Consider the following 72,089-nt stretch of genomic DNA (forward strand, 5'->3'; position numbering starts at 1 on the left):
CCTCATGAACTCGAACATATTTTTTAGTCGGTACCCTTTTTCTAGTATGGTGTTTAAAAAACATGACTTTCTAAAATTGCCATATTACAAAAGCACATAAGGAAACATAATATAACCTTTTCACAAGGCATGGCACCCAACACAATCTTGGGTTCACGTTCTACCATATGTTCGTTCTCTGATGCAGAGCTCCGACAAGTTTTGTTTTGGCCCGTATCTTCATCTTCAAGCATTCTTACAATCATGTTCTGGCTTTCCCTTGGCCAACCTCCCCCCTACCTGCACCCCTTCCTAGACTCCCAGCACTTTCTTTCAAGCTAAAGTTCTCTACCTTTCCTTTATCTGCTGAAATCCAAGAGCGAGCCTAGAGTGAAATGGATACTTGCAATTTGCCCCACCCTGATTAGCTGCTTGCAATCTGTCTTCAGCCTCTACAAGTTGAATCTGCTGAAAGTTATCAGTGACACTCATCTTCAACCTACTAGAATATTTACGCCGTTGATAACCCCTTCCCTCAGAGTTTGCTCCTCTTATCTGATTGGTCTTCTTCTGTCACCCCTAAGATGTAGCCGGGTCTCTCCGTTCTGAGACTCACTTCTCTTTTATCCATCACATAAAACCCAAACACATTTAGCGAGACTCTGAAAGTTCTCATGTTCTGGTCCCAATCTTTCAGCTGTCTCTTCCATTTCTTCCTTTTATTACCACATTGATAACACACTGCTCAAGAGAGGTCACCTATGCTTTCTTTTTTCCCCTGTGGTTCCCTTTGAAATCTCTACCTTCAAGGCCAAGCTTCAAGTTTTCCCTTCCATGAAGCCTGCTCTAGTCGTCCCCCCCCCCCCCCCCCAAGCTATAAACTACCTCCAACTCCCATCAACCAGGTCCACGCTACCCACCAGGTCTTCACTAGGTATTTGTGAAAGCTTCCTAACTAGTTAGTAACCCTGTTTCTTGTCTGTCTCCTAATCGTTTCTTTAAAAAAAATTTTTTTAATGTTTATTTTTGAGAGAGAGAGAGAGTGCGAGAGCCAGCAGGGGAGGGGAAGAGAGAGAGAGAGAGAGAGAGAGAGAGAGAGAGAGAGAATCTGAAGCAGGATCTGAGCTGTCAGCACAGAGCCTGACGTGGGGCTTGAACCCATGAGCTGTGAGATCATGACCTGAGCTGAAGTCGGACACTCAACCGACTGAGCCACCCAGGCACCCCTCCTAATTGTTTCTTCATACAATCACTAGAATGATCTCCCCCACAATCTAAACCCCTGACCATGGGCTAGAAGATCTGGCCCATGCTAATGTTTTTTGGCCCAGGGACACTGCTAAACACTTTACATGGATTAATCCATTTAATCTAATCAATAATCCTATGAGCTACATACTTTTAATAGCCTCATTTGTAGATGTTGTTGACCCACCAAATTCCTTTTACAGGGTTGGTGCACCCATATCCCAGCTGTTAACAGCTGTCCCCTCCCCTTCACCTTATTTTGGAGGACTGCTCTCGACTGAGGAAAGGGACCTAGCCTCCCCTCTTCTGCCTGATGTAAGAACATAATAGCCCAGGCTCTCACCTCAGGGCAGGACAACCTCTGTGGTCCAACACATAGTGCATTGTCCCATAGGGTCAGGGTGATGATAAACTTCTTCCTCATCTTCTAGAGTCTCTTAAGAGCACTCTCTCAATAAATCACTAGCCCAAGCATCCTATATCCTCCTTATCCACAAAGGAACAAATCAAATCACCATTTTACATATGAGAAAACTTGAGACAGAGAGGTGAACTACTGGCCTCAGGCCAAACTGCAAAGGGGAAAGCTGAAATTTGAAGCCAATCCTGCATTTCTTTTCCACCACACAGTATGGGCCACCCTAACCTCACTCCTTCCCTCTAGCCAAATTAATTCCTGCCTCAGGGCCTTTGTATTTCCTATTTTCTCTGCCTAGAAGACTGTGTTTCCTCTATCTCATAGTGGTTTGCTTTCCTCACTTCTTTCAAAATGTTTCAAACACTACCCTTCAAAAGAGATCTTTCCTTACTCTAACCATCCTAAGATAGCAACACTATTCCCAACTGTTTTAGTTCTATTTATAGCATGAATATATATCTGAAACTGTACTATGCATATATTTGTTTTAATTTAATATCTGAAACTGTACTATGCATATATTTGTTTTCTGTCACTCACACTAAAATGAAAATTCCCTGAGGGCAGGAATGTTGTCTGGGTTATTCCCTGCTGTGTCTTCAGTGCTTGTAACATACCTGGCACAGAGCAAGAACTCAGTTATGATTTGTTGTTGAATGAGTTCTCTTTTCTCAGAACCCTTAGAGGGCCTTGTAGAAATCTTGCCCGTTCATCTAGAGTTGGAGTTATTTAACACTTATTTATTTATTCTGCAAACTTATATGCTCTTAGAAGACAGAAATTATGTTTTATTAATTTGGGGGTACACAAGAAGCATTCAAATAATGGCACTACCTCTAAAATTCCAAACAGCAACTGCAGCCAGTATTTTGTATAGGGACTAACGTCAGGAATTCAGATGAATTATAGTAGTAAACCCAGAAGGATGAAAAATACATCACATTTAATTTATAAAGTATTTCTGTGCATGTTACAAGAGATTATAGTAAATACAATTACTTACTGTTCCATTTTTAGAATACCATTTTCAAAATATAAAAAATAGACCTATCTTCAAAGAACCATTTAAATATGGCTTTGAAAACCACAATGTTTTATTTACAACTAGATGGAAGTGCAACAGCATTCATAGAAGTTTATGATAAATAAAAATATTATTCTGGCATCCTTTGGGGACAGGCTTTTATAGATATTTATAATGACTCATAAAAGTTAAATCAATAATGGCCATTAGTGTAATCTGTATTTAAACCTGAATATGAGCAACTAATCTAGACTAGTCATTTATTTGGGATCTGGACCCATACATCTCATAGTTGAAATAAGAAGTTTAAGTTTCCCATTTCCACACAGTTTCTCAACATACAGATCCCAATCATTCCAGTATGTGTGTGAGGTGATCTATTAGTGATTTATAGCCAATTAGTGACTTATAGCCAAATATTCTAAATAAGGGCAGACACAGCTGCATCTGAGTTCAGATTTTGTTAAGTTTAAGAAACACCAAGTACCAATGTCAAAAAATATAATAACTGGATCCACAATTACATTTTAAACTATGGAAGAGCCCCCAGGGAAAAAATTAATGACAGAATGACAACAAATATATTTCTCAAATGAAGAGAAGTATATACGTCTCAAATCTCCCTAGTTAGCACATTCCAACTGAATTTAAACTAACGCACATTTACGGTGGTGGTGTTTTTTTTCCCCTCACCAAAATTTCTCAATTCAAAAATGGTCTGGATTTAAGCAACAATTTTTCCAGCAAATCCTTAAAGTTTAATTTACTCTTGAAACAACGACAATTCTTTTCAGAAGCCATTTTCTTGCTATTGCACACAGATTGATTTTAAAGCCGATCCAGGCAAATGAGTTCACAAAAAGAAGCACATTCATCTAATCCATTTAGCAAATGCTGTGATCAGCTTCTACTTGAACACTAAAATAGAGAAATTTGTGAAGTTCTCCACTTGACGTCAGTTTTACTGTCATGTTGATGGGAGCCATTTCTGGCAGAGGTAGCCAAGTCCCAAACATATGGGGAAGGCAAAGAGCAAAACAACATTGCAAAGTCTTAGCAGTTCTTTGACTTCTAATGATTATACACCAATTTCCATTATGAACCATGTTGCTGTGCAGCATTCTTCTGAGGTTTATACCTCAAACACAAAGGAGCAACTGCTGCGTTAAGCAGACGAATTGAGATGATCTTCTTCTAGCTTACTTTTTTTTCCTCTCTGAGGTCAAGTAGAAAATGTGAGACATTTTCATATACCACAAAAGTAATACAGCAGGCTGGGGTCACTCTAATCAAATTGGGGGCAATTCCTTTGTAAAATCCACCGATGCCTTCTTTCCTTTAAAAGGAAACATAGATAAATGCTTAATTTCCTACATAGCTGGCCTGAAGACACAAACGCTTAATTGACATATGGCATGGAACCAGCAGTCAAACCTCCCTGTGACTGTAGTCCATGTTTTCAACATCCTGAAGCAAGGTAGTTTATGAGCCATTTTACATTCCTTCCGTGGAGTGACTCGGGAAGAGAGGGTAGGGATACTTCAAAACTGAGAAGTGCTTTAATGATAATCTTTCAAATGTCTCTAAATGTATAAACATGCAAGAGTATTAACTGATCTAATATAGGCATTAACAATCTTACAGCTTAGATAAATGGCAGACAACACTAAATATAGCGCCCACAAAATAAAACTTTATTTCCTTAATGCCTAGAGTAGGAACTTGTCACTTGGGTTCTTGATAAATATTCAGTGAACTAAATTTAAACATTCTAAATATTCTGCTCTGGCCTTTTAAAGAGAAACATGGGGATATCTACCTATAAATGTTTATCTACATGCTGAAGAACAAGAACCTCCTTAATACACAGAGACAAGTATTTGCAAGTTATTGTGCAAGTAGCAGCTTAATTGCATTAAACTTTTTTTATGACTTCCTATATTCATTCATTGCCATTCAAGTATTTTATAACCACTAAATTTTATTAATTTGTACAGATCTCATTTGATTTTTATAGCAACTCTGTCAGCCTAGATATTCTAAATTTACAAATGAAGAAATCAAGCCTCAGAGAGATTAAGTCTGTCTTTCTATATGTAGTAAATGGGAAATGGAAAAGCAGGGGCCACCAGCCGTGTTTTCACCACAGCACGCTGGCCTTTACTATAAAACTAACGGCAACTAGACATTCTGAGATATGCAAGGTACCTCCTAAGAGCCATTCTGATATACCGCATGCTCTCACCTCCATGTCTTTGTGATTACATCCAACACGCCCTTGTAAAACATGTGTTGATCCTGAAGACGAGCTCTCACAACTTGATATGGGTATGTTGCTGCCACGGCAAATATTTTCGATAGTGCTGCAACAGATATATATTCTACTGTGCTCTAAAATGACAACACAAAACATTTGTTTTTCCTTAACACAGGATTTCTTTAAAAATACAGAAATAAAAATTATATAGGAAAACACGTAAATGGATCTTTAAGTGAAAAATATGGTTTCCCCCTCAACACAAGCTCTGTGCAAATAAGGGGTTTTATTATTAACATTTGTGTGTCATTTGCCCATAAAATATTTAACTATAAATTAAATTAGTGGTAGTCATCATCATAGCAACATTACCAAAGTAAACGTGATAAAATTGCATCTATTAAATGCCTACAAAAGTAAATGATATCTTTTTTTTTTAATTTTTTTTTAACGTTTTTCATTTTTCAGAGAGAGAGAGCATTAGCGAGGGAAGGGCAGAGAGAGACAGAGACACAGAATCCAAAGCAGGTTCCGGGCTCTGAGCTGCCAGCACAGAGCCTGACGTGGGGCTCAAACTCACAAACCATGAGATCACGATCTGAACAGAAGTCAGATGATTAACCGACTGAGCCACCCAGACGCCCCAATGATATCCTTTTTTTTAAAGAACCATCTTACCAACTGGGCTTCTGGTAATCTATTGATATGCTGGTTGTATTTCAACTTCAACAATTCATATGCCATAAATTGAAGGGCACCATGTGATGTTCCAAACAGCCCAGGAATAAATCCCTAAAGGGAATGATGAAGGAGTATGAGGCAAGCTGAGGGCAAAGTACAAGTTAGTACCCGTCCCCCCATCCCCCGTTCCAGGTGGGACCTGTGTGATATTCCTTGGACACTCCAGGCTTCCCAAAAACAAGAAAGGACAAACAACAAATGGTTAAACTGGTAAGCATCTCCACCAGTTTACCAGAAAAAGGCAATCCCATCAAAGGCCTAAAGTCCAAGAATCCCTACTGTCTTAATGTTAATGCCTTGCTGGAGGGAAATATAACCTTAGCTAGACAAGTCTTCAACATGTGAAAGTCTCTTTGGAAACTCCCTCTTGACTTTATCTCCCTGAACTCCATAAAATGGTCACCCCCCACAACCCCAATGCAGCTCTTCCTGCCCATGGGTCCTGTCCCCACACTTTAATAAAATCACCTTTTTGCACCAAAGACTTCTTGAAGAATTCTTTCTTGGCCATCAGCTCCGGACCCCATGAACCCCCCCATCACCCCATGACTTCATCAGGGAACAATAAACACACACACACACACACACACACACACAAAAACACACACACAACAACTAAGCACCAAGCAAGTTCCCAAGGGACCACAGTTTCTAGGGAGGGTAGTAAAGAATGAGTGACTGTGATGTGACTTAGTGAATGGTTACTGTCCAAATTTTAGTCAGGCCTTCTCGCACCCACCAGGGTCATGATGACATACCTTACGGTAAGGAGGATAAACAGATGAAAGTACAATTTTCATATTATATAAACCAGAATTTCAGTTTTCATTCAACTGCTTCTTGCCTGAGTCTGGTCCCTTTTCGGGACTGACTACAGGTTTTTCAGAACTCAGACAATAGAGCCAAGGGAAGTTACAGTGTCCGGTTATCCAAAATATATTGATAAGTCATTACCTTATACAATCCTCGCACACCTTCATACTTATATATTTTCAGAAGTGTATCAAACATTCCTTTATATTGTCGTTGTGAGGAGTTAACAACACCATTGTACTGTAACATAAGGCGAGTTTTTGTTACCCATAATGGGTTTGTAATGCAGAGGGTCATGGCTCCTAAAACCAAATTTAAATAAGATTACTCAGCATACAGGTACTTTGCCACTTGTGACAATCCAGATTAATGACAGTCCAGTAATATAAACAATGGGGTTGCCCAGGGGCTGTACCTACAACAGTGAGATCAAGTCTCTGAGGCACAGTCTTAGGGTTAAAGCGTAGCCATAGTTTTGGTGGTCAGAAAAAGTTCCTCAGTTAGTGGGAAGTAGATTAAAAGGGAACTGGAAATGTGAAATGCTTTCCTTTTGAGGTGTTGAGGACAGCAGAGACATCCTGGCTCTTAACCAATACAGCCTGGAGTAGAGAAACAATGAAAGTCCTGGGAAGCAGACTCTGACAGCAGATATAAACATTTAGGAGAAGGATATGGTATGACCCAGATGGGCTGATGATCAGGGGAAAAGGACCAGGAATCCAACACCTCAATAATCTCTGCATGTGCACGCATATCCACCCCAAATTTCCCACAGCCCTCCTCAAATCCATTCAAAGTAGCTACGCATCTCAAAAATTAAAGAACTATAAAATAAATTTTACATTCTTTACAGAAAGTGACAATTTTGTATATGTTAAGTTTTCCATTTGCTGAGTTTCCTCAATAGTCCGTTATTCATCAAACATTTATTAAGTCCCATGGTAATTCAGGTCTGTGCTAGCAGCTAGGTATTCAAAATGAGATTTTTTTCGGACGAGAGCTATCAGTAAATAAGGTGTCAAAGTATGAGTTATAAAGACATGAGTCCTACTTTGCTTCTTTGAAATATTACACATCCATGAGGCAGTTAAACAAGGGTACTAAACTGTCTAATTTAAAAACTGAAATTATACTTTAACTGAAGAAAATATACCAAATTATCTTAAACTATCAGGAAGTCGTAACTTTTCTAAATTTTACTTCCTTTGTGATAACTAAAATTCTTGCAATCTGTCCAGAGTAACCAATAGGAACAGTTGCTTTCTAAGATATTCCATGTGATAACTGATTAGATAGATAAGCATAATTAAACTCTACCGTTCAAAGGGGGGAAAAGGCAAATAAAACAAAAACCAAAAGTGAAAATCAAGTTAGAAGTTAATGTTTTAGGGGCACCTGGGTGCCTCAGTTGGTTAAGAGTCTGACTTTGGCTCAGGTCATGATCTTGCAGTTTGTGGGTGTGAGCCCCACATCGGGCTCTGTACTGACAGCTCGGAGAGTGGAGCCTGCTTCAGATTCTGTGTCTCCCTCTCTCTCTGCCTGTCCTCTGCATGTACTCTCTCTCTCAAAAATAAAAAAGTTGATGTTTTATATTTCACACACTGCCTTACCAGCTTCAGCAGCCGAGACGAGGTATTCTGTTGCCTCTAAACGATCAGCTCTTCCTTCTGTCTTGTATGATTTGATGGCATTGTAACTAAAAGAATTAAACATGAGCAGTTTGATAAATATTTGAATAGGTATCACAAAGCAGTAAAGTCTGTTTGCAAATGTGTGTAATTTAACAGCAGTACCCCAAAAGTAAACGTCCATGCCCAAGGCAAGCACAGTTTCAAGAGTGGATTTGCTGGAAATGGTTTACCGTAAGAGTTTGCCACCCCTTCCTGCAAATGTATATGGGTAGCACTACACAGGCAAAATATTTTCATCACGTACTCATCAATTAAGAAAAACAATAGGAAAACTGGGAGGGGGAAGGCTGTAGCAGTGGTGAGGCAATTGGGCACACAAGACAAAACGATATGTTCAGGGACTATGGAGCAGACTACAAGGACCATAAGCAGAACACCAGTAATCATAATAAAGACAACACAGACGGTGTCATAAGAGATTGAGAAACTACGACTGAGATCACAGAAGGCTTGTGTGGGAGCTGGCACTGGCCGGGCATGGAGATGGGTAGTTTCAACAGGGAAACAGATGAACATGAGCAAAGGTTATAATAAGGGTGGAGGGAGAAGATGGAAAATTGAATCACACCTGAGTGGCACACTGACATTTGGGCTTTACTTGGCAGAAAATCGAGAGGCCACCCAATGTTTCTCAGCAGAGAAGTCGAATCAGCCTATTCTCTCTAGCTCCAATTTCCATTTTCCTCTGGGAAGAAGACTTCAGCTACAAAAAGCCTTCCAAACTCCACCAATACCATTCTGACATGAAACAAGCATACTTTTATAAGAAATTCTCATTACACACACCTTACGTTCATAGGGCTTGTCCTTAGAAACTCTCTTTAGAGAGCCTACACAACTCCAAATTCATAAAAGAAGAAATTTTATATGTATAGTTTCACATCTAGGTTTGTCTTAGAACTGAAGAAAAATATTTTTAACCATACGAAGGTTAAATTTTACTTTGCATTCACTTAAAAATGTCTTCAGGTTGTGGTTTGCATACTGCCATAAAATTATTGGAGGGAAAGTAGAATATGTAACACAAAAGAGAAAAAGGCCGATAGACCAGGTATTGATGTTCTCTTAAAAATGCCATGTATTAAAACAAAGAAAAGCCTCTCCATTCCTGGATTCAGTTTCAAATTATTAGAGGCATCTGTGGAATGCCCACACTCGGGCACACTCACTAAGCTCAATGGACCTGTCACGGGTGCTTTCAGTGGCTTCTGCAATGGACATGAGGATGGTGAGGAGACCTGACAGGTGAGGGAGGAAGGAAATGATGGAGGAGGGAAGATGATGGTGCAGGTCAAGTTAAGAGGCAAGACGGGATGTGCCTCAAACTCTTTTAGCCAGGCACTGGCTTTTTACTTTCTGTTCCCAAGAGGCAGCTCCCTTGGTATGTGTTCTTATGGGGACCCCAAGGCCTGTCCTCCTCGGCTTTCTTACTTCATCAGGAATCCGAAGTATTTTGGTAAGGCATCTTCCTGAACTCAACTCACAGAAGTGGCTTCTGTAGGTAAGAGCATTTCTCCATCTCACCCTTTCACCTTCTTCCTATTAAGAACTTCCTTCCAGACCAAATGCCTCTGATAATAGCTGACAGAGAATGAAATAAACATTGTGCTCTTTCTGACCCTTCCCATTCAAAGAAACTGATTAAAGGACTCATCTTGCTTCATCAACTGAAATGTAAAATCACTAAAAACAAAGTTTCTTTTTAATACTGTAAAATCTCCCAGATCTACTCACAAGAAAAAGTAGAGTCCCCAGGATAAACCTGCACCCCACACATTTGGGGTTACTCCTTGGTAAAGTCCCCGTAGTCCATCAAGTTTCCAAATGGTAGTCAAGCAATGCACAATTCCTTTATATTTTGGTCTCAGTTCCAATCCATCACTCACTGCAGTAAAGGCACAAAATTAGGTGAGAGGAAAGTTCTAACCCCAAATCACATATAAACATAGACATCACACAGTCATATTAAGGAGGTAAATTCAGAAGAAAACTCTTTTTAACGTTTATTTATTTATTTAGAGAGAGGGGGCAGGAGAGAATCCCAAGCAGGCTCTGCGTTCTCAGCGCAGAGCCCCATGAGGGGCTCGACCTCCCGAACTGTGAGATCATGACCTAAGACAAAATCAAGAGTCAAATTCAAGACGCATAACCAACTGAGCCACCCAGGCACCCCTGGCCTGAACTTCTCTACTGACAGTCACGGCTCCTCTCAAGGTGGCCCTCCCTCAATGACTTTCTCCCTTTGACCTTTGACCCTTCAGGTGGCAACAGCCCAAGCTCTTTCTAGCTCCAGAATATTGCAGTATTCCCAGTGGTTCTTCTATAATCTCATATCTTTGTAAATAGTCTTTTCAAGCACCCCCCATGCCCCAGAATTATCTTATTTTGAATGTGCCTTCTGTTTCCTACACAGAAATGGAATGAAAGAGAATGTCAAATTCATAATCTAGATAATATTTTTATAAAACTGGTATTTTACTATATATAGTTTTGCATACTGCTTTTTTCTTCACTCAAGAGTATATTGTGAGAGTTCCTGTTATTAAATAGGCCTCCAAAAGATTTTTATTTATTTATTTATTTTTAATAAAAAAAAAAAATTTTTTTTTTCAACGTTTATTTATTTTTGGGACAGAGAGAGACAGAGCATGAACGGGGGAGGGGCAGAGAGAGAGGGAGACACAGAATCGGAAACAGGCTCCAGGCTCTGAGCCATCAGCCCAGAGTCTGACGCGGGGCTTGAACTCACGGACCGCGAGATCATGACCTGGCTGAAGTTGGACGCTTAACCGACTGCGCCACCCAGGCGCCCCTACAAAAGATTTTTAAAAATGATATGATGGTTTTCCCTCTCATAGATACCCTATCATTTGGTTAATCATTCCCCTAGTTGACCTGAAAGTTGTTCTCACTTTTTTTTACTATTAAGAGGTCTCTAGTGAATATGTTGTATAACATTTCATACAAATTGCTATATCCTTAGAATTAACTATTAGAATGGACATTAATATGGGTCAAAGGTTATACATACATACTGAAACTGCCCTCTAGAAAGCTTATACAAATAACAGTCCTCTAGCCATGTAAAAGTATGCCCAGTTCACTGTCCCCTTTGCTGCTACTTCATTGTGCATAATGGAGTCTGGCTGAGAATCACTGTTTACCATTAGCAGGGAAAGGGAGAAAAGCCAATTTCTTTCATCATTAACCTGATAATGTTACACCATGAAATGAGATTAAAGTACATGAGGCTTTGTCAGGAGACCTAGGTTTGAGATCTAACTTCCCTAATTAGCTACATGATTTTAATCTTTCTGAGTTATAGCATCCTCATTAAAAAAAAAAAAAATGGGGATAAATATCCCCTAACTCACAGGTTGTTGGGAAGTTTATACAAATTTAAAAGCAAGTAACAGAGGGACTAGCTCTCAGGAAATGTTTGGCTGTGTATTTCATAATCTTTCTGATGCTTCCCTTGAATTTCACTTCTTTTAGTCTTCTGATAATTGTTTTCCCTAAGTACCTTTCCATTTCCTTTAAATAATAAAGTCACAACATAATTTCTCTCTTGAGGTAAAAAACAAAACCATAAAAAAACCATCTTTGCCTTTTCATAGGTATGAACCACTGATTTCTTCATTGTTTTGACAAGTCACTTGATTTGTAAGATTTTTTAGTCTCAGTAATAGGCAACACTATTCTGTACCTTATACTTACCCCGATACTATAATCTTATCTACTCTAGTTAGGGACAAATCTTTAAACATGAAAAACATTCATTTGTACGCATATTATTTTATTAAAAAAAACTATTTATTGACTCCTTATATTGCCAGGCAAAGGGGCAATATAAACTTAAGTAGGACACAAATCCTGACCCTGAGGTCAGATACAGTCTTCAAGACAAAACAGAGCAGCAACAGCACGGCAAAGTTATGAGCACTATGGTAAATGAAGTGCTACAGGATTACAGAAGAAACACAAATAAATGTTCTGTACAGAAGGAACCGGGGACACGCAGTCGAGTGACGGGGAAAATGAGAGAGAAGACGTTAGCATAGAGCCTTGAAGATTGATGAGAAACTTGTCTTTGGGGAAAGGAGAGAAAGGTTTATCTCTAGACAAGAGCACGAGCTGGTGTAAATCCAAGGAAGCACCACAGTGCCTGGCACCGTTCGGGAGAACATTAGGGACTTGGTATAGCTACAGTATACAGCTGGTGGAGAGAAGGGATGGTAGGAAATTTGGCTGGAAAGTAGGGCAAGAACCTGTTACAGTCTGAACTGTGTCCCTCCCAATCCACTGAAATCTGATTTGGGTCTCCACCCCACTATTGCAAGTGCCCCAAAGACCCCAAAGAGCACTTTGGGAGTCCTCTCTTTCTCACCAACCATTTAGTAGCACCTACGACTGTCTACCTCCTAAACATACTTTTGTCGGCTACTCTTACACCACACTCTCCTGATTTTCTTCTCTTTTTTCTCGGGCCACCAAATTTCCTTTGCAGCCCCCTTCCACTGCAACACTTAACACTGTGACCCTGAGTCAGTTACTTGATTCCTCTGTGGCTGAGTTAGCTCATCCACAAAATGGGAAAAATAACAGAACCTAACTCTAAAAATTACAATGGGTTAATAAATATAAAGCCGTTAAAATCATGCCTAGCAAACATTCAGTAAGTATTAGTTTAAAGCCACTGGGTCTTGCAATACTATATATACATAGGCAAATCAACTATTTGGATTCATCTTCCTAAATTTTCCTTTTCTATCACCACTTCACACTTTATGTGTGACAAAGTCCTTTGACTCCTAGATCTTTAATTTTGTCTTCCCATCTAATCTCAATTATCTTACCTGTCAATCTTGGCCACACTGGTCTCCTAAGACTTTCCCCGAAATGGGAAGGTTACCGATCTTTTCAGACACCATGAATCCCCTTTCTTCATGCACAATCTTCTTTACAGCACAATCTTAAACTCACCAAGCCAACACTATTCCTCCATGATCATTTCAACTGTCACCTCTTCTCCTAGACAAAACCCTAGAGACACCGAGTCATACAAGCCTACGGCCATGTCCAAAATTCTTCTCTTCATGTTCAAGCCACTGTCTACTTGGAATTCTTAGAAGTAGAATGGTGAATGGTTAAGAGTCAAAGGGTTCTAGAATTAGACTGCCTGGGCTCAAATCCCACAGCTACCATTATAAACTTGTGACTTCAGCAAGTTAGTCAACTTCTATTATTTTCATTTGTATAATAGGGATAATAAATTCACAGGGTTGTTCAGAGTAGTAAATCAGAGAATTTACTAAAAACTTTAAGTTCATTGCCTTGCTCTTCGTAAATGCTCAATGAATGGTGCTTGTTATAATTTTTATTTGTGCACACTTCACAAACTCCATGGAAGTTACATGCCTTTCTGGGTTTTCTTCTAGGGAGTATACTCCATAATTTTCACTGACTCTCCTTCATAGAATGGCTTGTCTTCTTTCCAGCTATCAAATTATCAGTCTTTCTACATGGAACTTCAAGATCTAATGGGACCCATACAGATGGCCATCAGCAATCTATAATTTTCTTGACAGTCTACTCATATTTGGATTTATTCCATTTTGCTCTTGATTTCATGTTGTCTAGAATTATCTTTTATGTGACTACTAAGACTCAAGCCTATAATTTACACTGTAAGTTCCCTGAGGACAAGAACTTTAAGTACTTTGTATTCCATACAGCGGTCGACAAATATTAAGAGAACAATACGTATTATTGTTCTGACTCTTGAAGATGAACCACTTCTGCAGCCCTAATTCTCAAGGCAGAACTTGTAGCAGTAAGAAAACCAAACGTCAGAAAACAGTTTCCCAGTAGTTATCAAGACCTTCTCTGAAACTATCTCCTCCAGAATTTGCTGTTGAGTGTAACTTCTAAAGTACTTTGCAAAAACTCAGATTCACTTAACTCAATGCACTTAATTCAAGAAACGTAAATTTAAAACACAGTATTTGGATTCGGGCTAACTATTCCTTCATAGGATCTTGTACCACACTATAAAACACCAAAAACCTTCAAGAGAATCCTATCCCAAACCTATTCCTAAGCACCTGCTGAAGATTATGCCCTACTCTAAGCAACGGTTCCGCAACTGCCAAACACGTGGCAACCTTAAGATTTCAAAGTACCTCCAAGGGTGAATGATTTGCACGTGTGAGGGCTAAGCCCTAAAACGTGACAATCTTTTTCTTATTTTACAAATCAGGCGTTGAGTCCCGCATCGTACCCAATATGAACTTGTCTCAGGCTTTTCTACCCCTGCTCTCCATCCCTTAGATTCGGGGAGCGGGACGACGGCGGCCCGATCCCTTTCCCACGCTCCCCTTCCTCAAACCTAGTTCCAGGTGAGCCAGGACAGCATTTTCTTTAACGCTCGCCTGGTAGTATGAAGGAGGCAGGGGAGAGCAAGGCTTCCTTTTGCGTTTTTATCACCCAGTTCGGGATACCAGCAAGGATAAGGAGCCCGGGGTCTGAGTGGCCTCTTACCGGCGAAGCGGATCTTCACGAGGTCGAGCGGGTGCAGCGCGAGGTTGGACAGAACCCCGCCGCTCACGCCCGCTACCAGATTCTCGTACCGGACGTGGCGGAATATCGTGCTCCACACCGACGACCCTGATCCCGACTGGCCCTGACCCGTCATAGTCCCAGGGCTCGCTGATACCACGCCCAGGGCCGCGGAGGTGGGCCGGGATGCAGTGACCGCCACCTTGGCGACGGTCGCCCCTTAGGAGCAGAAACCTCAGGGGGAGGCCAGCCCACTTCCGGGACGGGCGCAAGTACGTGGTAACTAAGCGGAGAGACCCCAACGCAGAGCTAGCGTGAGAGGGGCAGGGCAGCACGTCACGCCAGCGGAGAGAGCGAAGGAGGCGGGGCGCCGTCCTCCGCCAAGTCCCCGCCCCGCCCCCATCCGCTGCCGTTTCTGGCCGAGGGACGCGGACGCGAGAGTACGGCAGAGAAACCGCCTCGGACCAACCTTTGTCAGCAAAACTACGGCGCGCCGCAGGGTGCTGCGGAGGGGGCTGGCTTCCATTCCGTGGAAGTCACATGACAGGAAGTAGTCTAGAAGAAGCGGAAGTAGCATGTGCCGGAGGAGGCGGGGGTAACCCAAACTTGGAGGAAAGACTCGGAGTCGCGCACACCGAGCCGCCAAAATGAAGGTGAAGATGCTGAGCCGGAACCCGGACAACTATGTCCGCGAAACCAAGCTGGACTTACAAAGAGGTGAGACAAGTTAGGGAGTCACCAGCCTTCAGTCTGGACTCGGCTCCCACCGAGTAAAGCTGGGTGAAGACTGACGCTCCAGTCTCTTTCTTTCCCTGTTCCCTTTTGCCAAGGCAAACTTAGTGCACATAAGGGCGTTGCGGGACTGAGTAGCAGATAATTTCTCCTCAAGGCTCTTTTTGAAGAACTTTTTCTAGTGGTACGTGGGAAAGTTGGTTATGTCTGGAATACTTCCGCCTTCCCCCTTCCAGCGGCCGCTCTCCGATGTTTCTGGCTCCAGTTGTTGAGAAGTGGAACTTGACAGCCAAACTCGTAGATTCAAGGGTTTGATAGGCTTCTTTAAATCTCTTTCGTCAAAATTACATACTTCTAAGTGTGGAAGAGACAAAGGTGAAACTTGAAGCCATCAAGTTTTCTTAATGCTTGTGAAGAAGTTTGATGCGTGAATGGCTAAAATGAAATTAATAAGGCTTCTTTATTGATCTTATTTACTGGTCTGTTCCCCCATTAACATTCTGAATTATAGCGGATCGTATCTAAATGACAAGGGACCAACCATGTGTACAGAGAATACCAGGTGCAAAGGCCTTCAGGCGGGAATAAAGGTAAAGCATACGAGAAGGGCCGTGTCATCAGTTTGAGTAAGGGGGATAAACCATAGAAGATGAGGCTGGGACGATACTTTGTTATTTTGATTGAATAGTAGAGATTATCCAACATATATATGAATAATGCTGAGAGGGGAATATGTGGTCTCTTCTCACAAGATGTTTATGGGTTAAGTATCAAGGTAGTAATATTTCTAAAATGCAAATTCGGTTATGTCACCTGGACAAGACATCATCCCTATTCCTTGAATGTCTGGTTCCATCTTCCTTTCACTAGTCACTACTTTTCTTGCAAGTAGCTTACATTTACTCTTGCAGATCTGAGTGCATTTCCGACATTTCTCTTTCAGGCTTCCTGTGGCACACACGCTTTCACAGTCTACACTAGCTCCTTTCTCTGAACAACAGTCTTTCCGTATTTATCTCCCGTGGTAGCCCCTTCCATTTAAAGCACCCTTCTTCTGTCCTTTTTATCACATATTTTCGTGCTGACATCAGAGTGTGTACGTATCACATTGTCTCATGATGATTATTTTGGTTATCTTTTTCATCACACTGAGTTTGCATAGAAGGGAAGAATCCGATTTGTTTCTATGCCCACTGTGCTTAGACAGCACCTGGCACATAGTGGTTGCTTTGTAAGTTTATAAATGGAGGAATGAGTAAGTGATTGGCTGGTCATAGACTCTCCACATGAGGAGATTTTTAGTCATCTGATGTTATTAAGGGTTTTACTTTCTATAGTATCTTCTTATTTCTTTATAGTTTCTGATGGAAGTTTTAATAGCAAAATGGAAAAATAGAAGTATTGGAGCTTTGTGATACATAAATCAAGGAAAACGTTTGTTACCTTTTTTTTATTCTTTCATTCTTATTTAGGTGTTATTTCCTTGTAAATTTTGACTGAATGTTAGATATAGTACCATTAACAGGGAGTCAGAAAAAAATGACAAGGTGAAGTTGTGGGGTAAGAAGATGCATTTACTTTTTTTATTTTTTATTATTTTTTTAATGTTTATTATTGAGAGACAGAGCATGAGCATGGGAGGGGCAGAGAGAGAGGGAGGCACAGAATCTGAAGCAGGCTCTAGGCTCTGAGCTGTCAGCGCAGAGCCCGACGCGGGAATCGAACTCACAAACCGTGAGATCATGACCTGAGCCAAAGCCGGATGCTTAACCCACTGAGCCACCCAGGTGCCCCAAAGATGCACTTACTTTTAAACATTAAGCGTTTTTTAGACATGTGGGCTTAGAATTATTTCCTAAGCACAATTATTAACTGAGAACCTGTTTGGCAGCATAGCATAATAGTTAAGAACACCAATTCTGAAATCAGCCTGCTTTGGTTTGAATCCTGGCTTCATCATTTCATAGGCAAGTTACTTCTCTATGCCTCAATTTCCCCATCAGTAAAATAAGAAATAGTAATAGGACTTAACCCATAGGGTCTGGATATTAAGTGAGTTAATATACAGTATTTGGAACGATGCCTTGTACATTGTAAACTGTTTTTTAAGTAAACACACGTGGGAAGTGTTCAGTAAATAGTAACTACAATCATAATCATAACACTGTGTGCCTATCAGAGTGATTAGCACTGGAGATGAGTTGTGTTTCCTGCCTCAAAAGGAACGTAGAGTTCAGTTGGGCAAACATTTATCATGCGTTTGTTTTGTGCCAGGCACTGTGCAACACATAAGGAGTAAAGTGAGGAATGTAGTGGAATCCCTGTCCATGAAAGGTTTACAGCGCAGTTAAAGAATGTGGTAAGACTTGTAAAAGGAAAAGCTGAGGGTATCTATAGGGTCTAATTATTCTGCAAGATGTATGCCTTCCATGTTTTTCTGAAAGGTTTTTTTACTGAAAGGTTTCTGAGTGAAAGGTCATCTATTTTTGTATTTTTCACAGTGCTAGGTATAGAACAGTGTTCCTAACAAAGGCTTAGTGGATAGCAAATTGAATGATTACCTGAGGAAGGCCATAGGAAATATTAAAAGTGAACTGTTTTATTAAGAGGAGTCATTTTTATTTCAGTTCCAAGAAACTATGATCCTACCTTACATCCTTTTGAAGTCCCGCGAGAGTATGTAAGAGCTTTAAATGCTACCAAATTGGAACGGGTATTTGCAAAACCATTCCTTGCTTCCCTGGATGGTCACCGAGATGGAGTCAATTGCTTGGCAAAGCACCCAAAGAGCCTGGCTACTGTCCTTTCTGGGGCATGTGATGGAGAGGCAAGTGTCATTTCAAACACTGATATTTTAAATTAAAAATAGTTATGTTACAGATGTTCTTCAGTTTCGTGTTATGGTGGATTTTAATTGGTTCGATTTCATTTTTTTGTCCTATTTTCTGTTAATTCTCAAGAATGAATTGTGTTTGAATTACTACAGTGGTTTCTCATCTACACCTCAGAAATTAGAAATGTAGCAGCTGAATGCTCAGTTTGACAGTAAACAATAAAGCATGTTTACAGTAGTAAACGTTTTGTGAGGGTTGTTTTTTTTTTTCTCACAGAGGATGTTATTAATGATTCAACACTTATTTCCACTTTGGCAAGAAGAGAAAGCTTTGAAACACTTTAAATTAGAATCAACAAGAGTACTTAACAGATTGAATTTTCTGCTTGTTGATATACTTATCCATATGCACTGCAGTATTTTAAACTGGAGGATTTTGTTTTTAGCAGTCTGGTGGAGTGAGTCATAGCTTTTTCAGTGTTGAATTTATTTTTCTTGGAATGTAGTATGCCTCTGCCTGAACATTTTATGTTTATAGTTCACGGAAATTTCCTGGTATGCTCTATCATAGGTTAGAATTTGGAACTTGACTAAACGAAAATGTATCCGTACGATACAAGCCCATGAGGGTTTTGTACGAGGAATATGTACTCGCTTTTGTGGGACTTCTTTCTTTACTGTAAGTATGATGCAATTAAGTCATTAACTCTTTTCAACACGTATAAGACTGATTTAATGTTTTCTGAGTTCCTTTATTCCATGAGGCGTTTGAAGTTTCACAACCCAAAATAAATTTTAAAACTTTGAAAAGTCCTCTTTTCTTTATGTAAACTCTAGTCTTCTCCAAAGTTTTTTATTTTTTTAATAAATGATTATTTAACATGTTATTTAACTAACATTCCATAGAACATTGAGAAGTGGGATTAATGTAAGGTGAGGCTAAAAATATAGTTCGGTTTTCTCTCGAAGATTTTTAGGGTTGGGAATCAGTAATTTCTATTTTGTCAGATAGTAAATTATTGAAGGATTTGTGTGTGTGGTTAAGATACACATGAGGTACAGTTTATATTCTAACCATTTTTAAGTGTACGTTTCAGTGGCATTAAGTACATTCACATTATTAAGCAACCCTCACCACTTTTTCATCTTCCCGAAACTGAAACTCTGTACTTACGAAGCAATAACTCCTTATTCCCCTCTGCCTCCAGCCTTTGGTAACCACTATCATACTTTCTGTCTCTATGACTATTCTAAGTACCTCACATAAGTGGAATTAAATAATAGCTGCCCTTTTGTGTCTGGCTTATTTCACTTACCATAATGTCTTCATCCATGTTGTAGCAGGTATCAGAATTTCTTTCTTTTTTAAGATGGAATAACATTCTGTTATACATATATACCACATTTTGTTTATCCATCTATCAGTGGACATTTAGGTTGTCTCCACCTTTTGGCTTTTATGAATAATGATACTATAAACATTGGCCTACAAATATCTGCTCAATTTCACTGAAAGTGTTATAATAGGAATGACAGAATCTAAGCTGTGCTTTGAGATAATTAATTTGACAGCAGTAAGTGATCAGTTTACAGGCTGTCTTAATAATTTGAGTAAGCAGTAAGGAATCCGTGCTGGGGAGGGAAAATCATAGAAAGTAGTTGTTAGGTTTAGAAACATTTTGGAGGTTTGACAGACTTGACAACTGAGGGGTGCTTAGGAAGATTGCTCTTCCTTCCAGAAATGGAGAAGTCAGGAGTGTCAGAAACTTTAGAGGAGGAGAGTGGGAATGGGAAGGATATGGTATGATGGATGAACTGGACTTCAATGGCCTATTTGAGTGAAGAGGTCTGTCAGACCCTTCTAGATAAAGGTCTGGAGTTCAGGAGGGAAGTCAGAACTAAACTTGGTCTCATCAAAAAGGAATAATGATTGAGGCCATGGAATGGTATTATTAGGGAAAAGTGGCAGGGAAAATACAGACATACAGAAATGTCAGAGAAATAACCTTGGGGAAAGCCTGCCTCTAGGAAGTGGGAGAACTCTGGGAGTAGCCAGAAAGCTAGAAGAGCCTGGAAATGAGCTTAATGTCCCAGGAGGAAAGGGTCGTTGGTTGTGTGAACTACTACAAAGAATGATGAGGATGAAGACAAAGAAATATTTTAGAAACATGAACCTATAAAAAATAGAAAGTTAAAGGTCCCGTAATTCTAATCTTTCAGTTTTCACACTGTCGGCAATTTGGTGTCTATGCTTTCAGAAGTTCTGACATGTGGGGGCGCCTGGGTGGCGCAGTCGGTTAAGCGTCCGACTTCAGCCAGGTCACGATCTCGCGGTCTGGGAGTTCGAGCCCCGTGTCAGGCTCTGGGCTGATGGCTCAGAGCCTGGAGCCTGTTTCCGATTCTGTGTCTCCCTCTCTCTCTGCCCCTCCCCCGTTCATGCTCTGTCTCTCTCTGTCCCAAAAATAAATAAACGCTTGAAAAAAAAAAAATTAAAAAAAAAAAAAATAAAAAAGAAGTTCTGACATGTGTATATGTATATGTATGGCACTTGATGTATACATACACACTAACCAGCCCTGTAAATCTTGAGTAGCATGCTGGGTGCCAGGGCCAGATGGAAAGGAGTAGTGAAGGGAAGAGATGACTTCTGGGAAAGCTTTAAATATTTGAAAGTGTTGTGTGAAAGAAGAAGTGGACTTTTTGTTGTTCTATGTAGCAGCGTTAAGAATAGGTGTTAATGTTAAAAGTTTTGGTTTTGGTGTAGGGAGAAACTTACTTGCTGTCAAAAACCAAAATAAGCTACTTCGCAGGAAATTCAGGTGCTTTTCACTAAAGGGCTTTACACAAGCTTTATGACCCTGTATACCATATGTTGTAGAAGGAATTGTATGGGAAGTTGGAGCAAACTGACCACAGCTAGCATCCAGTTAGTTATTCTTCTGAATATATCGATTAGTTTAATATCCCAGAGGATTTACTGGCTGGGTTTTTTTTGTGTGTGGTTTTTTTTTTTTTTTTTTGAGTGCCTAAAATGAGTAAAGGGTGAAAGATGTTTCATATTCATTATTTACTCCCTTTCTTCAGATATCTTAAAGTAACGTTTGCTTAGGGATAAGACCTGTGAAAACTGCTTGCTGGCAGAATTTCAGCACTTAGTGTTTCAAAAAATGTTTAATCTACAGTGTTGCAAAAGGTAAATCTTTATTACCTAAATTTCATAATATCTACTATACCCCAATTTGTAGCACCAATAGGTCTTTCTTTAGCTTACTCAGCCTTCAGATAAGATATTCTGGCCAGGCACATATTGTTTGGCTCCTCATTTCTACAAAATGTTATTAAACCTTTCTCAGGATTGATGATTTGCTAAGACTTGTACTCAATAGATTGTATAGAGTAGCTTAGTCAATTACAAGGAAGTTCGGTCTTGAGCTTGTGGGCGCTGTGAGAAGCTTGGTTGAAAGAAACAGTTTTTAGAGTGGGAATTCTCAATAAATAGTTTATCTTGTCTTCCATAAATACTAATATTCCATTGGGTCAAGCCAGATTGGCCAAGACCTCGGTGCCTAAATTACATCTTACTAGCTCGTGGTTGAATTGGCTTTCCAGAATTAAGGTTTTGGTCTGATGCCAGTAGCTCAGATTCAGGTTTCTAAATAAGATACTGCCTTATTAAATACTTTTTTCTATTATAAGGATGTTAAGGATTCTGTTAGCATCCTCAACAAAAGAAATTCCTGTCTGACCTTAGTACCAAAACTTCTCTCCTAATTACCCTTCTATTCTGATAGCATGGGCACTATGAATTGTTTTGCAGGAAGGGTTTCCCTTTTGAATTTGCTGTAAGAGCTAAATTTATACTCTCTCATACATAAATACATATTTTTGTTAATATTTTTATTTAAGAAGTAGATGTAGATTGCATATAACATAAACGTAAAAAATGAGAAAGTTAACATATCCTGTATTTCTGATTTTCGGGAAACCTAGTAGTTTGGTGTATATATACAATTGTTTATACCCTACGTATGATTATTTTATGTTTCTAATCCCAAATTAAGTTATATTGTGCATTCTGTTTTGCAGCTTAGTTTTTACTTAATATCTTGAATATATCTACCACATACCCAAGTCTAAGTTACCATTGTTACCTTGCTGTGATTGGGCTAAGACACCAATGTCCTACTCCTCATGGCTTTTTCACCATCTGCATAACTGTCAGTTCAGTTAAAAGGCAAATGATGTCTTTACAATATCATGAAAATAGTTTTGACCTTGTGGACCCCTGAAAAATTCTCAAGCTCCTTCAGAGGTCTGCATTTCATGGCTTGAAAACCAGTGAGTTGATGGTTTGTCGAATCTTATGTCATGCAAAGAAGTGCTTTACCCATGCCAAGGTTAAAAAAAATGACTTCTGTTTAGTATCTTTATATTTTGTATTTAATTTTTTACATTTAAAATTATGTGGAATTTTATTTTTATTTCTTTAAGTCTTTTTAAAACTTTTTTAAAAATGGTTTTAGAGAGAGAGAGCGCACACGCACACTCGTGAGCGTGAACAAGCAGGGGAGGGGCAGAGAGAGAGGGAGAGAGAGAATCCCAAGCGCTGTCAGCACAGAACCTGATGCAGGGTCGAACTCATGAACCGTGAGATCATGACCTGAATGGAAACCATGAATCAGAAACTTAACCAACTGAGCCACCCAGGCACCCCTGGAATTTTATGTTTATGTCACGTATCAGATTGGTTCAAACTTTTTAATGAGTAACATGATATCAAGATACCATTTTATTATAATTCATTTTTCTTCCTAATTTGAAATGCCATCTTTTTTACAGTATGCTTTTTTTTTTTCTTTTGCCAAACTTATGACCTTTGTTCATGCTCTCCTTTTGCTCTGCTCACACTGTCTTATTTTAATTTTATGTACTGTATGTATTTGTCACAAATCTTTACTATAACATTTTGGGATATTAATGTATCAGTAAATACAATACTGGAAGTATATGGGATGTGTATTTTTTAAAATAGAGATGTTTATCATTTGATGTATATGTTAGCATGTTTACAGTTTATAACAGTTGTCCATTATCATCTTAATAATAAATGTTTCTAGGTTGGTGATGACAAAACTGTGAAGCAGTGGAAAATGGATGGACCAGGCTATGGAGAAGAGGAGGAACCGTTGCATACAATATTAGGAAAGGTACAAAAAAAAATTGACTTACATTTGCTTATTAAAATCCTTCTGTTTTACTAAAATTATTTCAGAATTTTAATTTAAAAAAAAAGATGTAAATGAGACTTGAGCCTGCAATAATTGACCTTTTTTAAGCAATATTGAATGCAGTTTAAGGTCCTTTGCAGCTGAAGAATTTGAATGGTTCTTTGGTATTCATTGTATTGGGTTCAGTTTCTGTGTTTAGCTAAAGGATGCAGTGAAACATTTTCTGTGGCAAGTCCATGGGAGAAAATCTATACGAAAAATAATGCTTCAGATTCTCTCTGATTTATATTATAGATCTTACACAAAACTCAGAATGTCTTACTGGAAAGAACCCCTTAGGCAGTGAAGAGGTATTATATAATATGATGCCTTTTGTATAAATCTCATTGATATTTCTTACAACATTATTCTGCAAATCAGGCGATATGGTTTAGTTATAGCTTAAGTGTAATTCAGATCATATGGCCTACCTGTGTTTTATAATGTTTACATTTTGATACTAAGCAAACTTCTAAAGTTCGATTTAATCTTGAAATATATGCATTTTAAAAATCAGTTTGCCATTTCAGTATCATGTTGGTATATATTTAAGTTCTGCTTTTCAGATTAAGTGTTTTTAAAGGCACATAGAGGTGGGACATGAGTATACGATGGAAATACTTGGCAAATCAGTAATTCCTAAAACAAAATTGGTTTCCCTCTTGTAAAATGTCTTTTCTCCAGGATTTCCAAACATTTTTGAAATATTTCATCTTAACCTCTATATTTGTGGTAGTGGGGATTAAATCTTACTATGGAAAAGTTTGTCAGACTTGCCTTCATAAATAACAATTGGAAGCCTGCAGATGCTGCTAAGAGTTCTTAAAAGCCTAAAGTATTGGCTAAATATTTCCCTCTTATTTGCTTTGCAAACATTTTTTTTTACCACATAGTACAAAGACAAATTTTAATCTAGCCCTGAATAGATCTTTTAAGTGGATATCAAAATTTATGACATTTTATTGATTTTAACAATATTAGCATCCACCCTTGCCAGCTTTATTCCTCCCCCTAAATGTTAATCCTGTTGTTGGTTTCTGTTTTTCTGCCTGGGAATCAGTACTTCATGTGTTAAATGTGGAACTAAGTGTTTTAGACCTTACCTTTGCATTTCATTAATTGGTTCCAAGGTCCTTCAAATACCCAATGATGATTTAAGGATTACTTCAGTGATAAGTATTTAAATTTAAATACATCCCCTGTTAATGTTTTTTCCAGAAGGTGTGATAAAGAAACCTTTACTGTTTCCTCCTTTAAGGAAAGGCTTCAAAGAAGTTTCTTTGTAAATAGGGACTTTTTCTTAAAAAAAAAAAAATGAGAGTATTATTTAAAATATTATGTAGATTTGAAATGTTAATGATAGATCCATTTATAACAACATCTTTGCTTTTAAAGACAGTATATACAGGGATTGATCATCACTGGAAGGAAGCTGTTTTTGCCACATGTGGACAGCAAGTAGACATTTGGGATGAACAAAGAACAAGTCCTATATGTTCAATGACCTGGGGATTCGACAGTATAAGTAGTGTTAAATTTAACCCAATTGAGGTAATGCTTCTTTTTGAAATATGTTCTGCTTACTCTTTCCTTATTTAATAATTTCAGCTCTGTTTAGGAAACTTTTGAGTGTGTGTTATAAGAATTTTTTTTTTTTTTTTTTAATCTTAATGGGCTTCTGGCATTTGGTTAGTTCTCCAGATTGTACCTGAGTTCTGATACCTTTGGTCAGATCTTGACGTGTTTGCCCACTTTATACACTGTTACACCAGTGTTATACTCCCGTTACAGGAGGGTGTGTGCATGTGCTCATAAGCAAGTTCTGGTGAAACTTCAGTTTTACTCATGCCTTCAGAACTCATGTTCCACAGATTACATCATTGTACCTTTGGGAAAATGTTCATTTCTTAATTCTCTTCAAGGTCAGAAGAGGCATTTAGCATTGTTTTCTCTTGTAAGTGACGAGGGCACTAATGATTTATAGTGATGATTACTATCCTGCATGATGATAGTTCATTTTTCTTTGCTCAGAAGTCTAATATGATGATTCCTAAGTCCTTCCAGGTCTAAGGAAAGAGTTGGAGATTAGCCACTACTTATTGGTTATTCAGGTCTGAATTTAGGAAAGGAGGCTGCCCTAAAGCCTAGATTAATCTAGCCTTTGGACTTCAGACCTCTCCATGAGCTATTTCTGAATACGTAACAATAGGTAAACTCATTGTCCAGAAGACTCAGTAAAGATGCCTTTTCCCCCGCAGAAAAAAAAGGAAATTGCTTCATGTATAGCTAATCTTAGAAGTTAGTAGGAAATTATCACGTTAGATGGTATGTTAGATGGTATTAAAGAATAAATAACCTGATATGTAAGTTTTATACTCTCAGACACCCGAGCTGGTAAAGTGGAAGAAAGGTTAAGTCAAAGTAGCAGGGTATAAAATTGTTTGTATGAAGTATTGGAACGTGAGATGCTGTAGTTTGATGAGAGTTTGGCCTTGTGCTGCTGCTGAGAAGTCATACAGTCAGAGGACACCCTTCCTGCCCTGAGCTTATACCTTTCTGCACACTTCTGAGAGAGTCTACAGGTCTAGAGCAGGGGTTGGCAAACTATGGTTCGTGAGCCCACTGTCTGTTTTTATAAATCAAGTTTTATTAGAACACAGCCATACCCTTTTGTTTACATATTACTTGTAGCTGCCTTTCTGCTATGACAGCAGAATGACCCGTGAGGTCTAAAGTATTTGCTGTCTGGTCCTTTACAGAAAACGTTTGCTGATCGTTAGTCTAGAGTATTTATCAGTACGATATCTTTTTCACTCCATCGTCTTTTGGTTGTAGAAGTGAGATATGGCCTGAAGTGCAAGTCAGCTTTGCAGAGCCAGGCCAAGGTGACAATAGACAGAAGCAGGTGGCGACAAACACAAGCCATTTGTAGGAACATTTTGTGTCCTACTTGGTGTGGAGCTAACCTGGAAATGTATTTGGTGCTGGTGTACCTTGGCATTGACCTTATACAAGTCACACTCCTTCTCTGTATTTGTTTCTTTATTTTTAAAATGAGATTAATTAGATCTTTCAGCATACATTATAGGTTTGTCATGAGGGTAAAACATGATAAAAATGTGAATATTTTTTAAAGATGCTACCCAAATTTAAGATGATGTTACTACTATTAAAAAAATAAACAGAACAGAGATATTGATTTCTACTTCTGCGAGGGATAAACAGTATCTTGCTTGTCTGTTTTGGTGAACAGCTATGTCAGAAGAGCTGATGATTAATTCCAAAATCATAATTAGTTATTAGTGATGACATAGTGACCATGTTTTTCAAACTTGCCTGTATAACAACTATATTTGTTCAGCCATGTGGTTTTATTTATTTTTTCTTTAAATTACCCTTATGAACTGACTTAGTGGTAGAAACAAATGGTATGCTTGTCTCTCATCCTATACTAAACTTAATGGGAAGGGGATGTGGCTGTAAACAAATGGAGTATATTTGTCTCCTCTAATCATTAATAATTAATTTCCTGTTAAAATATTGAAGCCTAGCATTTTGATAAAGCCAAAAATTTTATGCTGAGTATTACCACATTTTATAGTGTAAAAGTTGACTTTCAGCCTAGGTAGAATTTTTTGCTTTGCTCAGATTAAGGTCTCATAAACTTTTAGAAATGGAACCTAGTCAGACCTTGGTTTCTTGAGAAACCAAGAAAAGTTGCAAGGAGTCACTAACTAGGGGAAAGTCTCTGAGGAAGTGATTTAAAAAGGAAGGTTTTGGAAAGGACTGAGTTCATGGTTGTAGCATTAGCTTTATGATGTTTTATTTGAGCTTTGTACACACACAGAGTAGGAGTTAGCTGGTCATGTAACTGTGCAGTAAATAACTCTTCTTGTTCCTCCTACACGTATAGTAGGAAGTGATAGGCAGAAGCCAAGAGTTATATCAGGAACCATGAGTACGGAGGCCTGGTGGGACTCAGGCCCTGCTGGTAGGTGGGGGGCTTGATTTCATATAATGCCAAGGGTCAGTTATATCAGTACCTTCAATACTACTATGACTGACTTATAAATAAATGTTTGAAACATCTTGAAACAATTGGACAAAGAATAGGCCTAGTTTATACAAAGTTAATGAACATGAGGAAATGTTTACTGAAAAGCACTAGTTTGTATAATTAGGAAATATTGCCATACAGAAATGAACTTGTAAATGCCACTACTTAATGCTTCCAGTTGCAGTGAAATGGACATATTTCCACATTGCAGTGTATATTGATACAGCTCTTTGGAAAACAATTAGTCCTAAACATCAAAAGCCATAAAATTATTCATGCTTTTGTTTAAAAAAAATTTTTAGGCGTACTTACTTATTTATATTTTATTTTATTTTTGAGAGAGAGAGAAAATGAGCAGGGGAGGGGGAGGGGCAGAGAGAGAGGGGTGGGTAGAGAATCCAAAGCAGGCTCTGCACTGACAGCAGAGAGCCCAGTGTGGGGATCAAACTCCAAACCGGAAGATCATGACCTGAGTTGAAGTAGGACATTTAACCCACTGAGCCACCCAGGTGCCCTATATTTATTTTTTGAGAGAGAGAGAACAGGTAAGCATGTGGGGGAGGGGCAGTGAGAGAGGAAGAGAGAGAGAAACCCAGGAATTCTCCACACTGTCAGTACAGAGCCTGATGCAAGGCTCAGACTCAGAAACCTTGATATCATGACCTGACCCAAGATCAAGAGTCGGATGCTTAACCAACTGAGCCACCCAGGCATCCCTGTTCATACTTTTTTTTTTTTAATTTTTTTTTTTTTAAGGTTTATTTATTTTTGAGAGAGGGAGTGTGAGTGGGGGAGGAGCAGAGAAAGATGGAGACAGAATCAGAAGCAGGCTCCAAGCTCTGAGCTGTCATCACAGAGCCCATCGTAGGGCTCAAACTCACAAACTGTGAGATCATGACCTGAGCCAGTCGGACACTCAACCGACTGAGCCACCCAGGCACCCCAATACTTTTTGATTCAGTAATCCACTACTGAAATTTTAACCTTATAAAAAGAAGAATTGGCGTTTATGAAAATGTTATCTGAAGTGTTATTGATAACACTGAAAAATAGGAAATAGGTCTAAGTTGAAGAATGGATAAATAAAATCTGTTCAGTTGTAAAAAGAACACAGATTTATCTGTACACTGCAACACTACCTTGTAAAATATACACACGGGCATTTAGCAGTGAAAATACTTGACTTGGGGTGCCTGGGTGGCTCAAGTCGGTTAAGCAACCAACTTCGGCTAAGGTCATGATCACATGATTCATGAGTTTGAGTCCCGCTTTGGGCTGTGTACCGTTAGCTCAGAGCCTGGAGCCTGCTTCGGATTCCATGTCTCCCTCTCTGTCTTCCCCTCTCCCCCAACTCACTCACACTCTCTCTTTCTCAAAAATAAAATAAATAAAAAGAAGATACTTCACTAAGGTTGCTGAGATTGAGTGATTCATTGTACTCTCTTAAAATAGACTTTAATGTTATAAATTTGTATCTTAAACATTAAGGGTAATTGAATCATTTGTTCATTGAATGGACATGGTTTGCTGCCAGACTTGGCTTTTAACTGGAGATGGTTGTACTTATTTTTCAGACATTTCTCTTGGGAAGTTGTGCTTCTGACAGGAATATAGTACTATATGACATGAGGCAAGCTACTCCCCTGAAAAAGGTGAGTTTCAGTTTCTTTTCTGCTTTTACAATTGTTAATGTGTTCTTCTATGGAGTGAGTAACAAAAAATATGGAACGAATGTTTTTTTCTTAATTAAATTTTTTTTCATATGTTTTTAGAAGCCAAAGTGATCATAATGGCATTCTCTCAGGCACCTGTTCCTTTTTAGAGACCCTTACATTTTCACTAGGTATTGTATCCTAGTTATCTTTGTATTTTCTTTAATGCCAAGAAGTATTAGATATCTAATTCAGACTTAACAGAGTTCAGAGTTCTTTTTAAAAAAATTTTTTTTAGTGTTCATTCATTTTTGAGAGACAGAGCCAGAGCGTGAGTGGGGGAGAGGCAGAGAGAGGGAGGCACAGAATCCGAAGCAGGCTCCAGGCTCTGATCTGTCAGCACAGAGCCTGATGCTGGGCTCGAACTCACAAACTGCGAGATCATGACCTGAGTTGGATGCTTAACCGATTCAGTCACTCAGGTGCCCCACTGAGTTCAAACTTTTTAAGTGTTGATCCCATTACTTCACACACCATGATGATCATATGATACGTATAGTATTCTGTTCCAGAACATTTTGCAATTGACACACATAACCAGCTTTATTTAATTACATGCTGTTTTGTTTAGATAAATAATATCTTGTCCAAGGTGGCAGATTTCCCAGCAGTCATTCTAGGACTTAGATATCAAAGCTAATACAACCTTAAGCTGACTATCAACAGAGAAATGTATTGTCAGTAAAGAGAAGAGTGCCATTGTAAGTATAAAGTTGATTTCAGGTGCTCCAAATCTGAGGGTGCAGAAGGGCCTAGACACCATTCATGTGCCGTGAGGCCATTGTGATAATCCACATGGAAAAGAAATGCTTTTAATATTTTTGTTGTTCCTAAACCATTTTCACAACATGTAATAAATTCCAAAATACTAGAAGTAGAGTACATTCCTTAAAGTTTCAACTGCATAAATATGATCATCTTTCCAAATTACCACTTTAATCATTTCACTCCTTCATGATGATCTAGTGGGCACATCTCACGTGAACTTTGAGACCTTTAGACCTTGAGCAAGTAACTTAATCTTTGTTTCTCCTGTAAAATGATGATATTAATAATTACTTTCCAGCACATGGGTGAAAATAAGACATGGTATTTTAAACATTTAGCAGAATGCTAAGATGAAATCTAGTGTGATAAGTAGTAGTTTCTGCCTCCTCTGCCCTTCATTCTCTGTTTTTTAATGGCGTTCCATAACTTTAGGTTGAAGAAAAGAACTATAGCCTGGTTTTCAAGGCCTTCCAAATCTGGTCCCTATTTGCATTCTATTTATTTGTTTGTTTCAGTCAGTAAGAGAACATTTAAATAGGGGTTGTCATAGGCAGGTCACCTTGGTGGATGCAGAGATGCTATTTTTTATTCTTTGTTCTGTATACTAGACTATCATTGTTTCTTCTATTTTTTCCTCTCCTAAGTGTACTAGATCTCAACCAGGGGGTCTTTTTAAAAATGTGGGAGAGGCATTATAGAGACTGGCATTTAGTGGACAGGTGCCTGAGAGGCTAAACATCTACAGTGGACAGTTACACACAACACACAATCATCTTGCTCAGAATGCTAGCAGTGTTCTTGTTGAGAAACACTAATATACTGTTCCTTCACAGGTCAGCTCAAATCGTGCTTCTCTTTTGAAACCTTTCTTCTCCTCTTAAAACCTAAAGTCATTAATTTTGCCCCCAATTTGATACTTGATCATTTACTGTTTCTTTGTTAATATTTTAGTATTTCTTATGTATATCTCCTTTTCCTGACTAAACTCAATAATAAGTTATTTGAGGTTGAGGGACCATTGAGTAGTTTTATATTTTTCAGTATCTACTACTCTGTGTACTCAGGAAACAATTATTGATTGATTTCCTTTCCTATTGCATGGAGCTGAGTACTGTGCACATGATGGGTATTTGCTAAATATGTGCTTAAATCAGTGAAAAAGAAGGAAAAGAAATGAAGTGGGAGATTTATCCATTTGAGAGGGAATTGATTTCATGGTAATGGGTTACTGTATTCTTCCCTTCCAGGTCATCTTAGATATGAGAACAAACACAATTTGTTGGAACCCTATGGAAGCTTTCATTTTTACTGCAGCAAATGAAGATTACAAGTAAGTTTTCTTCTTTTTATAACTTGCTTATTTCTATCAGAAATGGCTCAATTGGATAAATCATACTAATGAAATATGTTTTCATAGGTAGTAGTTCTTGATATACAAGGTAGAAAATGGTCATTTGTTTCGCTCAAAAGTACATATATTTCCCAAATTGGAGAAGAACTTGTTAGAAAAAAAAAATTGAGTTTTCAAAATGATACAGACCAGGAACAGAAAACTGATCTGAAGACCAAATCCTGTCTGCTGCCTGTTTTCGTAAATACTTTTATTGGAATATAACTGTGTTCATTTATGTATTGAATATGGGTCCTTTTGTGCCATAGTGCCTTAGTTGAGTGGTTGCAAAAGCAGCCATGTGGCTCACAAAGTTGAAAATATGTATAATCTGGCCCTTTCTAGAAAAAATTGGCTGCTTTCTGCTTTACACCATGCAAATAATGACTGAACCATACATGTTTTAATAGAAACTAAAAATATTTGCCTACAGGGGTACCTGGGTGACTCTGTTGGTTAATAAGCATTTGACTCTTGGTTTCAGCTCAGGTCATGGTTTGTGGGATCCAGCCCCACATCAAGCTCTGAGATGACAGCATAGAGCCTGCTTCGGATTCTCTCTTTGTCTGTCTGTGTGTCTGTCTGTCTGTCTGTCTCTCTCTCTCTCTCTCTCTCTCTCTGTCCCTCCCCTGCTCTTCCTCCCTCTTTCTGTTTCTCTCTTTCTCTCAAAATAAACATTAAAAAAAATATTTACCTACAAAATCTGTAGCTCTTCACAAAGCTGATGCTCATGTAGTCATGTTATCAGCATCACTATTACTTCAGCAAGACAAAAGGAAAAATACAGTTTCAATTTTTACCCTAACATTTACAGATATGTTATTCTATGACTCCACGTAAAGGTGACTTAGCCTTACATTTTTGACCTGGATGGAATTTTATGATCCCTATGTATCGCCTTAAAACTTGTCAAGGCATTTCACATTGGCTGTCTTATGTTATCTTTTCAGTATCCTTTTAAGGGAGGTATGACATGTATGTTATCCCCTTTTTAGAGATGAGGATGTTAAAACTTGGAGTTTAATCTTAGGGAGGAAAAAGTGTCTTTTCTTTTCTTTCTTTCTTTCTTTTTTTAAATCCAAAGCGTGTGTTGTAGTGTAATGCTTGTGGTAGATTCTTAACACATGTTTTTTTGAGAAGTTGGAAGTTTCTCATTGGATTGAACTTTAGATCTTCTGTATTTAAGTTCTTTGTTCTTTCCACTATTATTATTTGTGAAAACATAAATTAGCTCAGAAATAGGATTTATTACACGATGTTTTAGTGGTACAACTAAAAACATCTATTATGGTTTTCTGTACTCAAACTCAGTTGAATTCTCATTAGCAAGGAATATCAAACCAAATTAATTGAAGCTCTTTTAGCCTTTATCAACGTTTTGAAATTAATGGCCTTATTCCGGTTAAAAGAAATAATATAATATTTTGCTGACCAGCCTTATTAAGGTTTCTGAAGTTTGTTCTAATTAGCTATTTTGGCGAGATACCTTTTTTACAGACCCCTGGACTTTCTCCATTCTTGCCTTGGAAAGAATTTCATATGGCACCTGAAACAAAGAGCACATCGCTTATAAGGGGTGACTGTTTGACTACTATAATTGCTCTTACTTGAAAGTGATCTTGCTATAGTATATATTTTTTATATTTTCTTTCTTTTATTGCCTGCTAAATAGTCTAATAATTCTGAATTCGAAATGCAAGTTGAAGTCTAGACCCAACCAGTAACTGCTGTAGAAATTTGGAGTAGGCATGTAAACTAACTTGTGCCATAGTCTCATCATCTATAAGATAATAGAGTTGAAATAGATGATCCCTAAAGAATCCTATAACACCAAACTTTGTGTATGTAAACATTGTCTATCCAAATGGATTCATTTGCTTAGATTTTGAATAAGTTCTTAACATTTTTCTTGGGTAGAGATTAAAACAGAATTTACTAAAAAAACAGAATATACTGAAACAAAGCAAAGCTGGTTGACAACCACTGCTCTAGAGAAGGAAAATAAACAAAGCAGTTGTCAACTCAGAAATGTAACCTCAGAGATCAGTATGACATTGGCTGACAATCCTGTGGTATGTTGGGGTATTTAAAGTTTATTTATTTTGAGAGAGAGGGGGAGAGAGAGAGAGAGAGAGAGAGAGAAAGAGAGAGAGAGAGAGAGAATATCCCAAGTACGCTTCGAGGCTGACAGCGTGGAGCCCAATGCAGAGCTAGACCTGTGAGATCATGACCTGAGCTGAACTCAAGAGTAGGACATTAAACCGACTGAGCCACCTGGCACTATGGTTGAGAGATTTAAAAAAGAACAATGACTTGTCTCTTGAGAATTTTATGTTATTGGGGATATTTTGTCAGTAGCATGAGTGACTTCTCGCAACAATTATGTTAAAAAAATATTCTTTTTGAAGTGTTACATCAATTTTTTAAACATTTTGATATAATATTGGGCTTATTTAAAAGTTGCAAAAATGGTATGTGGTAGCCAGCTTCCCTTAATGTTAACATCTTATGTAACCATAATGGAATTAGGAAAACCAAGAAATTAATGTTGGTACAGTACTATAAACTACAGACTTTATTCCATCACTAGTCATTCCGTTAATATTCTTTGTCCATTCTAGGATCCAGTGCAGGATCCCACACTGCATTTGATTGTCATGTCTCCTTTGCTCAGTTTGTGACTGTTCTCAATCCCCCCAATCTTTTATAACCTTAGTACTTTTGAAAAGGATTTACTTGTCAATTATCTTGTAGACTGTCCTTAATTTGGGCTTACTGATGTTTTCTCATTATTTAGATTGAGATTTTGCATGTTTTGCAAGAATACCACAAAACTGATGTGTCCTTCTTGGTTCATCACTTTGGGGTACATGATGTCACTCTAATTACCGGTGGTGTTAATCTTGATCACTTAGGGTGGTATCTGCCAACTTTCTGCATTGTAAAGTTACTATGTTTTTCCTTTTGTAATTCACATTTATCTTTGGGGAGATACTTTGAAATTATGTAGATATCCTGTTTCTCCTCATACTTTTGCTCAGTAATCTTAGCATCTTGAAGTGTTTTGATATTCGGAACTTGACTATAGTAATGCTCTGTTATTATTGTCCGTTGTGCATGTTGGCTCATTTGAAGCATTATTCTTTTAGCTATTGATTAAGGGTGTTTAAATCTTGAAAATCATGATTTTTTTTTTTTAACCAACTGTGCATATAGTTTTCTAATTTTAGTATGCCCTTTGGAAAAGCCATGGTCACTCTTACATATCACTAATAAAAGTGGAACTTTATTGGAAATGTTTTGTCAACTTAAAAATCTTAAAAGTGCTCTTGCTTTTGGATTTAGTAATTTACTTATAGGAATTTGTCCAGATTTAACTAAGTCTGTTCCACTCAAAGATTGAATTTCAAAAATTCAAATACTGGTATTTCATTGAAATATTATTTAAAATTGAAAGTTGGAAATTTTTTATTAACAAATTATAAGCAAATGTATTTAAATAAATTTTTAAATAATTATGTTCTTTTAACTTATTTAAATAATACGTGACCATAAGTGCTTATAATATGCTACATGAAATATGAGACTACAGAGCTTTATACAATATTATCAATTTTGTTAAAAGTATGTGTTTAAATGTTAGCATGGTGAAAAGCTTAGACGTAATTACATGGCACTAACTGATATTCTCTGGGCGGTGGAATTAAAGGTAGGTTTTGTACTCTGTACTTTTTTGAAAGTTTCACATTTTCTACAATGAGATTTATGTTTATGAAGATAAAGGTGTTTAAGTGTAATCTTAAGGAATAAGAAAAACTGGTAGTATTTTTCCCAATCCCTTAGCTTCCATGTAAAGAGGCTGTATATTTAGATGTGCGTGATTTGGCTAATGGTCTTAGTTTCATTAGTACCACATATGCTTCTTTATAGACACTTGTATGAAATAATTTAAAAATTCTTTTACAGCTTATATACTTTCGATATGCGTGCACTGGACACTCCTGTAATGGTACATATGGATCATGTATCTGCGGTGCTTGATGTGGATTATTCTCCGACTGGGAAAGAGTTTGTGTCTGCTAGTTTTGATAAATCTATTCGAATCTTTCCTGTGGACAAAAGTAGAAGCAGGTATGTGACTACCAATAAACCATTTGTTTGATTTTTTTTGTTGTCTTCATCATCAGTCCTTTATCTTTTTTGAAAGGTTATTTGGTTATGTGTATAGGGTAGAATTCAACCCAGGTATTGTTGGGATACCAGCTTGCACTGTGTCATCTATGAGCAAAAAGCCGACTGGGTAATTTCTTTCATGGAATAGAAAACCTAATTTCCTGTGTAAGATAATAGCCTCGTGTATAGTGTGCTGTGGTTTACAAAGCACTTTCATGCATATTCTTGTTCTTTGGTAATGCTTTATATGTGTTGGGGAAGCATATGCAAAGCAAAACCCAATTAAGCTGGAGGAAATTTCCCCATAAAAAATGGTAATTAGGGAGCCTAGCTGGCTGCATGCAACTCATGATCTCAGGGTCATGAGTTTGAGCCTCATGTTGGGCATAGAGATTACTTAAAAATTTTTTTGTTTTAAATGATAATTAAGATGCACCTAGGTAGCTCAGTCAGTGTCCTGCTCTTGATCTTGGCTTAGGTCATGTTCCCATGGTTCATGGGATCGAGCCCTGCATCAGGCTGCACAATGACTGCACGGAGCCTGCTTGGGATTCTATCCCCCTCCCTCCCTCCCTCCCTCCCTGCCTCTGTCTCTCTCTCTTTCTCTCTCACCCCCCTCCCCCACTCATACACACATGCATGCTCTCTAAAATAAAGTTGTAAAAAATGATAAAGTAGTATATTGGTGTTGCTCACATGTGAAGATATGACTGTCTGCATTTTGATACAATAATAATATTGATACTGAGATTTAAAATTAATCCAAGTGAACGTTCTCTCTAAAATAGCATATAAATATATATATATACAGCACATGCATACATAGACATCTATACGTATACTTGATTGAGTGTCCTACTCTTGCTTAGTGGAATTCAAGCTCAGTAGGGAGAAGATGGACTTGCTGAAAGATAACAGAGTGATTGGAGGTAGGAAAGGAAAGGAGAGGAGTGATGGAATCTGGGAGAGGAAAGAAGACAGAACGTGTGTAATGAGGGTGGGAGCTGATGATTTGTGCCAGAGGACAGCAACGTGGAGCTGGTAGAGCAGTTTACCCAGCTTCATAAAGATTGATGGTAGCAGAGTTGTTCGGGGATCCTTCCTTCACTTAAAAAATCTAGAGATTATTCACTTTGGTGTTGTAATGACACAGTCTGGAGAAGTCTCACTATTTTAGTGCAGTGATGAGAATTTTGATCACTACTTCCGCTGATAACTAGCCTAGCTTCTACAGTGCTGAAGCTTTTTGAGTCTTTTGAAAGAATGACGTTCATTTTCAGAGGCATGTTGTGTCCTTCTCCTGATTCACCATTGTTCTGTTCCAGTAGGGTCAGCACTAGGACGCATCTGAGTGAGGTGCCTCGGTGCAGAATTCAAGGAGGTACTCGTTGTTAGGGGTGTGCAGGTGCCAGCCCCGCATCTGTACTGCAGCTGCTTCACCTTAGTCCCAGCCTTGTTTCAGAAACAAAAGACCTTTCACATAGCGCCTCCTGACAGTCCAGCAACTCATCCACACCTTTTTCGGTGATAGCCAGCCTGCTTTGTTTAACTCTTTGGTGATTTTACTTGCGATAGTTGCATCTTTCTACCCTGTAATTTGTGGGGTCCATACTGATTCCTGACCCTTTTGGTATTGTTGATTACCAGCGTATCATTGTCATCATCATTGTGTATCTGATTAAAAAGGTGCTTGGGGGTGCCTGGGTGGCTCAGTCAGTTGAGTGTCAGACTCTCAATTTTGGCTTAGGTCATGATCCCCCAGAATCGTGGAGCCTGGCACCGGGCTCAGCGCTGAGGTGTGGAGCCTGCTTAGGATTCTCTCTCCCCACCTCTGCCCCTCTCCCCTGTTTGCCTGCTCTCTCACTCTCTCTCTCTGTCTTTAAAATTAAAAAAAAAAAAAAGATGCCTGAATCAAAAGCATATCGACTAGAGTGTTGTGATGATTTTGATCTTCACTCCATCCTCTCTACTGTAGAACTCCTGGTGTTGGTTTCCGTATGGCTGTTGCCTCGTTTACAACTTGATATTCTGCAGACTGTCATGAATGGTTTGTTGGGATTATTTAGTCAGGCCCAAGGCAGGGCCAATAGTTTCTATTCTTACATCCCTAGAAGATACCAAGAAGCAAGGGAATGTGACCTTCCATTATTTTCTTTGCATCAGAACCTCCAAAGGTGGTAGGACAATACTTTTCTAACATGATGAATAAGCAGGCACAAAGAATGGGAAAAGAACAAACAAGAAAGACAAAGAGCATTGAGGATGTTTAGACATCTATGATCTCAAGGCCCTTGCAGCTGAGTTCAAGCTGAATTATTGCAAAGCCACTGTGGGCAGCCAAATGTAAGTCTATCTAAAAATAAAAAGCTCAAGTAATTCCAGACTTGTATGGAGTAAGGAATTATGCCCCATTTCCAGGGAATTGTCTGTCTACTGATGTTGTTTGGAGATTTTTGTAATCACAGTGGTAGTATATGCTACTTGTTGGATTTAGATGTAAGTGATATTTCCTCTGACCTTTGCCTTCATCTGCTTAAAAGCTAGTTTGAGTTAATTCTGCGGTCTGCTCTATCTGGTTCATTACAAACCCTCAAATAACATAGCTAGTGCTTTGAAGAATCTTTATTTTTAAAATGTTTTTCTTTGAAAGACCTTAAAATGGTTAAAGTGTATTTTTAAAGTAAACTTTTAATAGATTATTAAAAGCTACAGGTAAGTCAGTATTTGAAATCAGGCTTCCCCCCCCCCCGCCCCAAAGTTTATTTTACTTATTTTGAGAGAGAGAGCAAGTAGGGGAGGGGCAGAGAGAGAGGGAGAGAGAGAATCTCAAACAGGCTCCGTGCCGTTGGCACAGAGCCCAACACGGGACTTGGGGCTTGATCTCATGAACTGTGAGATCATAACCTGGGCCCAAACCGAGAGTCGGATGCTTAACTGACTGAGCCACCCAGGTGTCCTAAAATTAGGCTTCTGTTGGGATTTCATTCAATATTTACTAAGCAAACAAGTAAATGACTGGCATTCACATGGGTTAATTTTTATTTATTTATTTATTTATTTATATTTATTTTTTATTTTTTGAGAGAGAGAGAGGGAGACGCAGAACTTGAAGCAGGCTCCAGGCTCTGCATTTATCAGCGTGCGGTGCTTGAACTCACAAACTGTGAGATCATGACCTGAGCTGAAGTTGGATGCTTAACTGACTGAGCCACCCAGGCACCCCTCACATGGCATAATTTGACTGTATACTAAAGAATATAAGTTTTTAAAATGTATTTATCTCCTAACAGTATCACATTTAGTGAGCTTCGTAAACATGCATAAACAAATCTAGGAAAACTCTGCATAGTTTACCATTAAAGAGGATCTGTTTTGGTTAAGTAATTAATCACTAGATTTGACTGGTCTAATACATGAAGAGATTATTTTTAATGGTTACTGAAGCCTGATTGAATTTTCTATCGTTTAAATTCATTATATTGCTAATGAAAAAAGGAGCCTCTTAAATAAGTGAGATTATGAGAACTGAATCTTATAAAAGCAGAGCATTGGAAGGAGAAGAAAAAGTCTGTCTCCTCTAGTTTTCATTTTCATAGGATATTCTTTCTAACTGTCCTTCCCCTTTCAGAAATAGATTTCTTAGTGTTTCTGTATATGTTCACTCAAGTGCTTAAAACATTTCCGTTAGAAACAGTGTAAAAAACTGGTTTTGTGAGTGTATTTCAGATATTTTTTATAAATCTGGATTCTGTTTAGTCTGGTCATCATGTATGAGTATTCTTTTTCTATGCAGAGTATGCTGAGTTTGTTTCCTTTCTCACTCGTCTGCGTTTTGAATCATCTAACCCAGATGTGGAAAATTTATTTCTCCAAAAGCCTCTATTTTTCCTGACCTTGTCTTTTACTTGTTTTTTAATGCTCTCTCAACACTTCCCAATATAGTGTCTTCTGTGAATTCACTTAGCGTGTTTCACAGCCTTTCCAGATAGGTATGATATTTTACATCTCCATTTACTAAATGATTCTTAACTCATCAGACACTTCTGTAACCCTCCCTTTCTGTTCACACATAGAAATCATCCACTCTTACTTCATTTAAGTGAGCTTTTTAAACAATTTAACCAAAACAGAAATCAGACATTAGGCTCAGCGTATAAGGATGTGCTCTTTGAATGCCATTGCATTTATTTTATTTTCCAGTAAAATGGGGGGGGGGGGGAGTGATTGTTTACCCACATTGATTTGGAAGGAGGGAGGTAATTGATTTATTATTTAAAAAAAATTTTTTTTCAATGTTTGTTTTTGAGAGAGAGAGAGAGAGAGAGACAGACAGACAGAGCTTGAGAGGGGGAGGGCCAGAGAGAGAGGGAGACACAGAATCTGAAGCAGGCTTCAGGCTCCGAGCTGTCAGCACAGAGCCTGATGCGGGGCTTGAACTCACCAACCGCGAGATCATGACCTGAGGTGAAGTCGGACGCTTAACCACTGAGCCATGCAGGCGCCCCTGATTTCTTATTTTTAAAAAACTGTAGCTTCAACATATTTTACTTGTGTTATCAGTCTTCAGTAATTTTGTGAACTTTTCTGGGCATCTAGTTTTACTTAGTTTATATTTATTTTTCTTTTTGGATTGTAATTTCTCTGAGGACAAGAATTTTTTTTCTAACTCCTTAGCACTTAGCATAGAACCTTGTTATATTAGTTCAATAAAGGTACATAAAAATTAATTTGAATTTCCCTTTTATATTCTCTTCAGACTCAGAAATGCTACCCAGATACTTGATGGGCAGTGGTTAAAGAAACTCTGTATCAAAATCCTAATTTTACCTTAATTCCTCTTCTGTAGGGAAGTCTATCACACAAAGAGAATGCAACATGTTATCTGTGTAAAATGGACTTCTGACAGCAAATATATTATGTGTGGATCTGATGAGATGAACATTCGTCTGTGGAAAGCTAATGCTTCTGAAAAGTTGGGTGTGGTAAGAGATCCCATTTTCTTTCATTGTCGTAAAGCTAGTTTCTAATTTAGTGGGTATGGTTATATTGTAAGGAGAATTTATTTGAAATACTTAGATCAAACTGGCATAGTTGTGATAAAAATGTTAGCAACAGAACAGACAAGGCTGCATTGAGATTTACTTTTTTCATGTTACAGGCACCTCAGAGACCTTTGTTAATTCAAATGTTTGGTAATATTTGAGCCTTCCTGATTCTTTGTTTTTTCCTTGAGATGAAAGAAGGTGTAGAGACTAGAAGGTTAGAACTGAGAATGCCTGTTCTGTTAAAGGAATAGTAATCAGACGCATCAAACGCTTCAAGTCCCTGTTGAGGTCTTTTAATATCAAAGACAGTGAAACGCTAACTTCAAAAAAAAATACAGAAAGCTTCAGACTATAAAAAAAAAAAGATTGAAAGAAGCAATAACAAATATTATTGGCTAGCTGTCTCTGGGTTATGGGGTTATGGTTGGCTTTTGTTTTGTTTTTGATGTTTTTCTAAATGTTTCATGTTTAATATTAGAAACATTCAGAGTGTTTATATCAGCAACAAATACTGAGTTTAAAAAGGAAAGGTTAAGCGTGAGTTATTTTCTCCTTAGCTCCAATAGGAAAATCACGATATGATAAACGGCTTTTAAAGACAATTTTATTTTAGGTTTAATGATTGGGAAGTATTATACTATGCCTAGTTTTCAATTCATTGTAAGTTCCTTTAAATCATATCATCCTTAACATTGTTAAATGAAGCCTTATTATTATAGAATTGAATGCTTTTTTTTCCTGTGTTCAGAAAGTTATTTTCACCCCCCCCTCCAAAATGTTGAGGGATTAACTTAGGTGCTTTTTCTATGTTATTTATGTCTAGAGAAGGTCCAATTCAGTGGTCCACACAGCCCTACTTCCTCAGCACTGATGTTTTCACTTGGTGGCATCTGTCTACATTGTACATACTGCCCAAAAGGAAATTCAGTGTTAGCAGAGATGATATTTCTAACCTGACCTCTTAAAGGGTAGAATTACATTGGCAATTTCGGTTGCATGTCCTAGAAGTTTAATTTTTGTAGGAAAGGTGCTTCCTAGCTTTGTTATTTGAAGAAAAACAACACGGCATTCATTGAATTATCAAAAAACATTTTTCCAGCTTACATCGCGAGAAAAAGCAGCCAAAGATTATAACCAGAAATTGAAAGAGAAATTTCAACATCATCCTCATATAAAACGCATTGCTCGTCACCGACATCTACCAAAATCCATCTACAGTCAGATTCAGGAACAGCGCATCATGAAAGAAGCTCGTCGACGAAAGTATGATTTGGGGCATTTGATTCTATTTCAGTACCCTTTTCTAACTTCCCCCTCTCGTCTCACCGAAAATAAACCAAACCCTGCCTTTCGAGGGAATAGTTGATGTTATGCATTAGAGATGTTTTTGAACACTTCCCTGAGCTTTTATTTATTTTTTTTTTTTTTCTTTTTCCTGGTAGAAGGAAGAAGCAATGATTATCAGAGAATTTTCATTACCTAGTTTTGAAATTATGTTGAAAGGGCAACCAGTAAAACTGAATATCATCAAAATAAGAAAGCATTTCTGCTCATACTAGAGACACTTGTAAATCATGTTTTAAAAAATGATTTCTAATGAAGCTGTAATTAAGAGGTATTCTATATTTTCCAAGTTAAAGAATGCAGAGAACTCATAGCACCCATTTCTTAAATAAAAATTTTCTGATATGCTTCATCATAGAATTGTGGATCTAAAGCAGAGCTCCTACTGCCAGTTTCCTCGTAGAATTATATAAAGGACACTGTTATATAATAAGAGAAGCAATTAAATAAGTTAACAGAAGTTGATATCTAGGTACTTTTTACCCAGTCTGATTGTGAAAACATTTTTTTTCAACAGGGATTTTTTTAGTGAAAGAAAAGACTGATTTTTCTGAGACAGTTTTTTTTGGTTAAGGTGATTTCTCATAAGCTTGCTTATATATGTATATTTTGTTTATTTCTAGGGAAGTGAATCGTCTCAAACATAGCAAGCCTGGATCTGTATCGATTGTGTCGGAGAAGAAGAAACACATAGTGGCAGTTGTGAAATAACACTTGGTATTTCTACCAATCCTGATACATGATGATTTGTTACACTTTGATTTGCAAATGTAAATAAAAATACTGGCTCTAGAATAATAACGAACAGTTCAGTTACATGTGTAGAGGAAGTAAAAACTGTCCTGAAAGGTGGCCTGGTTGATAAGACTGTCCGACATTTTATTCTTGATCTTCTTTCTTATGTCATTGAAGAATACAGTATTTGCGAACTAACTTATTCCTTTTAGAAAATGTGGATATACTTTCACTTTGACCTATTATTATAGATATACTCTATGTTTGAATTTACATTCAAGACCAGACATCTCTTTGGTTACCTTTAATATTACTTTGGATAATTAGTGCAATGATTCTTCCTATGATTACACATAACATGGGGAAGAATTATGTCAGAACTTTTTTCAGTTCAATAAATTTTCTGTGTTTTATTTGTATTTGGCTTTTTGAGACCTTAAAGATGATCAGCTTGAATTTATATAACTTTTTAAATAATAATTACAGGGGCGCCTGGGTGGTGCAGTCGGTTAAGCGTCCGACTTCAGCCAGGTCACGATCTCGCGGTCCGTGAGTTCGAGCCCCGCGTCGGGCTCTGGGCTGACGGCTCGGAGCCTGGAGCCTGTTTCCGATTCTGTGTCTCCCTCTCTCTCTGCCCCTCCCCCGTTCATGCTCTGTCTCTCTCTGTCCCAAAAATAAATAAAAAATGTTGAAAAAAAATTAAAAAAAAAAAATTACAGTATATGGTCAAGATAATAAAACATCCTTCATTTCAGCATTATAACTTTGATCCACTTCTGCTAAATGATTTCTCTTCAATCTTACTAAATCATAAATAGTTCTTTGTGCCATATGTTGTTTTTTTAAAAATTGTAGTTTAATAAACTCTATTATGAATATATATCACCTCAATTTTAAGAAATTTTAAGTAGAGATTTATTTTAAATACACAAAAATAGGGACACTTGGGTGGCTCATTTGGTTGAGTGTCTGGCTCTTGATTTTGGTCCAGGTCATGATCTCACAGTCGTGAGAGCAAGCCCCATGTCTGGCTCCATGCTGAGCATGGAGCCTGCTTGGGATTCTTTCTCTGTCCCTCTGCCTCCCCCCCTCATGCTCGCTCTTTCTCGCTCTCTAAAATAAGAAAAAAATTTACAAAATAAAAACACAAAAATATACGTTCAGGAATGCATATATATGGGGGGGCCTGGGTGGCTTAGTCGGTTAAGTGTACGACTGTTGGTTTTGGCTCAGGTCCTGATCTCACAGTTGGTGACTTTGAACCCCACATTGGGCTTTGTGCTGACAGCACAGAGTCTGCTGGGGATTCTTTCTCTCTCCCTCTCTCTCTGCCCTTCTCCCGCTCCTGCTCTCTCTGCCTCTCAAAATAAACTTAAAAAAAAAAAAAAGAATGCATACATTTGTAGTAAAAATGTAAACGCACGGGGATGATAAAGATCAATATCCGAGCGTGGGAGGAGGACACAGTCAGGGTGAGATACACAGGGGACTTCAGCCCTTTTACTGAGGTCATCTCTTAAGTTGTGTGCTCATTCTATTTTTTATGCTTTCTTGGCTATCTTGAATATTTTACTATATTTTTCTTAAAGCTGAGAAGAGATCAACTATCTACCTTTTAATCTGTATGATCTGTTGTAGGCCTTAATGACTTGATTTTCAGATGAACCAAGTTATCTTGTATACTTACACTGCTATTAATTCAGGTGTTAGTTTCAAAGAAATATGCAAATACTGATCCAAAAACACGAGCCGTGGTTAGTTTGAAGTAGTTCAAGAAGCAGATGCCTAAATGGAATGAGATGTGCAAGAGATTTATGGGCAGGGACTGTCTGTAAAGGATAAAAAGGAGGGAGCAGTGCACAGGGAGAGCCTTGTGTCTGGACTGTAGGCCTGACACCTGTGACAGAGGAGGAGGAAGAAAGGCCTGGGTGGGAGGAGCCTCAGGCTGCGGTGTGGTTCTCAGGAAGGTCGCGCCAGGCTGAATGGGTGGTCCTGGAACCAAAGTTGCTTGTCAGAGGAGTCCTGTATTCAAGAATGGGCCAGCACTAGTACCCTCACTGTGCTCAGTCAGTGGCAGGGAGCGGCCGTGGGGAAGCATGACCTTAACAGCAAATGCAGTGGTGGCAGCCATACTTCCTGCAGCCGGCTCTTAAAGGAGCTGTGAGCAGAGCATTTCTATTGCTGCACCTCTTGTGCCACACAGACCCAGTTCTTACAGGTTTGGGGAGGAACTCCTCTGTGATTTCCATGCACCTCTTATAGAAGAAGGAGTCTGGTTGAATGGTGAGTAACCCCTGCCTCTGAAGAGCCATGACTAGTATTCATCTTCTCCGTCTTCTGTCATCCGTTTTAAAAGGTCCTCATTCACAGCTATATCACCTTAGCAAGTTTTGGTGGCTAATTTAATAGTGTGATGTAAACCTTTATTCCTGAGGAGCCTGAACCTTTGGTAATCGTATCCTTCTCAGACTGGGGTTGCTGCACATATCCATTAACAGCTGCTGTGAATCAAGGGAATACCAGCAGGCACCAAAGGGGTTGCCTGCGTTCTGCATATATTTCTTCTATCTCCCCCCAGCTGCCTCTGGTCAAAGTCAATTATTTCTTCCAGCAGGCTGACCACTCTTCTAGCCTGCTGGATGGAAGTCCAAAATACTTTGATGATAGTCATAACTTAAGAGTTCAGTGGGAGTTTTGCTGTGTTCCGTAGCAAGAGTGTGTACCCCTTTGATAAGCAGTTCTTCTAACCCTGCAGAGCCAGAGTTTTAGGAATGGTAAGCACTAGGTCACAAGGAATGATGGAGCTGTTCCTTTTCTCCCTTGGTCCTCAGATGCATGTAAAGGTTTGTGATTTGATGGGTTTACTGCATTCAGAAGGTGGTACTACAACTATATTGTATTTATGCTGGTGCTTACATTATGTCATTAGGCCATTCCACTGATCTATGAGATTGCATTTAAAAAAATTTTAATGTTTATTTATTTTTGAGAGAGAGCACGGGACAGGGAGGGTCAGAGAGAGAGGGAGACAGAATCCAAAGCAGGCTCCAGGCTGAGCTTTCAGCACAGAGCCCGATGCAGGCTTGAACTCACAAACTGAGATCATGACCTTAGCCGAAGTCAGACACTCAACTGACTGAGCCACCCAGGCGCCCCGAGATTGCATATTTCTCTACTGTGTGTGTTACTTGACCAGTGGGGTCCTTTGGTTGGGCCCAGTCTTTTACCTGCTTTGCTTTGAAGTAGATTTCCTGGATGAATACCGTGCAAGTGGGACTCATGCCTGTGAATTAGGCATTCTGTTAATGCTCAGATAGTGGTGCTAACTGATGCTTTATGACTGATACCTGGGGATACCGGCATAGGTGTCTCTGTGAAGATGACTTGGTGGCCCTTCTAGGATCAAAGGGATCCACTGTAGTCTTGTTGACACTCAATGGTTGTTTGTTATTCTCAAGGAATAAACAGTGCCATATCAGCACAATACTGGTCTCTGGCACAGTTTGGACTGTCAGAGACACAATATAGCTAGATCAGCTTTGGTGAGTGGGAATTCATCTGTTGAGCTCATTCAGAGCCTCTATCTCTGACACAAGTCATTCCATCCATATGCCCCTTGTGCCTCTTCCAGGCTGGCTAATACCAACTAACAGAGTTATTTGGTCTACTTGGTGGTTCAGAGCCTCTTCCATTGTGGATTTTTTTGATGGGCATTAATGGGTTATACAAATTATCTACTCTTGACTCCCTCTTGTTCATCCATATATACCTCTACTCCAGACCTCCTTATCAGATCTCCTGGCCCTCTTCCTTCCACACCCTGACCAGTCATTGACCACTGCCCAGGAATCTCACCTAAGGCCACTTCTGCATAAAATGATAACCAGGTACATTGCTTATAGATCTACCCATTGGGAAGTTCTTCCCACTGTTTTTCAAGGCCATCCCTTCATGTGCCTTTAGCATAGCCATGGTCCATTTGTGCCTTGTGCCCACATACTGAGCCAAGCCAACCTATCAGTTAACTCGGTCATTATCCATCTCCTTCAGCTGGTTTAACCCCCATGGCTGTCGGTACAAATGGGGGGAATGACCCTGATGCGACTGTGGCGGGTGATGCGGATGGAGGTCTATGTTACCTGCTCACATGGCTTCCTTGTGCCCTGTGGTCCTGCTTGGTCCTCTCAGATGTAGCGTTCTAGTCTTTTGATGGACTGCCTCTGACTTCATATAATTTTGTTTTGGTGGTTCTGACTAAATTCAGCTCCAAAATGGGCAGTTGTGGACAAATGGTGTATTTGGTGTTCATCGTCAAGCATCCTGTGTCTATCAGAGCTCAATAAACGTGCCAGGAGCTACTTCCCAAAATGCATAATTTTGCACTGCGGATAGCATGGCCTTGCTCTGGAATCCTAAGGTCTTCTGATTCTCCCGCTGGGGCTTACCATAAACTTCACACTACATCTTTTTACACCAGTGATGCTTCTGATCCTGTACTTCAGGGCTGCCTGTACCATAGCCTAGACCTGTAGCCTTCTGTGTTACCCAGCAGATGAGCCAAAGCAGTAAGTATTCCTAGGTGTGAAATGTGTTGCCTGTATCTACTAGGCAATGTGTAGATGTATCTACACAATGTGTAGATGAAATGTGTAGATGTATCTACTAGGCACAGTGCTTCCTTTCAATGCAGCAGTTACATTTTGGAAGAGAAACTGTGGCATGCCCCTGATCACTGGACCCCTAAAAGGTCACTAACGCTGCAGGTGCTGAGCCTTGATAGGATTAATTTCTCGCCCTTCTGACCACATGTATCTTACCAACACTTCTAGCATGTCAGCCATCTCCTGCTTGTCCTGTCCAGTCAGCAGGAAGTCATCAATGCAATATATAAATGCTCTGTGGGATGTCCAGTCAGCCTCGATCTTGAGAGAGCACAGGACAGTTAAAAACCCTAGGACAAAATTAAGTAAATATTGCTCATTCCATGTGAGTGTGAACTTTGATCATTTTTTCTAACTGGAATAGAAAACACATTTGCCAAATTGACAGCTGCATACCGTGTACCTGAGGCCTACCAACAAATTCCAATTGGAATCAGTGCTATAATTTTTGACTGATTGCAGTGGTGCACATTACAGTGTTCCCCACACCCATCTGGTTTGTGCAGAGGTCATACTGGCAAATTAAATGGAGATATGAAGAGACCATACCTGCTCCTTGCCTGTCCACCCACCCCCAGTGTAATAAATACTGCTTTTGATATACTGTCTTGGTTGGGGGGGATGAGGTGGCATTTAAGGCTCTTTTTACTTGTTTTTCTTTTCACAGCTCTTATCCTATGGTCAAGGACCCAATAGGGTAGTTATTCCAACTACAGGTATATCATTTTTTTAACGTTTTTTTGAGGTAGGCAGAGATAGTGCAAGTTGGGGAGGGGCAGGAAGAGAAGGAGAGAGAGAATCGCAAGTAGGCTCCATGCTGTCAGTGCAGAGCCGGACCCAGGGCTCAAACTCACGAACTGCAAGACCATGACCTGAGCCAAAGTCAGATACTTAACTGACTGAGCCACACAGTTGCCCCCCCCCCCCCCCCTGCCAACTATATCATTTCTAATTATACACTGGTGAACTGAGGAAATGGCAACTGGATAAGTCCGTGGACTCAGTAGACCTACTATAAGTTAGACTTTTCCATTTATAAGATTCCCCAGAACTTGTCATTCTAACAGGGTCATGATGGCCCTCAGATCTTTGAGAATAAAATGTTAGACCCTGGGTCCAATAGTCCTTGCAATATCATGGTATTCCCCTTTCTCCAGTGCACAGTTACAATAAGTAAATGACTGTAGGTCCTTTTGAGAAACCATTATAGCATATACTTGTGGTTTTGCAAGGTCCCTCCCCTTAGGGACCCAGCTACCTCTTCGGATCAGCGGTTCCAGCTCGAGTCTGGTAACTGAGCAAGAGATTGGACCTTTTTTTGTGTGATGACACTCAGTCTCCTCCATTCTTGCCTTCTTCTGGCTGGAGATGTCAAAGAGTACCATTAATGAATATCCATCTGTTTGCCTCAAGGACACCATACTTTAATGATTTCCCAACCTCCCTGCAGATTAAGGCTATTTGGCTGCCCCTCTACCCTTGCTGGTCATTACTGCCTCCTAGCTTTTAATGGTTAAGCACCACCACTTGACCTCTCATACTGGTGTGTTTGGGGCGCAAGGACATGATCGTGATGGATTTTAATGAGCTCACTGCCCTGAGGACTCTTCCTACCATCAGGTCTGGGCTGCAGAGGAGAACCAGCACTGAACTATTTGGTGATGTTAGTGTTCCTCTCACCAGCACATTCCTGGGGACTTTGTGTGTCCACACCTGGTGTGTCTTTTAGGCTTTCCCATGAACATAATCCGGTCGTCTCTGGCCTTACATAATATATCCATCCATCATGCCAACTTCCTCAGCTCTTTATTTCTTCCTCCACAGGCTACCAGGGCAACACAGTGTTTCCACTTGGCTCAACATTGGCCAGCACTTTCTCCAGGCTTCTAGGAGCCATCCTAACAGTGAGTGTGCCCCTTTCCCTAGGGTCCTTGCCAAGGTGCTAAATCCCATGGCAAAAGGAATGATTCATCCTCTTTTCAGTATTAAACTCCCGCCCCCTTGAAATTCAATCCCAGCAGTACTCCCTTGGCTCCCGCCAGTAGACGCTAGTTCTTGCGGCTCCTTTGGTGTGTAATCTATTTCTTTTCTTGTCAGGCTCAACATATCCCTAACCAAGAAGTGCTGGAATTTAACTCCAGTTATTGGCCTAGCAGTCCAGAGTGTAGACAGGGAGTGGTCCGTACCGTTGCCTTGCGGGGAAAATGCCTCTGTGGTATCATCCCATACAGGAGAAGTGCTAGCTCTTACAGGGAAGGGCTGGACCACCTCTCCAAGCTCTAGGGGTTCAGGGAGGTTTGCATTGCCCAAATCATCGGAATATCCTTGGAGTTCTCCCACCTCATGTTTCAGTGTTCTGTGTTTTCCCTACCAGAGTCCTTTCTTTAGCAAAACAGACCTGCATTGGCTGAGGATTTAAATGTCTCAGAAGCTCTGCGACTCCCACTGTCAAGTCCTATGTCTGCTCCCCAGCTTTGTCCACACCTTCACTGCAGGAGGTAAGGGCTGCTTTGTAAACTAGCAGAGTCCAGACTGTGGTTCTCACATTTAGCCTTTAACTAATGGCCCTCAGTTTCTCATTATTCTTTGGCCGGGCACCAGTACCACTTTAATAAGTAGCAACTCTGTTGTCCTTGGAGATGTTGTGCCCTCGTCACTTTCAAATGCTTGAATTATCGGGGTGCCTGGGTGGCTCAGTCGGTTGAGTGTCTGGCTCTTAATTTTGGCTCAGGTCATGATGTCACGGTTCGAGGGATCGAGCCCCAAGTTGGGCTCTGTTCTGTCAGCTGTCAGCTCAGAGCCTACTTGGGATTCTCTCTCTCTCTGTCTGCCCCTCCCCTGTTCATTCTCTCTCTCTCCCTGTCTCTCCCCCCCCCCCCCCAAATAAATAAATAAACTTAAACAAAAATGCTGGTATCGTCATACCTGCAAGGGTAGTTCTTCCCATCTGGACATTTTCCTAGGTCTTCACACTGAAATCTTCAGCAGTTGGGCCATTTTATCAGCCAGGCAGTGAGTGAGCCTGTCTCCAAACTCCATCTGACCTCTTATTTTCTAGCACCCCTCCTACTACCAGGTTCCGTTCAGGTTCTCTGACAAACAGATGCCAAGACAGGGTTAGACAAGCCAAAGATTTATTGGAAGGAAGTATCTGTGAAGGTTAGAAGGCAGGAGCAGAAGTACACAGGGAGAACCTTCTGTCTTGGACTCCACGCTTGACACCTGTGACAGGAGAGCCCCCAGCGGGGGCAGTGCCGTTCTAAGAAAGCTTTAGCGGAGCCACTGGGGAGTCCTTGAGCCAAAGTTGCCTATTAAAGCATTCCTTAATCCCTCGGGAATGGGCCAGGACTAAGACCCGCTATGTGCTCAGTCTTGGCTGGGAACAGCTGAGGAAAGCCTAGCCTTGAGGTGGGTCTGGGGCTGCAGCTGGCTTCTTGGTCAACCACGTTCCCCACTGCTAGTCCTCTTGAAGGAGACCTGAGTGGCCCAGTTCCGTGGCAGCCCCAGCTACCGGCTCTCATACCCATTGTCATTCTTATTTAGTATCTGTTGATATTTCTGCAGAGGAAGTCTCAAATCATTTAATAAGTACACAGTAATTTTTTACTTACCTTGAACTTAATGTGAGTGAAAGTGCAATTTGTTGCCAAGTGCTATTTAAATATTGGTCTTAAGTGATATGAACTGTCACGGAATTGGAAGTGACCAAGCTCAACATTTAGCACTTGACGCATAGTGGGTGCTCATTAAATGTTTGTTGACATATGGGGCGCCTGGGTGGCGCAGTCGGTTAAGCGTCTGACTTCAGCCAGGTCACGATCTCGCGGTCCGTGAGTTCGAGCCCCGCGTCAGGCTCTGGGGTGATGGCTCGGAGCCTGGAGCCTGTTTCGGATTCTGTGTCTCCCTCTCTCTCTGCCCCTCCCCCGTTCATGCTCTGTCTCTCTCTGTCCCAAAAATAAATAAACGTTGAAAAAAAAAAAATTAAATGTTTGTTGACATAAAATAAGACCCAGACTTGGGTTCTTGGTAGAATGTTTGCTGATGATTTTAGTTACATATTTTCATGACTTAACACTTTTCTCCTAATTCCTTTGTCCTCCATATGCCTGAGAATGCAGAATGTCTCTATTTACAAGTGCCTCTTTAAAACATATTTTGTCCTGAAATATTAAGAAGTGTATTGTTCATGTGCATGAATAAAAACATGTAACTCAATTTTTGATGGTGTTGACATCAAAAAATTTATTTGATAAAATAAAAAATTGATTAAATTCATGCCATGGAACTTTATGACATAACTGCTTAAGTTCACCTTTATGAAAATATGCAAGCTATTTTTGTCATTCATACCACACCTCAGTTTGAATCAGTTAATTGAAATAATTGATTCAAATCATGAATTTATGTGCATACACAAAAATACAGTCAAATATTTAAAGTTAGGGCAAATAGATAATATAAAATCCCTTTCTGATTTTATTGTTTCATTGAAAGTAATCAGTATAACCAAGCAGGTCCCAACCATGATTCTTAAGGGATGGGGAAAGGGGACTGTGGGTGGCCCAATCAGTTAAGGGTTCAACTCTTGTTTTCCGCTCAGTTCATGATCTTGCAGTTTGTGAGTTTGAGCCCTGGATCTTGGGATTCTCTCTCTTCCCCTCTCTCTGCCCCTCCCCTGCTCACACCCGCTCACCCTCTCTCTCAAAATAAATAAACTAAAAAAAAAAGTTTCAAAAAAAGGAATGGGGATGAGTGCACATATATCAAATCATGCTATTAAGAAACAAAGCCTCAGTTTTTCCTGTTGCTTGATTTCTTTTTAACTGTGATATGTTTCTTCTTCAATTTTATAAAACACAAAAAGAACACAGATTTTTCTACTTATTGAAGGGGATAGACAAGAGTTTTCAATGGTGAAAAAGATACCATTTTATGGTTCTGGCCTATCCACAAACCATCTGACCACTTTTGAAAGTAGATATTCAGGGGCTCCTGGGTGGCTCAGTCGGTTAAGCGTCCAACTTCGGCTCAGGTCATGATCTCACGGTCTGTGAGTTCGAGCCCCGTGTCAGGCTCTGTGCTGACAGCTCAGAGCCTGGAGCCCGTTTTGGATTCTGTGTCTCCCTCTCTCTCTGCCCCTCCCCTGTTCATGCTCTGTCTCTCTCTGTCTCAAAAATAAATAAACGTTAAAAGAAAAATTAAAAAGAAAGTTTAGATATTCACCCTTATCTTTTTCCATTTTTACTTGGAGGGAATACAGAGGGGAGTGATGGAAGGTGAAAGATCACAGAGCTCATTATCACTTATGACCACTGAGTTATCAACTCAGATAAAGATGTTGATGAAATGAATGTATAGGTTAAAACTTTTTTTGACATATAATTGACATGTAACAGTTTCAGATGTACAACATATGGTTCAATATTTGTGTATACTGTGAAATGATCGTCATACATAATTACAGTCTTTTTTCTTGTAATGAGAAGTTTTAAGATCTAGTCTTTTAGCAGCTTTAAAACACACAGCACAGTATTATTAACTATAGCAACCATGTTGTACATTACATCCCCAGGACTTATTACTTTATAAGTGGAAGTTTCTACCTTTTGACCTCCTTCACCCATATCACTTACCTGCCACTCCCCCCAACCCTGCCTCTGGCAACCAACAATCTGTTGTCTGTGTCTATGAGTTTAGTTTTTTGCTTGTTTTTGTTGTATTTTTTTATTATTTTTTTAAATGTTTATTTATTTTTGAGAGAGCGAGAGAGAGAGTGTGAGCAGGGAAGGGGCAGAGACAGAATCCAAAGCAGGCTACAGGCTCCGATCTGTCAGCACAGAGCCCGACATGGGGCTCGAACCCACAAGCTGTGAGATCATGACCCGAACCGACGTCGGGTGCTTAACTGACTGAGGTACCCAGGCACCCCTGTTTTTGTTTTATTTTAGATTCTACATATAAGTGAGATCATATGATATTTGTCTTTTTCTGTCTGACTTATTTCACTTAGCATAATTCCCTGTAGTATAAGCCCTGATCTTTGGGTTTTGTTTTTTTAATGTTTATTTATTTATTTTGAGAGAGAGAAAGAGAGCATGCACATGAGTGGAGGAAGAGCAGAGAGAGAGAGAATCCCAAGCAGTCTTCGGGCTGCATAGCCCAATGCTAGGCTGGAGCCCAGGAACCCTGAGATTATGACCTGAGCTGAAGTTGAGTCAGATGCTTAACTGACTGAGCCACCCATGCGCCCCAAAGCCCTGACCTTTGGCTTTACTTTTTGTAATGCAAGTGCCAGCTTTGATTGCTGGGGCATCTACTTCAAAGGTGGCTATCTTGAATAAAGCCCTTGCCCACCATAGGACTTGATAAAGAGTCTTGACTTGACTTGACTTGACTTGATAACACCCCTCCCCTATCAGTCGTCTTTATTTTAGAGATCTTGGTTGATTTTGAGAATTGACTACTTGGGCCACTTGTTTTTTTCTCTTTCCACACTTTAAATTTCCTTTCTTCTGCTTTAAATTCACCAATAAAGAGTGAGCCTGAACCCTAGGCCTTCATCCTCGACCCTATTAAAAAGCAGAACCCTAGGCCCATACGTGTCTTCTCTCTTTTTCTCTGTAAAATTTCTCTGTGTAGCCACAGATGGTCCTATAAGTAATTATCCTTGTTTCTTTCAAAGTTTCCTTATGGTTATTGCTGAGGGCATCTTGCAATCATAATAAGAACCACACGGGCTGGCTTAACTACAACATTGGTTATTGATAACCTGAGATTGGCACACATGCCCTCAAAGCGCATCCATTTTGTCACAGATGGCAAGATTTCCTTCATTGTGTGTGTATGTGGGGTTTTTTTTTAATCCTTTTATCTGTTGATAGACAGTAAAGTTGCCTTCATGTCTTGGCTATTGTGAATAATGCTGCAGGGAGCAAGAGAGTGCAGATATCTCTTTGAGATCCTGATTTTAATGCTTTTAAATATATATCCAGAAGTGGGATTGCTGGATCATATGGTAGTTCTATTTTTAATCTTTTAAGGAACCTCCATACAGTTTTCCATAATGGCCTTGCCAATTTAAATACCCACCAAAGGTGTACAAGCGTTCCCTTTACTCCACATCCTTGCCAGCACTTGTTTTCTTTCTGGTTTTGTTGTTGTTGTTGTTGTTGTTTGTTTTTTTAAGTAATAGCCTTTCTTGGGGTGCCTTGGTGGCTCAGTTGGTTAAGTGTTCAACTCTTGATTTCGGCTTAGGTCATAATCTCATGGTTCTTGAGATTGAGCCTCACATCAGGCTCTGCACTGACAGTGTAGAGCCTGCTTGGGATTCTCTTTCTCCTTCTTTCTGCCATTCCCCCACTTATACTCTCTTCCTCTCTCAAAATAAATAAATAAACATTAAAAAATAGTAATAATAATAGCCATGCTAAAAGGTGTGTAGTGATATCTCATTTTTTAAAAAAATTTTTTTAACGCTTATTTATTGAGAAACAGAGAGAGACAGAGCATGAGCATGGGAGGGACAGAGAGAAGGGGAGACAGAATGTGAAGCAGGCTCCAGGCTCTGAGCCGTCTGCACAGAGCCGGACGTGGAGCCTGAACTCACAAACTGCAAGACCATGACCTGAGCCAAAGTCGGACGCTCAACCAACTGAGCCACCCAGGTGCCCCTCATTGTGGTTTTTATTTGCATTTCTCTAATGATTAGTGATTTGAGTGCCTGTTCACACACCTGTTGGCCATCTTTGTCTTCTTTGGAAAAATGTGTATTCAGATCCTCTGCCCATTTTTTTTTTTTTTAATTTTTTTTTTTCAACGTTTATTTATTTTTGGGACAGAGAGAGACAGAGCATGAACGGGGGAGGGGCAGAGAGAGAGGGAGACACAGAATCAGAAACAGGCTCCAGGCTCTGAGCCATCAGCCCAGAGCCTGACGCGGGGCTCGAACTCACGGACCGCGAGATTGTGACCTGGCTGAAGTCGGACGCTTAACCGACTGCGCCACCCAAGCGCCCCTCTGCCCATTTTTTAATTGGAATGTTTGTTTTTTTGCTATTGAGTTGCATGGGTTCTTTATATATTTTGGATATTAACCCCTTATCAGATATATGATTGCTAATATTTTCTCCCATTTGGTAGGTGGCCTTTTTGTTTTGTTGGTGGTTGCCTTTGCAGTGTAGTCATTTGGTGTAGTCCCACTTGTTTGTTTTTGCTTTTGGTGTCAGATCCAAAAAGTCATCACCAAGACCAATGTCAATGAGTTTACTGCCTGTTTTTCTTCCAGGAGTTTTATGGTTTCAGGTCTTACATTCAAGTCTTTAACCCATTTTTAGTTCATCATTGGGTATGATTTAAGATAGTGGTTTATTTTCAGTTTTTTGCATGTGTGTGTCCAGTTTTCCCAACACCATTTATTGAAGAGACGGTTCTTTCTCTGTTGTATATTCTGGGTTCTTTTGTCATCACTACTTGACTCCATAAGTGTGGGTTATTTCTGAGTTCTCTCTTCTGTTTCATTCATCTGTGTGTCTGCTTTTATGCCAATGCCACACTGTTTTAATTACTATAGCTCTGTAATATAGTTGAAAATCAGGAAACATGATGCCTCTGGCTTTGTCCTTCTTTCTAAAGATTACTTTGGCTATTTAGAGTTTTTTCTGATTCCATACACATTTGAGATTTGTTCTAGTTTTGTGAAAAATGCCTTTGGAGGTTGATGGAGATTGCAATGAATCTATAGATTGCTCTGTGAAGTATGGACATTTTAACAATATTTGTACTTCCAATCCATGGGCATAACGTATCTTTCCATTCATTTGTGTCATCTTCAGTTTCTTTCATCAATGTTTTATAGCTTTCAATGTACAGGTCTTTCACCTCCATGGTTAAATTTATTCCTAGGTACTTTATTCTTTTCGATTTAATTGTAAATGGATTGTTTTCTTAATTTCTCTTTCTGAAAGTTCATTATTAGTATATGGAAACATAACAGATTTTTTAATGTTGATTTTGTATCCTGCAGCTTTACTGAATTTATTTTAATAGTTTTTTGGTGGAGTTTCTAGTAATATCATGTCATCTAGGCTTTTTAAAAAAGTAGTATTTTAAAAAAACCCAAACACCTGGCACATATTGCAAATATTCAGGGACGGGAACCACTTCTCAAATGAATCTTAATGCTCTAGAATTGAAGTTTAAGAGTTTAATTAAAAACCTTTTTTTTTTTTTCTTAAAAATGTTTAAAAAGAGTCTGGATTCTGAGCTCCCAGTTACCTCAGAGCAGGGCTTTTTTACTTTTAGCCCTGTGGTCTCAACTGGGGCCAGTTTTGTCCCTTTGGGGCATTTGACAATGTCCGGAGGCTTTTTTAAAAAATTATTATACCCAGTGGGGAAAAGGTTGTTACTGGCATCTAGTGGGTAGAAGCCAGGGAGGGCTGCTGCTAAACGTCCTACAGTGCAGAGGGCAGCACCCCCACCATGAAGAATGATCTGGTACAAAATGTTAATAGTGCCATTGTTGGGAAATCTTGCTTTGGTCAAATTTAGCCAAGCCGATACAGAAATAATAACAGGAATCCTCCTTTTTTTTTTAAAAAAAATGCAAAACTGTAAATTTTAAGCAGTTTATACTTCATTAAGAAAAGAAAGAAAACAGGTTAGGAAAACTGTTTCATTATCTAGCAACGTCTTATACTTATAGGCAATAAGAACGAGGCTAACAGGAAAGGACATCCGTCTCTTGCAGCCTCCTCTGAGTAATCAGTTCCAGTCACTGAGGCCAGCATTCGCTGATTTACAAAGTTGAGTAGAATGGAAGTTTACTTCTGTTTTTCTTTCTCTTCCATCATTTGACTGATCTTTCTCTCGCTGTTTTTCCTGCTCATGTTTTGGCTGATCTGAAGTCTGATTTGCACCTTAGCCCAGGGAACGTCAATGTATATACCATGTAAAAAATGAAACAGCCAGATTATGGTGTTTTCCTGGCATCTTGTCAGGGCATTGGGTACTACTGACTTGAGAGGAAGTAACACCTGCTGAGTCACTGGTACTACTGTGGTTTCCATAGTGATGTCTCAGTGAATTGCAGTCAACAGAACCTGACTGGATCAAGACATGAACGATTAACTTGTAATTCAAGCTTTTTATTGATCTGGACATGGGAACATGATTTTGATCACTTTGAAATGTAACTTTTTCAGTCAAAATTTTTTCAAATAAAACGCAAAGATATGTTTTAAGAAATGAGGTTGTTAGGGTAAACCCTGAGGAATGAAATATGGATGGAGGTGATGTGAATGAGTTGGTTAAGGAGTTAGAGAAATGCTAGTGAATACAAAAGATTGATAGTAACCTTCAGGAAAGAAAAGTTGCATCAAATGCCTTGTAATTAAGTCTTGCCATTTGGTCACTGCTACAGCCCTTATCTTTGATGGAACCAGGGAAAGCAGATTGTTATTCAACCTATTTTTTTTTTTATAATCCCCATTCATCATCTTATTTTAAAAAAAGAGGAAGGGGGGTGCCTGGCTGGGTCAGTTGGTATAGCAGGACACTCTTAATCTCAGGGTTGTGAGTTCGAGCCCCATGTTGGGTGTAGAGATTACTTTATTTTTAAAAAAATTTTTAACATTTACTCATTTTTGAAAGGCAGAGAGAGACAGAGCACGAATGGGGGAGAGGCAGAGAGAGTGGGAGACACAGAAATAGAAGCAGGCTCCAGGCTCCCAGCTATCAGCACAGAGCCTGACGCGGGGCTCGAACTCACGGACCGCAAGGTCATGACCTGAGCCGATGTCGGCCGTTCAACCGACTGAGCCACCCAGGCGCCCCTAGAGATTACTTTAAAATAAAAATCTTAAAAAAGAAAAAAGGAGAATACACCTGAAACTAATATAACACTGTATGTTAACTATAGTAGAATTAAAATAAAAATAATTTTTTTAAGTAAAAAGGAAGGGAAAGAGCAAGTGATTTCCCCCTACTTGCTACCCATTTAGTGATGTGGACGTAGAACAGTCTTTCTGTCCTGTCTTCCTTCTTTCCTTCCTACCTCCCTTCCTTCCTTTGTCCCTCTGTCCTTTGTTTTCTTCTTTCATTCCTTCCTTCTCCATCTCCTCCACTTTCATTATCTTTTATATTTTTACAATTCCCGAATAGATTAGGGAGTTTTTTTAAAAGTTGATATGACATCTCAATACTAGAGAGACTTAAGGACTGTGTCATAGGAAAAAAGGAAATCAGGTACCTGAAGTCTTCAGAGGACATTCATGGTTAGCTTGGATGTTTGAGCAGTGAATCCAAAATTAGTTGCAACCCAGTGAACATTGGTGATTTATACAGGGCCTTAAGGCCCCATAATAGAAGGAACTAAATAAGCATTTGATTATTTGGTGAAAGAAGTTAAAAAAAAAATTTTTTTAAATGTTTATTTAATTTTGACAGAGACAGAGTGTGAATGGGGGAGAGGCAGAGAGAGGGGGAGACATAGAATCTGAAGCAGGCTCTAGGCTCTGAGCTGCCAACACAGAGCCTGATGTGGGGCTTGAACCCTCAAACAGTGAGATCATGACCTGAACCAAAGTCCAACACTTAACCGACTGAACCACCCAGGTGCCCCATAGTGAAGGAAGTTTTAAAACATAATGGATCAGTGTTTTCCAGGTGTTTAGTATTATGACACATAATAGTGCCAACAGTGCATACATTTTATTATTTATTTATTTATTTATTTTAATGTTTATTTACTTTTGAGAGAGAGAGACAGAGAAACAGAGTGCGAACAGGGGAGGGGCAGAGAGAGAGGGAGACACAGAATTGGAAGCAGGCTCCAGGCTCTGAGCTGTCAGCACAGAGCCCGACACGGAACTCAAATTCATAAACCGCAAGATCATGACCTGAGCTGAAGTCAATGCTTAGCTGACTGAGCCACCCAGGTGCCCCAATGGGGCATACATTTTAAAGTAAACATTGTTTGTTTTGATCCCTTTTTTCAAAGTTATTACATAGCTAGGGTTAAGTCAGGTACAAGAACCCTTTCACTGATTGAATGGATGAGTGAATGAATGAATGATTTATTGAATGAACTTTTTTTCATTTAGTTGACATTTGAGTCCCAGCTATGGGTGTGTGTCTTAAGTCAGCTGTATGCCTGGTTTCTTCACAGGCAGTGAAGGTAATGTCCAAAAATGAACTCATTATTTTGCTCCAACTCCCAGATTTCATCTCCTGTACATTACCTATTTCTGAATGGCACATCACCCACAAAGATACCCAGACAGAGACCTGGGTATAAGGAAGCAAATTTTATTATTAATAATAGTAATAACAACAATGGCTGCTCATGTTTATTGAACACTCATAATACTGCAAATGCTTTACATGTGCTTAATTTAAGCTGATTTAATTCTCTTAAGAACCCCAAAGGTTCTATTATAATAGAACCTTTATAGGCCCTATTCTAATCCATATTTAGTCTCTGTACTCTGCACTCAATCTGTAAAAGCTTCTGCAGGGATCTCAGTCTCTGAGGAGTTAGACATGAAAACAAGTAATCGCAATCCATTGTGATGCCTTAGCAGGACACCATAGCAGCAGCCATGCGGAAAACCCTGTCTTCCTGCTGGGAAAGGAAGAAGCCCTCCGGAGGTGAATGATGTTTATCAAATGCCAGCTAGTTCTGGTATATTGCATGGGTGAGCAGAAATATAGCAGGGCTGTTTTCAAAATAAATCTGTGATCCCTCATTCAGATATGTCACTATTAATGAAAGAAACTGTTGCAGGAATGCTATATTATCAGAACTTGATTACCCTAGGACAAATAATACATAAAGTTTGGGCTTTTATTCTCCAGAGAGATAAAAGAATTATAGAAGTCTTATTAGGTACTAAGGATGAATGGTTCAGAAAGAACAAAAAACATTTTTAGGAGTCTAGGGCACAGGACAGAAAGAGTGACTGTTAGGAAAGATGAAAGTTGGTGGGGTGCCTGAGTGGCTCAGTCGGTTGAGCATCTGACTCTTGATTTCGGCTCAGGTCATGATCTCACAGTTCGTGGGTTTGAGCCCTGCATTGGGCTCTGTGCTGATAGCTCGGAGCCTGGAGCCTGCTTCAGAGTCGATGGCTGACTTCCTCTTTCTTTCCTCTCTCACTTGTGCTCTATCTCTCTCTGTCTCTGTCAAAAGTAAATGTTAAAAAAAGTTATTAAAAGAAAAGATTCTCTCTCTCTCCCTCTGCCCCTCTTCCCCACTTGTGTGCTCTCTTTCTCTCAAAACAAAAACAAAAACAAAAGAAAAAAGATGAAGGTTGGTGTGAGAATTGGAGGCACTGAGGCAGAGCAGGGTGTGCTAGAGATCTGGGTGGACAGGTCCATGACAAGATCAGCCACCAGCAACAAAATAAGCTGCCAGCAAGTGCACACGCATGTGCCTATGTAAGCGCGAAGGAGCAGAAGAAAAGATGACACCAGCAAAAAGGAAAGACATCTCCTCTGATCTTTACTCCCAAGTTCACCCAACCAAAGGAGGAAATTATATATATATTTTTAGGGCCAGCTTTAAAGATAGTCCTGAATGATTTTGTGATTCCCTCTCTCCTGCCCCCACTAAATAAAATCTCTCTTTACTGCAACTAAACACAAAGATTAATATGTAATGATTGGTTGGGTTAATACATTGATTTAAACACAGTATAGCTTTGTTGTAGATTGGGGATCATTTTCTTGCAAGGAACATTTTCCTCAGGGCAGTTAAAGAAATATATGGGGAAGAGTCTCAGAAACCCAGGGACAAGAACCCCAGTACCTCTGAGCCAGATATTCAGGGCTCTGGAGCTGGACATTGGAAGATCACAAGGAAATGAGACTCCTTCTGCATCTGCTCTGTGGGTTCTCTACCCACTGGCTTCTTTTCCTTGCTCATAATTTCTATTCTTCTATAACATCAGCTCTTTCTGTCCCCAAACAACTGCCCCAGCCTGACTGGACGTGACTTTTCAGTTCCAGTGCTCTCTCATTTGGCTACTTACCTCTGTGTCTTTCAATTTCCATTTCCCAGAGAGAAAAACCCCTTCTTATTTGGGATCAGCTGTTTGAGGGCAGAGTCCTTTGTGTCAGAGGCACTTGGAGGCCCAGGTTAACAGGTCTGCTCTTGACTACTTGTATAGCGTGAGCTAGAGGTGGGAGTTTTCAAAATGAGCTGTGGGTACTAAGCCACTAATTGTTCAGTACATTTCAATTAATCATCAAAATAAATAGCAGTATTCTCTCAGCATTTTGATATGGACAAGGAAGTGAAGAAAACAGGGACTTGGGAATCTGAAGTAGGGGATAGGTCGCTCTGAGTTGATAAAACGCACAGAAAGAGGAGGCTGATTTCAACCTTAACTCACTTTGACTCCTCTGTTTTCCTAGCTGCTCAACAGCAGGTCTCCTGATGATCACCCCAAATACCCTCCCAGGCTCAGTCTTGCCTCTGTTCTCCTGAAGTGGGAAGTATAAAGGGGGCTTGGAACTTCATTAGGATCCCTAGACCCTCAGTGTTTCCTTGGATCTGGATGTAGATCTTAATTGTCATCCTTTCTCCATGTGTCTCCACCCTGAGTCCTCTGTGGTGAGTAGTGCCATGGAACCCTTTCTCCTACCAAATTGGCTTCCCCATGCTGGATCCTGCTAGCCCATGCCCTGCTTACTGAGATAATGGAATTTGGTAAGTTCTTTGGCTTCTAAACTTCCACACTCAGAAACCTTCCCTCCATGCCCTGAGTAACCAGTGATGAGCCCCGGAATTCTGCCAGGCTCACGAAACCACAGCCATGACCAGCAACTGCCGCCCCCATTTTGCAGAGCCTGAGCTTCTGTCTTGCTGCTGAGATCCCAGCATGCCTTGCACCTGAGAAGAACACAAACTTTGCAGACTTTGTAATTACCTCAAAGGGAATTTTATCACCTTAGCAGGGATAAAATAGAGGCTATGTACAGAGGTGTTGTTGTCCTGCTAACACGTTCAGGAAGCCTTGCTTCGCATGCTTTATGAAGCTTTTTATTGGCTTTAACACCTTGAACTTCCTCATGAAGAAACTTATTTCCCCAAAGCTTCCTTAATCAAAACATCACAACATTAGATTTGTGAGAAAAATCCCTTAACCAATTAGAATTGGTAGGGAATATAAACCCAAATATTGAGTTTGGTATGATGGTAATACATGCTCCACAAAGCTATTGTTCTCAATATTTGTAATTTAATTTAAAAATTCATTTGGACTCACATATGTTATCATAGTACATAGAATCCCAAATATAAAAATTTCAAGCTCAAATATAACAAGTAACTAGAACAAATGTATTTGGGTCCAGGTGCAATGCAATAAGGAAATAGGTCAGAAAATTAAATTATAAAAAGCAATCTTGTTAATTAGATTCTTTCCAGGTGAAATGTGAACCTTTGAATAGCATTATCCTTTCCGATTTATAATTAATGAACTCAATCTTTATTGTAACAAAATTTCCTATTCATCCATCGGGGATTTTCAAATCACTATCATTCATTTTATGAAGAAAAAATGTGAACTATTTCCTAGAGGAAATACATATTTTAAAATAATTTTTACTAATCATGTTTTGCTTAAATTGGAGTAAATAAGGTGGAAGAAATTATTTACTCCAAATCTATATTACATAATAACCAATCATGCCTATAATGTGTGACTATATGCCAAACACTTACCTGTTTAGCCTAAGTCATTTCATATGGAAAATGGGTCTATTAAAGTTGTCATAGGCACACCTCCACAGGGCTGAGGGTTTCTAATGAGACGAGGACACACCCGAGCCAAAGAGCAAGATGCTTGCTTAAAGATCTAAAAATCAAAGTCAAGGATGGAGTCTGTAATTTGAATCAGCCATTGGAGGTTACTCTTGAGCAGAGTTTCTTTGCTGCCCTTACAAACATGTCTGAAATTCTTGGCTGAAATTCTACCCCTTCATTAAAGTAACACTTTAGTAAATTATCATAAGCAGTATGCAATGGACATTTGTCCTTTTTGTGGTTGCCCAGTATCTACTTTGATGGAATCTGCACTGTGTGATTCTTGGAAGTGATGGAGCCAGACGCTCCCTCTCCCTATTCCCTTACGGGGAAAGCCAATTAGATGCTTCTGCCCAGTGCTTTGAATCTGGGGTAAGTGAAACCATTATGTAGGCACAGTTCTGAACTGACACATGGAGGTGCATCCAGCAGCAATGGAAAGCAGCAGTGGCAGTTGTATCCATCAATACATCCCAAACAGACCATTCCTGCAGTGGGACTTTGGCCTGTTTCCAGTTCCCTAACCTTCCTGGCTACTATCGAATTTCTGGCCTTGGACTCCAGACTTTATATCCAATCTGTGATCTATCCTATACCTTTCCAACAAATTATGTTTCTGCTGAAGCTAGCAATAGTCAGTTTCTGTCTGTTTTCAAGAACAAGTATATAGCTCTTGGCCAACTAATTCGTTAGGAAATTACCTTTCGGTAGTTGTATGAGAAAAGAGTCTAATTGATTAGCTTTTTGTAAGTAAACCTTGATTTTCTGAGAATTATTTTTCTTTAAAAAAAAAGGTGAGTGGAAGCCCTACAAAGAATAGTAAACCCTGTACAATCTATTGATCTGAGTATCTTGCATATGAATTGCTCCCTTTTCTTGTCACTACTTCTGACACTCAGCCTCTTATTTCCAACTGGACTGCAAGGGACTTGCTGTTGTTTATTGCTTGATTTCTCAACACATAAACAGAGTCTATCAGATCATAGGTACTCAGTTGAGTTTGTTGGATAAATGTGATGAATCTCTTCAACATGATTTATAGACAGTCTTATTCTGGCTCTAGTAAGGCTTCAAATAAATTCTTATGAGCTAGTTTGGGAACTTATTCACAATTTGTAACTTGTTATACTAGAAATTATATTGCAAGAGTCCTATACAATTAAGCTTTCCTAAGACAAGAGTCCTTACAATTAAGCTTTCATAAGACAATTTCAGGTAGGTTAGGGAGTGCCTTTCTAGTGGAAGAGAGCTAATGTTAGCAGTGATGACTTAAGATCGATTTGAGTTGATAAAATATCACTGGGATGTTAAATATGTGAATTGACTAGTAACTGTTCTCCATTTTAAAATGTTTTCTCAAATTCTCTCTTCAGCCGTAACTAAGCACCAGATAGCTAAAGCAAATTAGTAAAAAAAGAAATTATTTTTGAAAGTGCCAAAGAGGCTTCAGGAACCACCCTCCCCAGCTTGAAGACTGACCATACCCACCAACATTTCTCCTCCTACTGTCATCCTAGGCATCAATGCCTGTTTTCCAGCTGCCATACCATCATCCTATATCCCACTCCTCAGCGCCTTCTACCTGCCCTACAAGATGCTAGCATTGCTCTATTGATTAATATGGTAATTGCCCAGAGACTAGACATCTACCTCTGGATGTCCTTGGTTCCTTTCTGTCTTTCCATCAGTCATCAAGTCCTATGTACCTCCTAATTATCTTGGAATCTACCCTGTCCTCCTCATCCCCACTGTTATCACCCTAATCTAGCCCACCATCAAACCTCACTCAGATCACAGCAATGGCCTCCTAATGGCCTTCTTTTTTTTTTTTTTTCAAGTTTTTGTTTAAATTCCAGTTAATTAACATAGAGAGTAATAATAGTTTCAGGAGCAGAGTTCAGTGATTTGTAAATTTTAACTCAGTGCTCATCACAACTAGTGCCCTCCTCAATACCTAGCACCTATTTAATTCATCTCCCGACCGCCTCCTCTCCAGCAACCCTCAGTCTGTTCTCTGTAGTTAAGAGTCTGCTTTATGGTTTGCTCCTCTCTCTTTTTTCCCTCATGTTCATCTGTTTTGTTTCTTAAATTCCACATATGACTGAAATCATTTGGTATTTGTCTTTCTCTGACTGACTTATTTTGCTTAGCATAATATACTCTAGTTCCAGCCATGCCCCTGCAAATGGCAAGATTTCATTCTTTTTTATGGCTGAGTAATATTCTGCTGTTAAAATGTCTGTATTACCCAAAGCAATCTACGCATTTAAGGCAATCCCTGTCAAAATAGCCACAGCATTTTTCACAGAACTAGAACAACCCACAGTGTATATATACCAATTCCTTATCCATTCATCAGTTGATAAACATTTGGGCTCTTTACATAATTTAGCTATTATAGATAATGCTGTTAAAAACATTTTGGTGCCTATGTCTCTTTGAATCAGTATTTTTGTATCCTTTGGGTAAATACCTAGTAATGCAATTGCTGGATTGTAGGTTAGTTCTATTTTTTTTTTTTTTTTTTTTTTAGTGTTTATTTCTTGAGAGAGAGGGAGCAGGGAGGGGCAGAGAGAGAGAGAGAGGATCACAAGCAGGCTCTGCACTGTCAGCACAGACTGATGTGGGCTCTCGAGTCGGATGCTTAACTGACTGAGCCCCAGGCACCCCAGGTAGCTCTATTCTTAACTTTTTGAGGAAACTCCATACTGTTTTCCACAGTAGCTGCACCAGTTTGCAGTGTAAGAGGGTTCTCCTTTATCCATATCCTCATCAATACCTGTCATTTCCTATGTTAATTTTAGCCATTCTGACTGGTGTGAGGTGGTATCTCATTGTAGTTTTGACTTGTATTTCCCTGATGATGAGTGATGTTGTGCATCTTTTCATGTGTCTGTTAGCCATCTGTATGTCTTCTTTGGAAAAATGTCTATTCATGTCTTCTGTGCATTTCTTAACTGGATTATTTGTTTTTTTTGGGTATTGGTGTGATAAGTTCTTCATAGATTTTGGATACTAACCCTTTATCAGATATGTCATTTGCAAATATCTTCTCCCATTTTGAAGGCTGTCCTTTCATTTTGTTGATTGTTTCCTTTGCTGTGCAGAAATTTTTCTTTAAATTTTTTCTTTTTAAAATTTTTTATTAAAAAAATCTTTTTTAATGTTTTTATTTATTTTTGAGACAGAGAGAGACAGAGCATGAACAGGGGAGGGGCAGAGAGAGAAGGAGACACAGAATCTGAAGCAGGCTCCAGGCTCTGAGCAGTCAGCACAGAGCCCGATGCAGGGCTTGAACCACGAACTGTGAGATCATGACCTGAGCTGAAGTTGGACGCTTAACCGACTGAGCCACCCAGGCAGCCCTTAAATTTTTCTTAAATGTTTGTTTGTTTGTTTGTTTGTTTAATTAATTAATTAATTTTTTGAGCGAGAGAGAGAGAAAACATGAATGTGGGAGGGTCAGAGAGAAAGGGAGACACAGAATCCAAAGCTGACTCCAGGCTCCAAGCTGTCAGCACAAAGCCCAACGTGGGGCTAGAACTCATGAACCATGAGGTCATGACCTGAGTTGAAGTCGGACGCTTAATCGACTGAGCCACCCAGGCGCCCCTGCAGAAGCTTTTTATCTTGCTTTTGTTTCCCTTGCCTCCGAAGACATATCTAGTAAGAAGTTGCTATGGCTGATATTGGAGAGGTTGCTGCCTGTTTTCTCCTCTAGGATTTTGATGGTTTCCTATCTCACATTAGGTCTTTTCATCCATTTTGAATTTATTTTTGTGTATAGTGTAAGAAAGTCATCCAGTTTCATTCTTTTGCATGTTGCTGTCCCATTTGCCCAACACCATTTGTTGAAGAGACTGTCTTTTTTCCATTAGATAGTCTTTCCTGCTTTGTTGAAGATTAGTTGACCATATAGTTGTGGTTTCATTGCTGGGTTTTCTATTTTGTTCCATTGATTTCTGTGTCTGTTTTTATGCCAGTACCATACTGTCTTGATCACTACAGTTTTGTAATATAACTTGAAGTCTGGAATTGTGATACCAGATTGCTTTGGCTATTTGGGGTCTTTTATGGTTCCAAACAAATTTTTGGATTGTTTGGTCTAGTTCTGTGAAAAATGCTGTTGGTATTTTGACAGGGATTACATTCAATGTGTAGATTGCTTTGGGTAATATAGACATTTTCTTCCAATCCATGAGAATGGGATGTTTTTCCATTTTTGTGTGTCGCCTTCAATTTCTTTCATCAGTGTTTTATAGCTTTCAGAGTACAGATCTTTTGCCTCTTTGGTTAGGTTTATTCCTAGATATCTTATGGTTGTTGGTGCAGTTGTAAATGGGATTAACTCCTTGATTTCTCTTTATGCTGCTTCATTATTGGTGTGTAGAAATGCAACAGATTACTGTACATTGATTTTTGTATCCTGTGACTTTACTGAATTTGTGTGTAAGTTCTAGCAATTTTTTAGTAGAGTCTTTCAGGTTTTCTACATAGAGTATCATGCAAATAGTGAAAGTTTGACTTCTTTCTTGCTGATTTGGATGCCTTTTATTTCTCTTTGTTGTGTGAATGTTGAGGCTAGGACTTCCAGTACTGTGTTAAATAACAGTGGTAAGAGTGGACACGGCTGTCTTGTTTCTGACTGTAAAGGAAAACTCTGTTTTTCCACAGTGAGGATTATATTAGCTGTGGGTCTTTCATATATGGCCTTTATGATGCTGAGATATATGTTGCCTCTATCCCTACTTTGTTGATGGTTTTTATCAAGAATGGATACTATACTTTGTTAAATGCTTTTTCTTTATCTGTTGAGAAGATCATCTGGTTCTGATCCTTTCTTTTATTAATGTGGTGTATAACATTGATTGATTTGCAAATATTGAACCACACTTGCAGCCCAGGAGTAAATTCCACTTGATCATGGTGAATCATTCTTTTTGCTAGCATTTGATTTGCTAGTATCTTGTTGAGAATTTTTGCATCTATGTTCAACAGGGATATTGACCTCTAATTATCTTTTTTAGTAGGGTCTTTGCCTGGCTTTGGAATCAAGGTAATGCTGACATAATAGAATCAGTTTAAAAGTTTTCCTTCCATTTCTATTTTTTGAAACAGTTTGAGAAGAATAGGTATTAACTCTTCTTTAAATGTTTAGTAGAATTCCCCTGGGAAGCTATCTGGCCCTGGACTTTTGTTTATTAGGAGATTTTTGATTTCTGATTCAATTTCTTTGCTAGTTATTGTTTTATTCAAGTTTTCTATTTCTTCCTGTTTCACTTTTGATAGTTTATATATTTCTAGGAATTTTTTAAATGTTTGTTTGTTTATTTGTTTATTTATTGAGAGAGAGAGAGAGAGAGAGAGAGAGAGAGAGAGAGAGAGAATATGTGTGTGTGTGTGTGTGTGTGTGTGCACATGAGCAGGTGAGGGGCAGAGAGAGAGGGAGATAGAGAATCCCATCCAGGCTCCATGCTCAGTGTGGAGCCCAACATGAGGCTTGATCTTACAACTGTGAGATCATGACCTAAGCAGAAATCAAGAGTCAGATGCCCCACCAACTGAGCCACCCAAGTGCTTCATGTTTCTAGGAATTTATCCATTTCTTCCAGATTGCCCAATTTGGTGGCATATAATTTTTCATAATATTCTCTTATAATTGTTTGTATTTCTCTGGTGTTGGTTGTGATCTCTCCTCTTTCATTTGTGATTTTACTTATTTGAGTCTTTTTTCTTTTTGATAAATCTGGCTACAGGTCTATCAATTTTATTAATTTTTCCAAAGAAGCAGCTCCTGGTTTCATTGGTCTGTTCTGTTTTTTGGGTTTTTTTCTATATCATTTATTTCTCCTCTAATCTTTATTATTTCCTTTCTTCTGCTGGCTTTTTTAGGCTTCATTTGTTATTCTTTTTCTAGCTATATAAGGTCAGGTTTTTTATTTGAGATTTTTTTTTGCTTTTTGAGGTAAGTCTGTCTTGCTATATACTTCCCTCTTATGACTACTTTTGCTGCATCCAAAGATTTTGTTTGGACTGTCATGTTTTCATTTTTGGTTATTTCCATGTATTTTTTAAATTTCTTCTTTAATTTCCTGGTTGACCCCTTCTTTCTTTTGTAGGATATTCTTTACCTCCACATATTTGCGGTCTTTCCAATTTTTTTCTTGTGGTTAACTTCAAGGTTCATAGCTTGTGGTTGGAAATTATGCATGGTATCATCTCAATCATTTGTACTTATTGAGGCCTGATGTGTGACCCCATTTGTGATCTAGTTTGGAGAATGTCCCATGTACACTTGAAAAGAATATGTATTCTGCTGCTCTAGGATGAAATTCTCTGAATATCTCTGTTAAGTCTGTCTGGCCCAGTGTGTCATTCAAAGCTATTGTTTCCTTGTTGATTTTCTGCTTAGATTACCTATCCATTGATGTAAATGGGGTGTTAAAGTCCCCTACTATAATTGTATTATTATCAATGAGTTCCTTTATGTTTGTTGTTAGTTGTTTTATATATTTGGGTGCTTTCAAATTGGGGAGCATAAGTATTTACAATTGTAAGAGATATCTTGTTAGATAGAACCCTTTAGTATGATATAGTGCCCCTCTTCATCTCTTGTTACAGTCTTTGGTTTAATATCTAGTTTGTCTGAAAAAAAAATCTCGTTTGTCTGGGAATGCCTGAGTGGCTCAGTCAGTTAAGTGACCAGCTCTTGATTTCAGTTCATGACATGATCTCATGGTTTGTGAGATCAAGCCCCACATCAGGCTCATGCTGACAACTATTTCTCAAAATAGCTGACAGCTATCTCTCAAAATAAATAAATAAAACTTTAAAAAAATCTAGTTTATCTGGTAGAATTATATCTTCTCTGGCTTTCTTTTGACATCCATTAACATCCTAAATGGTTCTCCATCCCCTCACGTTAAATCTGCAGGTGTCTTTAGGTCTAAAATGAGTCATTGGTAGGCAGTGTATAGATGGGTCTTGTATTTTATCCATTCTGACACCCTATGTCTTTTGATTGGAGCATTTAGTCCATTTACACTTGGGGTGATTATTGCTAAATATGAATTTAACGCTCTGTATTATGTGTTAAGTCATTTCTGGAGATTTTCTCTGTTCCTTTCTAGTGTTTGCCGCTTTTGGTCTTTCTCTCCCACTCAAAGAGTCGCCTTTAATATTTCTTGCAGGGCTGGTTTAGTAGTCACAAACTCCTTTAGTTTTTTGTCTGGGAAGCTCTTCTTCTCTCCTTCTATTCTGAGTGATAGCCTTGCTGGAGAGAGTATTCTTGATTGCACATTTTTTCCATTCAGCACATTGAATACATCTTGTCCCTCTCTTTCGCCTGCCAAATTTTTGTGGAGAGATCTGCTGCTAACCTTATTTATCTTCCCTTGTAAATTAGGGATTTCTTTTCTCTTACTTCTTTTAGGATTTTTTTTCTTTATCTTTAATTTTGCAAATTTATGTCTTGGTGTTGGCCTGTTTTTGATGGAAATTCTCTGTGCCTCCTGGATTTGGATGTCTGTTTCCTTCCCCAGATTAGGGAAGTTTTCAGCTATAATATTTTCCAATAAACCTTCTGCCCATTTTCCCCTCTCTTCTTCTGGCCCTCCTATGATATGAAAGTTATTATACTTTATGGAGTCACTGAGCTCCTAAGTCTACATTTATGATTCAGTATTTTTCTTTCCCTATTATTTTTAGCTTCATTAATTTTCAATAATTTTATCTTCTATGTCACTTATTTGTTCTTCTGATTCTTCCATCCTTGTGGTCATTACATCCAGTTTTCACATTTTGATTATATTTTTATTTTGGCCTAATTTTTAGGTCTTTTATATCTATGTCAAGGGACTCCCTGGTGCTTTCTATGCTTTTATCAAACGCAGCTACTATCCTTATGAGTGTTGCTTTAAATTCTGTATCAAGCATAGCCAAATTATGGAAAGCGCCTAAATGTCCATCAACTGATGAATGGATAAAGAAATTGTGGTTTATATACACAATGGAATACTACTTGGCAATGAGAAAAAATGAAATCTCGCCTTCTGTAGCAACAGGGATGGAACTGGAGAATGTTATGCTAAGTGAAATAAGTCATACAGAGAAAGACAGATACCAGATGTTTTCACTCTTATGTGGATCCTGAGAAACTTAACAGAAGACCATGGGTGAGGGGATGGAAAAAAAAAGTTAGAGAGGGAGGAAGCCAAACCATAAGAGACTCTTAAAAACTGAGAATAAACTGAGGGTTGATGGGGGGTGGGAGGGAGGGGAAAGTGGGTGATGGGCATTGAGGAGGGCACCTTTTGGGATGAGCACTGGGTGTTGTATGGAAACCAATTTGACAATAAATTTCATATTAAAAAAATAAATTCTGCATCAAGCATATTACTTATATCTCTTTCAGTTAGATCCCTGGCCGAGACCTTTTCTTGTTCTTCCTTTTGGGATGAATTCCTCCATCTTGGCATTTTGTCTAGATATCTATCTTCTTCTCTGTGTTAGGAAAGCCTGTTATGTTTCCTGCTCTTAAGAGTAATGGCTTTATGAAGAAGAGATAATATAATGTCCAGGGCCTGAAGCCTCAAGAAGTGTCTCTGGTGTATACTGTGTGTAGTCTGCTGCTGTGTTTTGGCTGCTCTTTCCCTCAGTCAGTCTTCTGCAGAGTTTCTCCTTGCCTGAACAGAGTAGTGTTTGGACCTTGGTGTGCTTTGGTCTGCTTGTTAAAAGAGGTCTGATATATTTCCACTAGAGCTGAAGCTTTGCAGAACTCTATGGTCAGTAGACATGGTGCACATGGAGGATTTGTGCTGGTGTTCTGGGAGAGGGGCCCAC

The 72,089-nt window shown here is 39.1% G+C and overlaps 2 protein-coding genes across 2 annotated transcripts; one reads left to right on the forward strand and one right to left on the reverse strand.

The window, feature by feature from the left end:
- Positions 1 to 3,132: 3,132 nt before the first annotated feature.
- On the reverse strand, positions 3,133 to 15,015 carry SLC25A32 (solute carrier family 25 member 32). Its single transcript, XM_047842289.1, has 7 exons — positions 14,712 to 15,015; positions 9,906 to 10,056; positions 8,091 to 8,176; positions 6,622 to 6,782; positions 5,605 to 5,718; positions 4,915 to 5,060; positions 3,133 to 4,005 (listed from the first exon to the last, which is right to left on the reverse strand). The coding sequence occupies exons 1-7, from the start codon at positions 14,863 to 14,865 to the stop codon at positions 3,864 to 3,866; spliced, it is 954 nt and encodes a 317-aa protein (XP_047698245.1). The 5' UTR covers positions 14,866 to 15,015; the 3' UTR covers positions 3,133 to 3,863.
- Positions 15,016 to 15,164: 149 nt separating this feature from the next.
- Positions 15,165 to 43,204, forward strand: DCAF13 (DDB1 and CUL4 associated factor 13). The gene is made up of 11 exons (XM_047842288.1): positions 15,165 to 15,446; positions 18,089 to 18,288; positions 18,866 to 18,973; positions 23,412 to 23,501; positions 24,957 to 25,112; positions 29,193 to 29,270; positions 31,346 to 31,428; positions 35,455 to 35,619; positions 40,508 to 40,643; positions 41,806 to 41,969; positions 42,674 to 43,204. Exons 1-11 carry the CDS (start codon positions 15,377 to 15,379, stop codon positions 42,759 to 42,761), a joined length of 1,338 nt encoding a protein of 445 aa, XP_047698244.1. The 5' UTR covers positions 15,165 to 15,376; the 3' UTR covers positions 42,762 to 43,204.
- The last annotated feature ends 28,885 nt before the right edge of the window (positions 43,205 to 72,089 follow it).

This window comes from Prionailurus viverrinus, chromosome F2, assembly GCF_022837055.1.
Source record: "Prionailurus viverrinus isolate Anna chromosome F2, UM_Priviv_1.0, whole genome shotgun sequence".
Classification (NCBI taxonomy): Eukaryota; Metazoa; Chordata; class Mammalia; order Carnivora; family Felidae; genus Prionailurus; species Prionailurus viverrinus.

What these genes read in the sequence shown, in the direction of transcription:
- SLC25A32 (XM_047842289.1), bottom strand. Translation starts at nt 14,865, where the DNA reads ATGACGGGTCAGGGCCAGTCGGGATCAGGGTCGTCGGTGTGGAGCACG. An exon ending in GTGTGCGAGGATTGTATAAG is followed by an intron (nt 5,719 to 6,621) that starts GTAATGACTTAT and finishes CATTCCCTTTAG; the next exon opens with GGATTTATTCCTGGGCTGTT. An exon ending in GATTACCAGAAGCCCAGTTG is followed by an intron (nt 5,061 to 5,604) that starts GTAAGATGGTTC and finishes TTGTCATTTTAG; the next exon opens with AGCACAGTAGAATATATATC.
- DCAF13 (XM_047842288.1), top strand. Translation starts at nt 15,377, where the DNA reads ATGAAGGTGAAGATGCTGAGCCGGAACCCGGACAACTATGTCCGCGAA. An exon ending in CTGGGGCATGTGATGGAGAG is followed by an intron (nt 18,289 to 18,865) that starts GCAAGTGTCATT and finishes GCTCTATCATAG; the next exon opens with GTTAGAATTTGGAACTTGAC. An exon ending in AAAGAAGCTCGTCGACGAAA is followed by an intron (nt 41,970 to 42,673) that starts GTATGATTTGGG and finishes GTTTATTTCTAG; the next exon opens with GGAAGTGAATCGTCTCAAAC.